This window comes from Leucopleurus acutus (genome assembly GCF_964270905.1).
Source record: "Leucopleurus acutus genome assembly, chromosome: 5".
Classification (NCBI taxonomy): Eukaryota; Metazoa; Chordata; class Mammalia; order Artiodactyla; family Delphinidae; genus Leucopleurus; species Leucopleurus acutus.
The window spans coordinates 34,192-104,646 of record NC_139147.1 but is presented as its reverse complement, the minus strand read 5'-3'; the positions used below and the strand labels follow the sequence as shown (position 1 = coordinate 104,646).

Below are 70,455 nucleotides of genomic sequence, written 5' to 3'. Positions count from 1 at the left end.
GGCCCAGCGTCTGCAGGGACTGAAATGTGGGGCGAATGTGTTTAATATGATCGCGGGCACATGCCAGGCCCACCCGAAGGCCTCCCCATCCCACCGGGGTGAGTGGCCGCAGACTGTCAGAGCTGGACAGTGCCCAGGCACGTCCTGTCCAAATGTTCCGGTTTAGGGGAGGTGCAGGCAGGGGTCCCTCGCCGAGGCCTCACAACCAGCCAAGGTAAGTCAAGTCCAGACTCCCCACTGCTGTCTTGAGAGGCTCCCTACAGGCCTTCCTTTAGACAAATTATACAAAGCGCACTGGCCCCAGACTCATCAAAGGACGTCTGAACCCGAATCAGGCCCTCTGCTGACTTGGGTTCACAGTGGCCGCGGAAGGATCAGCACACAATGTCTGTGGACACAGCTGTCTTGTTCTTGGGACTTTCACTAGCTTTTCCTATCACAATGGCTACCTGTAGGGGAGCCAGCGAGGGGATTCTGCAGTGGCCAAGCATGTCTGTCTTGACTGTACATTCAGGAGCTAAGAAGCAACTACAGGGGTGCTCTGTGCACCAGCTGGGCCCCCCGTGAGTGTGTTGAGACTCCCCCTGACCACCAGAGAGTTCTCCTTTGACTGGTGAGTCCAGGGCCAGTTTGCGGCCCCAGGACTTAGCATCAACTCAGAGCCCGTATCTGAGGATGCCATCCTGGGGGCCTCACAGCACCTGAAAGCCCGTCTCATCCCGATGGGTGGCCCCTCTCCTCCCTGTGGGCCCTGGAGCCGGGCGGGACACAGCCTGCCCTTGGCTGTCCCAGGAGGCCGATGTTTGCGCCCAGAGGGCAGGCCCTGCGCTCAGCAGTCCAGCAGTTGGATGAGAGAATTCCAAACTATTTTTTTTACTCCTGAGGGAGCAGGCTGAAGTTTTTCTTGTGCACACTGAAGGGCAGACCCAGAGATCAGGACGTGGCTAAGGCCCACAGGGGTGGTGCCTGGCACCCATGTGAAGCCCCCAGAGCACAGCTGCTCCTTCCTCGGAGGCGGGCAAGTTCTGTGCTTCCCCGAACAAGCCTGCTCTGCCTGTGGGGCAGCTGAGGAAGTAGGGCCAAAGCACGTGGCTCAGGTCCCAGCTACGGGGTGTGGGGACAGGCTGGGGACCAGGCCGGTCAACTCAAACCCAAGGCTCACAGCCCAAGCTATTTCCAGGCCATACTTCTGGGACAACTTTCCCTTATCATGAGCGTGAACCAGAAGCTGTGCGTCACCCCTGGGAAACTATGCCCCGATCAAAGGGTTGGCACAGCAGGGGGCGATGCTGATCACAAACCCATTTAACCTGCCACTTTGGTCTGTGCAGAAGCCGCTGGGTCTGGGAGGCTGGCTGTGGACTCTTAAGAAAAGCAACCACCCTCAGCTTCGACTGCAGCTGCTGTGTGCCAGGTGAGGTGTCTCCCACAGAGAAAGTCGATGCGGCCCCGGCGCTTGGTGTGCAGCTGTGGACTCACTAATGCCTTTTTCTTCAAACCAGCTTCCAAGGACCACCAGCAGCAGTTTGCTCTCACCTGTCAGGGCCAGAGGTGCACCCTCAGTGTCACCCCAGGGACATGTCAGTTCTGCTGTAGGCCAGACACTGTCTGCAGAGACCTGGACCACCCGTGGGCCGCTCTGCTGATGACAGTGTGCTGACTGGGTCTGAAGGAAGCGGCAAATACTGTAGATGCCTCAGCAAGACGTATAGAAACTAGAGAGTGGAGATAAGCCCCGCAGAAATGTCGGGCCCACCACCTCAGAGGAGCCCCTGGGGCTCCAGTGGTGCAGGACACATTGAAATATCCCCTTCAAGTGAAAGACAAATTGCTGCATCTTGCACCACCTGCCAGGAAAGGAAGCACAGCATTTAGTTGGGGTTTGGGGAAATGACATATGCCATGTACTACATTTGCACGCGCTATTTCACCCATGAGGCTGGCAGTGCCAAGTGGGGACCAGAGCAGATTTAGGCTGTGGTACAAGCTGCTTCACCATTAGTTCTCAGGACCCAGCAGGTCCGATGGTATTCAAAGCGTCTACGGTGCACTGGGATCGGCACGGACCCTCTGATGAGCACCAGCGGGAGATCCTAGCACAGGACTCTGGAAGGTCAGTGCCCTCTTTGGCAGCTAATGAGTCTCATTTCAAGAACAGCTTCTGCCTTGCTGTTGGGCCTTAGTGGAGGCTCCCAAGCACCTAACCCAGGGACCTGGCCCTAGGGCTGGGTGTGTCACAGCAGCGCCCCATCAAATGCAAAGCGCAGGAAATGTGCGTAGGCGCTCAGACTCCTGTGGCGTCGCCTCCCCTCTCAATCCACGCCCGGGGTCTCCAGGCTGTTTCTTATAACCAACTGGCTGTGGAAGAAAGAGCTTGAGGCTGCTTTACGGGGGGTCTGCGTGACATGCTGGGACCACCCCGAAGTGGACAGAAGCAGCCCTGCAGCCCCACCCAAGGCTTACCCGGAAGGACACAGTGAAGGGAAGTCCTCTCAGGGCAGAACTTGGAGTGGGTTGTTTGGCTGTCCATTGTCAGGAGTGAGACGTGGCTGGAGCAGGGATCTGTATTAATTCATGGGTGGTTGCTGATGATTTGGTTGGTCAGCAACTTGGAAGGAACAGGATTGGAAAATTGGTCCAAGGAAGGCTCTGGAAGAGGTGTGGGGATGGACCTCTCTGAAGGAGCAGAGTCTGTGGACACATTCGTGTTCCAGGCGGATGCCCACCGATGGGTGTGCCCTGCAGAAGAGCCTCTTAATAATCAGGTGGAGAATGACCGCCCATGGGTGTCAGCTAGCGCCTACTGCAGCCACTCCAGGGCTCACTCGATGTGTCCACAAACAAAGTGGCCACGTGGCAGGGGTGGAGGCGTGCAGGGCTCAGCAACATGCACTGCCCTCACCGAAGCTGGCCCGGCCACTGCTGCCGCTGAGTGCCCGGTCTGCCGGCAGCCAAGACGAACGCTGAGTCCCATGGTGACCGCCAGATGCCTGGGGGCAGGTGGATTACATTGGACCTCTTCCATCATAGAAGGGGCGGAGATCTGACCTCACTGGAATAAACATACACTCTGGGTATGGAAGACGTTCCTGCCTGCACTGCTGCTGCCGGCACCAGCATCCGTGACCTCCCAGGGCCTCAACTGCGTCTGAGCCGGGGACTCAGTTCCCAGCAAAGGAAGAGCAGTCTTACCACACATCCCATCACCCAGAAGTGGCTGACCCGGTTGAAAGCTGGAATAGCTTCTTGAAGAGTTGGTTATAACGCCGGAAGGGAGGGAGGCAACACCCTGAAAGGGTGTAGGATATGACCCATACTTTGAGTTAGGGACCATTATATGGTGCTGTGTCCCCCAGAGCCAGAATGCATGGGTGTGGGAGTTGAGAATTAGAAGTATGAGTGGTCCTCTCACTGGTACACTTCATAACCTCCTTGCAGAACTTTTGTTTCTTGTCCTGGCAGCTTTGAGATGGTTTGGAAATTTTACTCTCCAGAGGGGAAGGCTTCCACCAGGGCTCAGAGCAATGGTCCCACTGACCTGGAAGCTGAGATTTTGCCACTGGCCACTTTGGGTTCCTTATGCCTCTGAACCAACAAGCAAAAACAGGGTTAATCCATTGGCTTGAGTGATTGAGCCCAATTACCAAGGGGGGGAGTTGTGTTACTGCTACATGACGGTGGCAGGGAGGACTTTGGAACCTGGGGGTTCTCGGGGGCTCCTTTTAATCCTTCCACCACCAGTAGTAACGGTTAATGAAAAAACAGAGCGACCAAAACATGAATTATCAGTAACTAACTAAAGCAGGAGTATTGAGGACCCAGCCTGCTCCGGAATGAAGGTTTGGTCACTCTGTCCAATAAGGAACCCAGAGCAGGTTCTTGCTGAGGGCCGGGAGAGATGGGATGGGTAGTTGGAGAAGGAAGCCACGCATGTCGACCAGGACCTCAGGACCGGTTACACGGATGGAGGCTGCAGCAGATGAGCATGTGTTTTGCTTGTTATATGTTGTGTTTATCTACTAACCATTTTCTTTTCTCTGCATCTCCATTTTTATTTTACAAACAAGTTGTTGGAGGTTAGCATTTCAGTTTAATCTTTAGGTAACAATTTTCTGTGGAACGGTGGGTTTGAGTACTGATCGACACAGCCAGCGATGGATACAATAACTGTACGACTGTGCATCTTCTCATTGGGGGAGGAACTAGCTCACTTGTAACAAAGAGACCTGTGTCTTATGGGGCTGCTTTAGTTGCTGAAAGGGAGTCCAGACGTGTGTAGAATGTTGCTGGTGGACGTTGAGTACCAAACGGGGGCGCCTGTTGTGAATTCATTGCCTCTTGGGTCCGGCTGCCTTCAGCGTCCTCTAATCAGGCCTCCTGGCGGGGAGCCTGGTGTTGTGCTTTGGAGGGAGGGCCTTCGAGGCCCTGCGTGGGGAAGGAGCTTCTCTCCTCCTCCTGGTGGAGCACGTTTGCCTGTCCTGTGCTGCTTCACCATCCTTCACAGCATCTCCTGGCGCTGGGCTCCAGGACATGGCCAGCGAGGGCTGCCCTTGCAGCCTGGCCTGGCGTGGAGGCCGCTTCGCCCTGGTTCTTTGACACATGGACTCCAGACACTGCATTCACATCAGCCCCTCCTCTGCGGCCCTTTAGATTCCTCTGTGCAGTACTGTCCGATTGTAGGTTCATAATTCTTTATGTTAAACTTGCCCTGTTTGAATTCCTGTGTGGTTTCTGTCTCTTGATTAGAACCAGGCTGATACACTATGTAACAAGGAAAATCAAAGGCTTTATTAATTTTTTACTACGCTTTTATTAGTCTAAAGTGGTTTCAACACAACATTGTTATACAACCGTGCTCCAATATCAAATAAAAATTAAAAAAACAATGGCCACCTGAAAGAATAAAATAAAATGATTTCAAAATAAAAGATTTAAAAGATGCTCTAAGGAAAGAGTAAACTTGGCAGAAGGGACAAAGTGGAGGGAAAAAAGGCACTGATGCCAGAAATCAAGTGTTAAGTTTTGAGTGTATAAAATCCCCCAAACGATGTGCTGCGAGCTGTTTTTTACCAATAGAAAATACTTCTGACACCCAGTGTGTGGGCTTTTCCCCACAGCAACCCACTCTCCTATACCAGCTGGGTGTCTTACAATCTAAGTCCATTCTGACAGCATCCACCACAGGTTAGGGGCTCAGTCCCACAGGACTGCCCCCTTCAGTGGCCACTGCAAGACCCTGGCCATGGACGGCCTGTAAATCGGGGTCCCACGCCCCCTCCTCGGGGTTGGTTAACCCGCCAGAGCAGCTCACAGAACCCAGAGAAGCATTTTACTTGCGTGGTTTCCAGTATATTGTAGAAGGGTAGAACTCGGGAACGGCCGGCTGGAGGAGAAGCCGAGGGCAGGGGTGGCGAGGAGCCCAGGTTCCCGCTGTCTGGGTGCCTCTCCCTGCCAGCCCCTCCACGTGCTCACCAACCCCAAAGCTCCCTGACCTTATGCTAGTGGGATTGTGTGGAGGCCTCCTCACGTGGGCCTGACTCACCAGTAACTCCATCTCCAGCCCCTCTCACCCTGGAGAATGGGGGGTGGGCCTGCAGCCTCCTAACCATGGCTCGGTCCTGCCAGCCCCTCTGCGTGCTCACCGACCCGGAAGCTCTCCAAACCCCTTTGTTTGGGGTTTCTATGGAGGCGCTATTACGTAGGCATTGGTTGATTAAATCACTGGCCACTGGTGATTAACTCCATCTCCAGCCCCTCTCCCCTCCGTGGTTAGAGGTTGGGGGTGGGGCCTAAGTTCCAACCCCTAATCGCGGTGGGTTCCTCTGGGACCAGCCCCATCCTGAAGCTCTCCAGGGGCCTCAGGGTCACCTCGTTAGCATAGTGTCAAGTGTGGTTGAAAGGGGCTTATTGTGAATAACAAAAGATCTTCCTCTCACCACTGTCACTCCAGGAATTACAAGGGGTTTAGGAGCTCTGTGACAGGAACCAGGAACAAAGACCAAACATATCTTCATTATATCACAATATCACACAATGTAATGAGACTTTGTAAATATAAACAGCCCATCTATAAAAGGAATATGTACTATTGCCCAAATAATAAAAAAACTTTTGAGGAGACAGAGCCCCGACAGGGCTGGTTGTTGGAACGCCATCACTGCGGGTGTTTTTCCAGGAGGTTGAGACCAAGGGGCTGCTGGGCGTTGGCCCTGGAAGGAAGGTGTCTACTGTGAATTACGCTGAAGCGGCTCCCCCGGCTTTGCCGTCTCTACAGCCCAGAGCCATCGCTTGGCTGGTGGTCGTGGCATTGCTGAGAAGTGCCCCGTCTTTCCGCCTGCAGAACTTCACGGGTAATGGAAGCGGTGAAGGAGGCTCAGACCCTGTAGCATCTCTGGTGCCAAAGGCCCCCGAGTGCCCTACGGTGAGGGTCTGCTGGCCAGGGAAGGTGGGCTCCTAAGCGGGGTTTCCAGCATCAGCCATGGTGGGGAAGGGGTCCTCTTCCCAGGCAGCAGTGCCTTCGCCCAGTGGACGGAGACACTGGTGGGTCGACAGTGCCCTCTCGGATGCACAAAGCTCCTTCCAGGGTCTTCCTCCTTCTGCCCAGGCTTCACCCACCTGGCAAACATTTAGCACCAGTTAATTCAGTAACCCGAGCCAAGCCTAGCAGAGTCAGCTCAGGGGGAAGCAGTCATTCTGGCTTGAGTTTCCGGGAGGAAAGGCCTTGGGCAGTGACATTGTTCTCTTGCACAAAGGACAGTGCCATCCACCACCAAGCTGCTCACGAGGTGGGTCACAGTGACCCATGTCCACAGGGAGAAAAGGACGCCTGTGTTCCAGAGGGATGTGGGAGAAGGGACACAAGGCTGCTGTTGTAGCAAACGCAAGTGTCAGGAGATGAGAATTAATTGCCTTTCCTGCTCTAGGGACCGCTGCTCGGCTATCAGCTCTGGGGCTGGAATCTGGAGCTGGGTTCAAATCCTGTCTCTGTGGACAGAACTTTGGCGGATGACTTAAGCCTTCTCTGAGGGGAATTTGTGCACGCACACGTGAGTGCACACACACACACACACACACACACACACGTGTATATATAGTGTGCTGTGCCTAATGCACCCAATTAATGGTCATTATCGTCATAAAAGTTACTATTCTCGCCTATCAAAGGAACCTGCAAGTGTCGGGTGAACTCCTGGTACAGGAGGCAGACAAAGCAAAGCAAAGAGCAGCAAGGAAGCAGCGGGCAGGGGTTTCTTTCTGGGCCACAGATTCCAGGGCCCAGCAGTGCAGAATGAGCTCACTGGCTGATTTAGAAAACTTTGAGTCCAGGAGGCCCCAGTTTGGCCAATTGTGATAGAGCATCTGTATTTCATGGGTGTCACGTTTTATTATTTTTATACCACATCAAATTCCATGAATCCATTTAGTTTCTAAGCAGTCATTCCAAAGCCAGAGCTCCCTTCGAGAAGGGCAAGCACAGCGTGAGCAGAGCTGTCAGCCTCCACGATGCTGGGTTTGCTTTGGATCCATGGCGACGTCAGGGTCCAGCTCAAGACAAGAGAGCTTTTGTTTTTGTTTTGTTTTTGTGCTTTTTTTTTAAATTTTGAGAAGGCGCTGGAGGTTGGAGCAGTGCAGCACGCCCCACACGAAGCTGCTTCCTCAGCCTTGCTTTGTGAGTGTAGTTTGTTGCCCTGGAACTGTGTCCGGGGATGTGAGAGAAAGTGATTGATGCTGGGAAAGGCACCCAGAGGAGACTGGCCAGTGCCTTCCCTGGTAGAACTCAGTGCAAATATTTATCTGGTTATACTTTTAAGGACTCAGAAATTTGCCATTGTGAAATAAAATCCATATCTATGGCAAGACAAGAAAAATTTAAACATCAAAATTCTTCTCTGCCCTTTGCACCCTGCCCCCCTGCCACTGTGCGTCGTGTGTCCGCGTTAGGCATCCACCAAACCTCCCCGTCGGCAGGAACACCTGCTCAACCTTAAACAGCAGCATTCTCCCAGCATCAAGACAACTCCTCCAAGATAACTTTTCTTCTTGAGCTTATAAAGGGTCACGTGACACACCACGATGGCGCTTAAATCTGGATTATGTAAACTGTCAATAATATGTTATTTAATGTACAGCCTCTGTCTCAAAAAACTTATATATTAACTGTGTTTTCTCACAGCCGGGACAGTTCTTAGGGCTTTCTGAGATGCTCTTCCTGGGTTATAATCCTCAAATTTGGCTCAAATAAAATTTTCCAATTCTTTCTTAGATCGACTGATTAATTTTTCGTTGACACCATAAAAACATGCCAGGTTTAAGGTTAAAAAAAATCACTAGATTAGCCTACTTGGTGTTTTTACTCAATGGGAATATTTTTTGTTTAACTGCTTGATAAGCACTGCACGTTTTATTGCCTTGTCCCACGTGGACACAGCACAGCGCGCGGTATTCAACCACATGAAGCCAAGTGAACCACAACAAAAATCTGCTCAATTGTTCAAATTAGTCAGTAATGAGGATTCCTACACCTTGCTTTAAAAATAACTCTGTGGAGGGCTTCCCTGGTGGCGCAGTGGTTGAGAGTCCGCCTGCCGATGCAGGGGACATGGGTTCGTGCCCCTGTCCGGGAAGATCCCACATGCCGCGGAGCGGCTGGGCCAGTGAGCCATGGCCACTGAGCCTGCGCGTCCGGAGCCTGTGCTCCGCCACGGGAGGGGCCACAGCAGTGAGAGGCCCACGTACTGCCAAAAAAAGTAAAAGAAATAAAAACCCAACTCTGTGGAATTGAACCATCTCTAAGAAGAATGATCTGGGAGGTGGGAATGAGTTAACTTATTTAGAGATTTAAATAAACAATTTATCAAACAAAATAGAGAATATTAAACATAAGAACGTGTAAATCTGGCAGCCTAATCCCTAGCAGTTTTCCTACTGCAGGACAATAATATTTTTTGCCTGTTAAAAACTAAGTTAAAGACACTGTAAAGAGTTGGCCTGATATTTAAAATTTCCGTTTAACTGAAATATGTCCACAGGTATATTTATTATCTAATGGTACAATTAAGTGCCAATATAAATAAAAATGTAAAGAATACTTAGATAAAATCATAGGAAGGATAAACTATTTTTGGAAATTAAAACAACGTAGCTTCCATAATAGAACTGAATAAGTCGATACAGTTCTCTTGATGTGTGTATCACTCACCAGCAAGGTGGTCCCGGGGTGGTCAACCTCCCACATGGGGCCGCCTTTCCCAGAGCAGCTCCCGTCAGAACCGGCGGAGGTGGCATCCACCGTTGAGATCTCAGAAGTCGTGGGGGCCCCTTTGTCATTTCCCGTTGGTTACAGACAGGTGGAAGGCCTGCCTGGAATCCCAGGGAGGGGATGGAGAGGTGGCCCAGCCACAATGGAGAAGAGCATGTGGGAAGGGACACAAAAGGCTCTGCCAAACCCCACGTACATACACGGCAACGCTGCCCCCCAGATCTGCCAACCAGGCCTGCCAGGCCGCGTCCACCATGGAGGCCAGAGCCCCAGGAGCTGGTCCACGTGCGCAGAGCCTCCTTGGGCATGACTCCTTGGGAACAGCTGCTTGAGGATGTTTCCTTCAAAACTGTGACCTAAAAAGGCAGGTTACCTGACTCCATCCTCTGGCCACACGTCCAGTGTGAGGACAAGGGCAAGAGAGCCTGACTGAGACAGTCCATTCTTTTCTTTTTTTAAAATAGATCTTTACTGCAGTATAATTGCTTCACAATACTGTGTTAGTCTCTGTTGTACAACAAAGTGAATCAGCCACATGCACACATACATCCCCACATCCCTTCCCCCCAAGCCTCCTTCCCACCCTCCCTATCCCACCCCTCTAGGTCATCGCAAAGCACCGAACTGATCTCCCTGTGTTATGTGGCTGCTTCCCACTAGCTATCTACTTTACGTTCGGTAGTGTATATATGTCAATGCTACTCTCTCACTTCGTCCCAGCTTCCCCCTCCCCCTCCGGGTCCTCAAGTGCACTCTCTACATCTATGTCTTTATTCCTGTCCTGCCACTAGGTTCATCAGTACCATTTTTTTTTTTTTTTTAGATTCCATATATATGTGTTAGCATACGGTATTTGTTTCTCTCTTTCTGACTTATTTCACTCTGTATGACAGACTCTAGGTCCATTCACCTCACTACAAATAACTCAATTTTGTTTCTTTTTATGGCTGAGTAATATTCCATTGTATATCTGTGCCACATCTTCTTTATCCATTCGTCTGTTGATGGACACTTAGGTTGCTTCCATGTCCTGGCTATTGTAAATAGTGCTGCAGTGAGCATTGTAGTACATGTCTCTCTGAATTATGGTTTTCTCAGGGTATATGCCCAGTAGTGGGATTGCTGGGTCATATGGTAGTTCTATTTTTAGTTTTTTAAGGAACCTCCATACTATTCTCCATAGTGGTTGTATCAATGTACATTCCCACCAACCATGCAGAAGGGTTCCTTTTTCACCACACCCTTTCCAGCATTTACTGTTTCTAGATTTTTTGATAATGGCCATTCTGACCGGTGTGAGGTGATACTTCATTGTAGTTTTGATTTGCGTCTCTCTAATAATTAGTGATGTTGAGCATCTTTTCATGTGCCTCTTGGCCATCTGTATGTCTTCTTTGGTGAAATATCTATTTAGGTCTTCTGCCCATTTTTTAATTGAATTGTTTGTTTTTTTTGATAATGAGCTCCATGAGCTGTTTGTATATTTTGGAGATTAATCCTTTGTCCGTTCTTTCATTTGCAAATATTTTCTCCCATTCTGAGGGTTGTCCTTTCATCTTGTTTATGGTTTCCTTTGCTGTGCAAAAGATTTTAAGTTTAATTAGTCCCATTTGTTTATTTTTGTTTTTATTTTCATTACTCTAGGAGGTGGGTCAAAAAAGATCTTGCTGTGGTTATGTCAAAGAGTGTTTTTCTTAGGTTTTCCTCTAAGAGTTTTATAGTGTCTGGTCTTACATTTAGGTCTTTAATCCATTTGGAGTTTATTTTTGTGTATGATGTTACATAGTGTTCTAATTTCACTCTTTTACATGTAGCTGTCCAGTTTTCCCAGCACCACTTGTTGAAGAGGCTGTCTTTTCTCCATTGTATGTTCTTGCCTTCTTTGTTGTAAATTAGGTGACGATATGTGCATGGATTTATCTCTGGGCTTTCTATCCTGTATCACTGATATATTTCTGTTTTTGTGCCAGTACCATACTGTCTTGATTACTGTAGCTTTGTAGTATAGTTTGAAGTCAGGGAGCCTGATTCCTCCAGCTCTGTTTTTCCTTCTCAAGATTGCTTTGGCTTTCGGGGTCTTTTGTGTTACCATATGAATTGTAATTTTTTTTTTTCTAATTCTGTGAAGAATGCCATTGGTAGTTTGATGGGGATTGCATTGAATCTGTAGATTGCTTTGGGTAGTATAGTCATTTTAACAATATTCATTCTTCCAATCCAAGAACATGGTATATCTCTCCATCTGTTGGTATCATCTTTAATTTCTTTCACCAGTATTTTATAGTTTTCTGAGTACAAGTCTTTCACCTCCTTAGGCAGGTTTATTCCTAGGTGTTTTATTCTTTTTGTTGCAATGGTAAATAGGATTCTTTCCTTAATTTCTCTTTTTGATTTTTCATTGTTAGTGTATAAGAATGCAAGAGATTTCTGTGCATTAATTTTGTATCCTGCAACATTACCAAATTCATTGATTAGTTCTAGTAGTTTTCTGATGGCATCTTTAGGATTTTCTGTGTATAGTATCATGTCATCTGCAAACAGTGACAGTTTTACCTCATCTTTTCCAATTTTTATTCCTTTTATTTCTTTTTCTTCTCTGATTGCCATGGCTAGGACTTCCAAAACTATGTTGAATAATAGTGGTGAGAGTAGACATCCTTGTCTTGTTCCTGATCTTAGTGGAAATGCTTTCAGTTTTTCACCATTGAGTATGATGTTTGCTGTGGGTTTGTCATATATGGTCTTTATTATGTTGAAGTAGGTTCCCTCTATGCTCACTTTCTGGAGAGTTTTTATCATAAACGGGTGTTGACTTTCGTCAAAAGCTCTTTCTGCATCTACTGAGATGATCAGTAGATAAAAATCAGGATGGTTTTTATCCTTCAATTTGTTAATAGGGTGTATCACATTGATTGACCTGTGTATATTGAGGAATCCTTGCATCCCTGGGATAAATCCCACTTGATCATGGTGTATGATCCTTTTAAAATGTTGCCGGATTCTGTTTGCTAGTATTTTGTTCAGGATTTTTGCATCTATGTTCATCAGGGATATTGGTCTATAATTTTCTTTTTTTGCAATATCTTTTTCTAGTTTTGGTATCAGGGTGATGGTGGCTTCATAGAATGAATTTGGGATTGTTCCTCCCTCTGCAGTTTTTTGGAAGAGTTTGAGAAGGATGGGTATTAGCTCTTCTCTAAATGTTTGATAGCATTTGCCTGTGAAGCCATCTGGTCCTGGGCTTTTGTTTGTTGGAAGATTTTTAATCACAGTTTCAATTTCAGTGCTTGTGTTTCGTCTGTTTATATTTTCTATTTCTTCCTGGTTCAGTCTAGGAAGGTTGTGCTTTTCTAAGAATTTGTCCATTTCTTCCAGGTTGTCCATTTTATTGGCATGTAGTTGCTTGTAATAATCTCTCATGATCCTTTGTATTTCTGCAGTGTCAGTTGTTACTTCTCCTTTTTCATTTCTATTTCTGTTGATTTGAGTCTTCTCCCTTTTTTTCTTGGTGAGCCTGGCTAATGGTTTATCAATTTTGTTTATCTTCTCAAAGAATCAGCTTTTAGTTTTATTGATCTTTGCTATTGTTTTCTTCGTTTCTATTTCATTTATTTCTGCTCTGATCTTTATGATTTCCTTCCTTTTACTGACTTTGGGTTTTCTTTGTTCTTCTTTCTCTAGTTGCTTTAGGTGTAGGGTTAGATTGCTTGTTTGAGATTTTTCTTGTTTCTTGAGGTGAGATTGAATTTCTATAATCTTCCATATTAGAACAGCTTTTGCTGGACAGTCCATTCTGAAGGGGAAATGGGAGGCACAGGGTAGCACCGTCCAGCCCAGCACGCAGCACCAGGCTTCATCAGCCCACAGTGCCCAGGAATGATTCCCCTGACTTGGCTTTGACCCCTTTCCATGCTCTGAGTCATTCTTCCTTTTCCATGAACAGTAGCCCCTGTTTGTAGCCTCCACCTACCTGGAGAAGTTCAGGGTCCAAACGCCTCTTTCCATCTTGTGCTGTCTCTGCTTCTTTTAGTGCAAGTTGCTGTGGATTCTGCTGGTACCATTCTCTTAATAACTGTGGGTTTTCTGCAAAGTTCATCGGTGTTCATGCCATTTGACAAAACCTACACCCGAATCTCTTTGAAACAGGCCCTTTTCTAATTGGTCCCCATGAGACTTCTGCGTCCAGTGACCTCAGGTTTGGTGCTGATTAACACAAGAGCATCCGAGGGGCCCGAGTGCCAGGTCCACAGAAGGCTTTTGCCCACCTGAACGGGTCTATGAGGCAGCAATTAAATTGTTTCCGAGTCTTAGAGGGTTTTCCAATCCCACCTCGTCTTGCTTTTATTCTGAGACCACACTTCCCCAACAGTGTTTCAGATTCAGCCTTTGCCCTGAGCTCACTCTTTGTTTGAGAATCTTCTGCTGGGAGAGACTGGAGGTGGGGGCCTGGGGAGAGGGTGGGGGTGAAAAATAGTTTCATTTTTGAGCCAATCGTGGCTCCTTTATAGCTCTTTTAAGTTCTGTTTGCAAATTGGATAATCCTTCTTTAGTTCCTCTCTCCCTGACCGTAGCTTAGATGTGTAGCTGCAAGATCCCCGCTGACACTCTGACGCTGTCTGGAAGCCGCTTCACCAGTCCTGGCATCACCTCGACTTGCACGCAGGCCACCCTGGTGCCCGGCTTCCTGGGCTGAATAACAGGGGTCTTTCCTCCTGCCTCCAGGAGCATCGTCTTGCTGCCCCTGCCGTGGTCGACCATGCCTCCACCCCCGGTGCGCAGGCCCCCCAGCTCCTGCCTGATTGCAAGCTAGTGCTGTAGGCTTTAGGCTCCTGCTTTGGCAGCAGCCACGTCGAAGCACCAAACTCCACCCCAGTTCCCACCGCCACACAAGAAACACCAGCAAACAGCGTAAAAGCCTCAACCTCTTCCTCATTCTCAGTGTGCACGTCGGTCAGAGTGCAGGGGGACAGCTTGCTCCAGCTCCACAATGTCCGGGACCACAGCTGGGAAGCCTGGAACAGTGGAACGGCTCAAATGATGGCAGTGGGTCCCCTGGCCCCCTCCACAGTTGCACATCTGGCATCTGTGTGGGTCCCTGAGCGGCTTGGGTCCCAAGAGCAAGCATCCCAGCAGAACTAGAGGATGCTACATGGCCGCTTGTGAGCTGGCCTCAGAGGTCACAGCTGTTCTCCTGTTCTATTGATTAAAGCCCACCCAGATTCAGGGAGAGGAATGTGATGGGAAGAGTGTCAAAGACTTTACAGCCCTTAAAACCCCCACAGTTCACCCTCCATCCACAAATTACTTACACACAGTGGAGGGCACACATCTTTTTAAAGACACTGAGAGATTAATTTCAATTGAGGTGTACTTTACATTGTGTGGCTTACATAGTATACAACACCCATTTGCACCCTTTTAAAGATACGGACCCACTCCAGGACCCCAGAAGATTCCTTCACACCATCCCTCCACTGTGCACCCTTCTTGCACTTATCTGTCGAGGCGCGTATGCAATTTTGGCGGGAGGGGGCACATACCTATGAGTGGAATTGTTGAATCACAGGACAGGCATATGTCTAACTTTACCAGAAACTCCCAAATAGTTTCTAACATAATTATACCGGCTTATATCCTCCCTCCCCCAGCAACGTGTAACTCTAATCGGTCAAGGTACCCACCAACACTTCAGTATTTTTAGTCTTTCAACCATTCTGATGGGCGTGTGGTGACAACTCATTATGGTTTTAATTAGCATTCCTTGATGTATCAATTAGCTTTTGCTGCATACCAAACTGTCCCAAAGTTTAGTGTTTTCAAACAACAATCATTTATTTAGCTCACGATTCTGTGCATTGGTTATTTGGGATTTGTTCAGCTCGGCAGGTCTTATGCTGGTGTCATCTGGACTCACTCCTGTCTGTAGTTACTGCTGGTCAGCCAGGTGGCTTTGGTTCTGGAGGTGACTGATTGTCAGGTGTGTATGTGTGTGTGGTGTGCATGTGCCTGTGTGTTTTTGTGTTTGTGTGCATGTGCATGCATATGCGTGTGTGTGTGTGTGTGTGTGTGTGTGTTTATGTGCCTGTGTGATTTAGCCCTCTATCTCTGCTCATCCAGCAGGCTCACCTATGCCTTTTCACCTGGTGGTATGGGTTTCAAGAGTGAGATGGAAACTGAGTGGCCTCTTGAATCCTAAACTCGGAAATTGCACATGGTCACTTCTGCGACTTCTGTGGATGCATTGCAAGGCCAGCCAGGATTCAACGGGTCCACTTCTTGCTGGGAAAAACTGCAGAGTACTGTGGCCATTTGGGGGCCAAAATGAAAGAGAAACCTCATCTAAAATGGAGTCAGGATGCCCTGAATGGGGAGATCGCCCCGCCCCGTACCTTCCCTCCCAGCTCGGTTCACATTCCTGGGCCGGAGGAAGCCAACTTTACACCCAGCAGGAGAAGGAGGGTTTTCTTCCTGCCCAGCAGTAGCCCAGCCAATTAGAAGCCGTCACCCTGAAGCCTCCCTTCCCTCCAGTGGACTTGCCTGCAAAGAAGCCCCTCCCAATTCCCCCTTTTCTCTGCGAAATGGCCTTCCTCTCCTGTGTTCTCTAGACTTGCCTACAGTTTGCCATAGCCTGCATGTCCTGAATTGCGATTCCTCTGCTATTCCCGAATAAATCCATTTTGCTGGTAAAATAACTGGCTGTTTTATTTTTCAGGACAGCATTTGCATCTCCCACACTTAACATTCTAGCCACAAAGTATTTACATTCCTTAAACATAAAGCGTTTGCTCACCCTGTACCCAGACCCCCCCTCCCCGCCCCCGCCGCCCACCAAATCTTATCCCACTGTGGCATCAGGCTTGAAGCTCAGCATCTCATGATTTCAGTCAGGTCTAGTAGCCACTGGGCCTCCTGAGCAGCACCTCTTCTTGTTGCAGAGACTTGTGAGCTAGGAAGACAAGTCGTCTGAATTTCCTGCACACACCCCCAGCACATGCTGGTGAGACAGGAGGGTAGACATGAGAGACACTCCCACTCACGCAGTGTGGAGCACAAGGCACGTGTCCTTGCCCGCTCGCTGCGGCCCCGAAATCAGCAGCGCCAAGTTCCTAGGGTCCCCGGCCCGGGAGTAAGTGTGTTTGGATTAGAGCCTGTTCTGCTCCTTACAGGAGGCTCCCCAGTCCAAGTCCCCCGCTGCTCCCTGGGAGGGCACACAGCCTCCCATCCTTCCTTTTCTGACTCCTCAGCCTAGAAGGTCGGGGTCCCCGGCAGCCTGGTTTCATTTTGAATCATCTCAGTCCCTTTTAGTTCAAGCTGGTCGTGATTTCACCGACGTGAAAGTAAATCTCGTGAGCGGTGTTCATTGTGGGAATACACCACAGTTTGTGTATCCATTCTCCTGTTCAATAACATTTAGAATTGTACCAACTTTTTTGTTATAAACATTCTTGGGCAAGGCACTTGCATTTCTTTTGGAGAATGCCTTGGAGTTCTTTTTCTGGGCTGTAGGGTAGATCAGTGTGACCCCCCAGTATTCATATGTTGAAGTTCCAACCCCAGTGTGATTGCACTTGGAGGTGGCCTTTAGGGGGCCGTTTAGGTTAAATGAAGATAGAAGGGCGTGGCCCTAATTCAATAGGGCTGGTGTCCTTATGAGAAGAGGGGGAAACACAGAGCCTGTCTCTCTGAGCTCTGTGGGGACAGAACGCGAAGGCGGCCGTCCACAAGCCAGGGGAGCGCACTCATGGGAACCGGATTTGCTGGTACCTTGATCATGGACGTCCAGACTGAGACAAAGTAAATGTCTGATGTTTAAGTCGCCCAGTCTGTGGTATTTTATTGTGGCAGCCAGAGCCAACTTATATAATATGTATAACTTTACAAGAAAAGGCCAAACATTTTCCCGTAGTGCCTCTTGTATTTTATACTCCCACAGCAATGTATGATAATTATGTTTGCTCCACAGCCGTCCCAACATTTGGGTGTCAGTCTTTTGAATTTTAGCCAGTCTGTGTAAAAGTATCTCATTGGAGTTTTGATTTTCATTTTCCCAACAACTAACAGTATTGAGGAACTTTTTTCATGTACTTATTGACTGTTTGTATATCTTCTTTCATGAAGTGTTTGTTAAGTCATTTGCCCATTTCTATTTATTTGTTTATTAATTTAGTTTTTCGGTTTTAGGAGTCATATATTTCATATAGGAACCTTTTGATAGGTAGATGTTTTGCAAATACTTTCTCCCAGTCTATGGTTTGCCTATTCTTTAAAAAAATGTTTTTCGGTTTTTTTTTTTTTTTTTTTTTTGCGGTACGCGGGCCTCACACTGTTGTGGCCTCTCCCGCTGTGGAGCACAGGCTTCGGACGCGCAGGCTCAGCTGCCATGGCTCACGGGCCCAGCCGTTCCCCGGCACGTGGGATCTTCCCGGACCGGGGCACGAACCCGTGTCCCCTGCATCGGCAGGCGGACTCTTAACCACTGCGCCACCAGGGAAGCCCCTGGAGTATTCTTTGTAAGAAGATTTTTAATTATGAAATTCATTCCTTTCGAAAATCTAGAACTATGTAGATTTCCTAAATATTCTCGTTTAGTTTTGGTAAGTTGTTCTTCAAGGAATTTGTCTAATTTATCTAATTTGTTAAAATTTTTGGACAAAGTTTCATAAAATTACGAAATTTACAAAATCTACAGCATCTGTACTGAATTCCTTTTTCATTTCGTATATTGGTAATTTGTGTTCCTGCTCTTTTTTTTATTATGGTAAGATACACATAAAACTTATCTTAACCATTTATAAGTGTACAGTTCAGTGATATTAAATAGCTCACATTGCTGTGCAACGATCGCCAGCATTCATCCCCGTTAATTCTCATCATCCTGTGAAACTGAAACCCTACACCCATTCACATCGTCTCCCTATTTTCCGCTCTCCCAGGCCCTGGCACCCGCCACCCTACTTCCTCTAGGATTTTGACCACCTTCTCCTACCTTTCCGGCTCCAGCCACCACCTGCCCCACCCCCATTAGACCACCACATAGCAGTGGCCAATAACGTTATTGTTTTTCTTTAAATCCCAAACTTCCTCTCGGAAGTTTATAAATAAAAAATCACTCTGCTTCCATTTGTCAACTGGAAAGAACGACACAAGGTTCACACTTCACAGTGTGATTGGGAAGGTTAACTGAATTATTACAAGAAAAGCACAAGAAGGCGGGTCCTGCTCGGGAAATCAGCCGCTTCTGTCATTCATAGCGGGTTTCTGACCCCCAGACCAGGATGGCTCCCGCTCCCCGTGGCCTGCGCCGCCACCCCGCCCCCTCCCCGGGCTGCCCCCAGCGCCCGGGGACGCGAGCCCGAGCCCGCACGCTTGGAGCGCAGCGCCCGGGCTCGAGCAACGGCCGAAGGCGGGATCCGCGAGGCGCGCCTGCGCTGGGTGGTCGGTCCAGGACCGAGTCTTCGCCGGGATGCCCCCGAGCGCACTGCGCCTGCGCAGTCCAGGGCGTTGGCTCCCCTCTCCGGACAGCGGGGCGTGTACGGCGGCGCATGCGCGCGAAGCCGGTTCCAGGGCGGGGCTTTCTACTCGGGCAGCCTGCGTACATTGCGCCTGCGCGGGCTGAGGGCGGCGGCTCGGGTTCTTGGTGGGTGCTGGCTGCCCCTCCGTGTCGGAGGTGTGGACGCCAACCTCAGCGGAGAAGCGCGGCTGAGGTAGGTTTCCCGTGGGCAGCTCGGGCGGCTGGACCGCGCGTAGGGCAGGACGTGCCAGGTGAGGGGTCCTCGCCCGAAGTGTGCGTCAGCGGGCGGTCCGAGGCCGCCGCCCCCTATCGAGATTTCTCCGCGCCTTCCCGCCTCTGTGCTGACCTCGAGCTTGGGGCCCCGCCCCCGCCAGGGCCACGCCCTCCTTCCGAGCACGCCTACGGCGCCACACCCATCGCCCCGCAGCCCCGCGATCTCCCCAACCACGCCCACAGTGCCCCGCCCTTCCCCTAGCCCGCCCCAGTGCCACGCCCACATCCCGTCGGCCTTTGGCTTCCGGGCCAATCTCCCACCCTCTCAGAGAGCAGGTTACATTCCCTTCCCTCACTACCCATTCTGCTCACGCGTCACGCCCTGCCCCTCCCTTCATCCTCTCTTCCCGTTTTTCTCTCCCCACCCCGTTGGCCACCTGCCCTTCAGGATCCTTGGCCCTCTCCCCCAACCCTGCCCCGCCCCTCAACCGAGCTCCGCCCCATCCAGGCCCCGCCCCATTATCCCGCCCCGCCCACCCTGGCCCCATCCGTCAACCCGGCCCCGCCCTCCCACCGGCCCAGCCCCATTCTGGCCCCTATGCAGTGTTTCCAGCGAAAATGCAATGCATGTGTATTAGTATTTATAATTACAAACGTCACCCAAAGAAGTATTGGGTCTTGATTGATAAAGTGAAGCCCTCATTTTAAACAAAGAATTGCTGTATAATTGAAAAAAACACACATCCATCTCAGAGCGTAGTATGGGTTACACTGTCACTGGAAAAATAAGATTGAGAATGAGAAGAAAAGACTCTGGGAGATGCAGACCTTGGTTCCTGTTAGTGGAAACACTTTAAAGCCCCAGATAGGAAATCCTAATTGGAGTTAAAGTAGTCAGGGCCCCAAGGAAGGAATTGACATCAATTTATTGTTTTAATTCAACCCAGTGATCTAACAGAAACTAACAGTCTTTGGCCAATGAACAGTTAACACCTTGCAGGCTAGTGATGAAAATATACACTGTTTGGAGTTCATAAATTTTAAATGCTTTCAATTGATTTTGTAAGAATTGTGTTTATAAATTTCATTTCTGTTCATTTACATTTATTTCCATTTGGTAGAGGACCTTTTTCGTGGACTTTAGAAGTTATGTGGACTTAATTATTATGCAACATAACAAGCATTTTCTCATTCTCTTTTTAAAATAGAAATGGAGGGGAAAATGAAACATTAAAGCAGCAGCTATGTGCAGATCCCAAAGGAATTATGGCAACACCAGGTGACTGCCCCAGAAGTGAGTTGCAGGTAATTTCGGTTCTGCTGTGTGAGAACTTGTATTTAAAGACCAGGACCATCACAGAGAGTGGAGCTCAGCCCAGCGTGATGGCATTTTCCTTGGACCTTAGAGGGTGGCCACTAACCAGGGGATGCTTAAATAAAGGAAATGCACAGTGTGTAAAGGTCACACATGACATTCTGAAATGGGCACTGTAAACACTTCCCAGGAATCTAGGGTTCCATTTTTGGCACTTGAGCTGGTGAAGAAAGCACATTTTTTTTTTAGTTGTTTAAAAACATCCCAGACATAATATGTTAGAGACAGGTTGGACATTAGAAAAGATTTATATATTCATACTGTTTATCTGCCTGGGACACACATATAATTTCATTCAAGTTAACAGTAAAAAAAAAAAGTCACCTTAAATTTAAAGGAATGTCAATTATGTAAAATTAAGAACCAGAATACTCTAATAAATAATGTTTTTTAAAAAACATTTTCATGTCTGTGATGTCAATTTTAACATTTTTTTTCTCTTTACATTCTAATTATTGTTCTAAATTCATTTGGGTTTTTTTTTTTTTTTTTTGCGGTACGCGGGCCTCTCACTGCTGTGGCCTCTTCCGTTGCGGAGCACAGGCTCCGGACGCGCAGGCTCAGTGGCCATGGCTCACGGGCCCAGCCGCTCCGCGGCATGTGGGATCTTCCCGGACCGGGGCACGAACCCGTGTCCCCTGCATCGGCAGGCGGACTCTCAGCCACTGCGCCACCAGGGAAGCCCATTTGGGTTTTTATATATAGAAATTTTATTTATAGTTGGATCATTTCATTAATCTGTTTCTTAAAATTATGAAAATATGATTCTTAAAATATGATTAAAATTAATCATAAAAGTTTTAATTTCATGGATCTCTTAATTTTCTTTTGAGAAATTTAAAAACTACTGGAACATTTACAGAATAACATTGCAGACATCAAGTATCAATACATATTACACAGAAGTGGAAACTTGCTAACATTTTGTTATATTTACTTCAGAATATAAGTATATATATGAATAAAAAAACATAAATAAAGTTTGTTCCCCAACCCCAGTCCCATTCTTCTTCCTCTGTCTCAAGTGCAAACACTACTGTGAATTATGAATTGATATTTGTGCTTCTGCACCATATTTTATACTTTTATACCTTAAGTAGGCATCTTTGAGCAGCATATGATATTGTTTTTGTGTGCTTTTTAGAATTTACCTAAGTGGTGTCATAGTCTGTGTGTGCTCTGCAGCCTGCCTTTTCCACCTACGTTACTTTTGAGGGATTTGTCTTTAATGTATGGGTACAGCTGGTTTAGTCCTGAAGGATGGTCCCTGTAGTGTGTTCCTTATATGAAATGTATCACATTCACAGGCAGGTATGTAGGTCTATTCAGTCTTACTGTTGTACGTTAGGTATATACCACATTTTATCTCTTTCCCTTTTGTTGGACACTTACATTGCTTCCAGTTTTTCTCTATTTCAAACAGTGCTGCAGTGAACATCCTTCAGTGTGTCTCTTTGTGCACATGTGCTCCAGGGTATTTACCCAATAATGGCATTGTAGGATGGAAGGGATTGCATATTTTCAGTTTTACTAGATAATGAGCAATTGTTCTCCCAGGTGGTTTACCAGTTCACAGGTCTGCCAGGAGCCCAAAGTGCTTGCTAACACTTGAGAACATCAGGCTTTTTAATTTTGGTCAGTCTGTGGGTTAGAAATGGTATCTTGTGATTTTAGTTTTCCTGGTTATTTATGAGTCATGGTAGTATTTCAATAATATTTGTGTTCATCCTGGTAATAACATTCTTCATCACAGAAGAGATGCCTGATAGTCACAGTTTGCGTTTTATCTTTTTAGGATTTTATCAATTTTATGTTTCAAAGAAACCTTTGTTAATTTTCTCTTTGTCCATCTGTGTTCTATTTCATTGATTTCTGCTTTTATATCCTTTATTCTATTCTATTCGGGTTTAATTTTCTCTTTTCATAGCATCCTGAGATGGAAGCTTGGATCACTGATTTTAAACCTTTCTTTTCATATATATATTTGTGTGTGTGTGTGTGTGTGTGTGTATATATATATATATATATATATATATATATCTTTAAAGCTGTAACTTTTCCTCTATTCACTGCTTTAGCTGCACCTCACACATTTAAATGCATTGTATTTTCATTATTGTTCACTTAAAATACTTTCTAATATATCACAATGGAAATTAGAAATTTTCTGGGCTATTCAGAAGTGTGTTGCTTAATTTCCAAACGTGGGAAATTTTATATTTTTGTTATTTAATTTTGGTTTGATTATGTTTGGTCAGAAAATATAACATTTCAATCTTTGGAAATTTATTCAGGCCTGCTTTATGGTTTCATCGTAAGGGTTATTTGGTGGATGTTCCATGTGCACTTGCAGAGACTAAGTTGTTCTGCAGTTGTTGGGTGTAGTGTTCAATGTCTTCACTGTCAAATGGGTTATTAGTACTGCTCAAATCTATATCCTGTTTGATGTTTTGTCCATTTGTTCTATCAATTACTGAGAGATGAGTTTCAAAAATCTCCACAGTGACTGTGGATTTGTCTGTTTTTTTTGTTATTTCCTTTTGGATCTATCTCTTTTTGCTTCATATATTTTGAATCTCTGTTATTTGGTGCATATGTTTAGGTTAGTTTTTGTTTTCTAGATTAGTTGACCCTTTTATTTTTATGAAGTCTCTTTTTACCTATTAATACTTCTTGCCTTGCATCTACTTTGTCTTAGTGTTTGCGTGGCACACAGACACATATATACCTGTATTTTCAGCCAAACTAACCCCATATATTTAAAGTGTTCCTTTTGTAAAGAGCTTATAGTTATGTCTTTTATTTTCCTGTCGGATAATATTTGCCGTTTCATTGGAGTATTCAGTCCATTAACATGTAACATAAGTCTAACATGAGCCTAACATCTTGCTGTTTGTTTTCTGTTTGTCACAATTCTTCCTTTTTACCTGTCTCCATTCTTGCCTTCGTTTAGATTAATAAAACATTCTCTGTAATTCCATGTTATCTCCTCTGTTGACTTTTTAGCTGTACCTTTTTGGGCTGGCCAGAAAGTTTGCTTGCGTTTTTCTGAAGATGTTATGGAAAAACCTGAACAAGCTTCTTGGCCACCCCAATATTATTCTGATGGTTACCCGAGAAATTACGATATGCATCCTTAACCTATTCTAGTCTTTTTTTTTTTTGACCACTTCACAAGAATCCTCTAAATTAGTTCCATTTACCAGCCGCTATTTTTGTGCTGTTGTTGTAACATATTTTACTTCTATATGTGCTATAAACCCACAATAAATTATTATTGTTTCTCTATACTATCAAAAGTCTTTTTTATAAAGTATAAGTAATAGTGTTTCCCCACATGTTTACCTTTTCTGGAGTCTTTACACCTATTCCTCTGGCAAAAATTAAAGACGGTTACTCCATGCACTGCGGCTGAAGTGTGAAGTGCCACATCCTGTATGGAAAGAATCTGACAAATGTTTGAGTGAAAACTATGTTTATGTTTCAGCCCTGTCACTCTATCTCATAGAGATAAAATGTCATCATGTCAGGATAAATGTGCACAGACGTTGTGGCGGTAGAAGACGACATCCAGAGCAAGTCCATCAGTCGAAGATGACTGAAGGCTCAGGCAGAATCCCCGCTGCGGAATGTTATGTAGCCATATGTTATGTATGTACGTGTGTACGTATGTAACATATATACGTATGTTATGTAGAGTTCTGCAGGTGGGGAGTTTGCCACAAGTTATTGTGTGAGTGAAAAAGAAAAAATTTTTTAAACTGTCTGGTATCTTTTACAAAAAGCCATGTCAGGGCTTCCCTGGTGGCACAGTGGTTGAGAGTCCGCCTGCCGATGCAGGGGACATGGGTTTGTGCCCCGGTCCGGGAAGATCCCACGTGCCGCGGAGCGGCTGGGCCCGTGAGCCATGGCCGCTGGACCTGGGTGTCCGGAGCCTGTGCTCCGCAACGGGAGAGGCCACAACAGTGAGAGGCCCGTGTACCGCAAAAAAAAAAAAGCGATGTCAAAAGAAAAAATAAGTTGTGTGCGCGCACGTGTGACACGAGCACAGGAGGTGTGGGGACCCTCCTCCCTCTCCATGTACACCAGGCAACCATGAGGGTCGGGGGTGTGGGGGGCCGGTGACAGACAGCGCGGGTGGAGCCGCACAGGACGAGGGTGAGCAGAAACGAATCGCGTTACTGTGATAGGAAAATGTGCAAAGGATACAAACAGGTGATTATTAAAATAAAAAAGACGACCAGTGTATAGGTAAAATCATGTTTGATCACTAATAATCAAAGGAAGGTAAATGGAGGTAACCAAGAGGTAATTTCTTGCCTTCAGACTGGCAGAGGCTGCAGTGATGAACATCCTCTATTGATCAGGCGCGGGGAACTCACGAGGCTATGTCCTCGCGTGCAGGAGCTCGAGCGGCCGCCCCATGGAAGGCATCGGGTGGTGGTGTCAAAGCCGTAAAAGACCTTGACCCTCAGTGTCATATTCAGGAATTTGTCCTAAGAAAACTATCAGGGACAGACCGATTCATATTAAAGTTCACCTTAACATACTTTATACTAGTCAAAACTGAAAACAGTTTAAATGTTTATAGGAGATTTGATAAATAAATTACAATAATTCATGGAATGGAATACTATGAGATACTGAAAATGTGCTTAGAAGTGTATTTAATGATGGTGAAAAATGTTCAGAATTTAATAAGTGCAAAATATGTCATGAGGCAGAATTTTATGATCCCGGTAAACACCATATAAGGAGGTATTGCGTGTGCACGTGAAGAAAGCCTGAAGCGCTGTAATGGTTGCATGTTACCGTCATTGATCTCTGACCAATGAGCAAAGCTCACACTTAGTTTTAATTTTCCTCTTTGTGCTCTTGTTCTTCCACACATTTTCTAAAATGAACATGAATGATGGTTACGTTTAGGAAAATCTGTTTAAACGTATGTCCGGGCAGGGTTGCTGCAGTGAACTGGATCGCGAGCTGGGGCCCTGCCGCCTCTGGGGTGGCCTCCAGGGAGACCCGTTTGGACACAAAGGGAGGCGGGCCGCGTGCAGCGGAGACCCGAGACCCAGGGCGCGCTCTCCAGTCCTGAGCAGCAGTGCGCCCCGAGGGCTGCGCCCTGCCCCCTGTCGGCCCTCAGCACGGCCGCCCAGCTCTGCCCTCGGGTCTGACACCCAGACAGGGCTGCTTTCTCCTGGGCCGGTCACCACCTTCAGAGCGTTGCTGCTGATGGGGTCAGTCACTAAGTGGTCACTCACGGTGCCTCCTGTTCTTTCTCTGACGTTCACTTAAGGATGCGAGTCATTTTGTACTAGAGACTAAAGTCAAGGTGGAGGAAGGGTGAGATCCTTTCATTCTGCTGGTGGAGACGACCCCAAGTGTTTGTAGGATGAAAACGTGGTCACGTGAATCTTGATTTGAAACCATCCTAATAACTTGGAGCCAAGAGAGACAGAGACAGAGACAGAGAGGCAGAGGTGGAGAGAGACAGAAACAGAGATGGAAACAGAGATGGAGAGGGACAGAGATGGAGATGGAGACGGAGACAGAGAGAGAGGCAGAGACAGACAGAGACAGAGACGGAGAGGGACAGAGGCGGAGAAAGAGGCAGAAACAGAGGCAGAGACAGAGATACAGAGAGGCCGAGACAGACAGAGACAGAGACGGAGACAGAGATGGAGAGGGACAGAGACAGAGACGGAGATGGAGATGGAGACAGAGAGTCAGAGACAGCAGAGACAGACAGACAGAGAGGGACAGAGACAAACAGACGGAGACAGAGACAGATGGAGAGGACAGAGGTGGAGAGAGAGACAGAAACAGAGATGGAGACAGATGGGGAGGCAGAGACAGGTGGAGAGACAGGCAGAGAGAAGGGAGGAGAGGAAGGGCAGCCCCACAGTCACCTCCCTTTCTCCCTTGCTTTGAACAGGAGGGAGAGGACCCCGCCGTGCAGGGCGAGGAGGGGAACCTCCAGGGTACTGTGCACCCCGAGGAGTTCGTGGCCATCGCAGACTATTCTGCCACCGATGAGACGCAGGTAGCCATGTGGGTTATGCTTTGTGGATTCAGCATGTTCAGGGACAGGATTAGATGTAAAATTTGCAGAAGTCATAGCAGATTTAAATAAAGAAGTATTCAGATACTTCACTGCCACAGGAGACCTGTGGGTGACCCTCCCAGCCTAACAAATTCGGGTCCCAAGCCTGATGTGAAGGATTCCCGGGTGAGGAACGGGGGGTGGAGGTACCTGCTTCAGTTTCTGCTTTGAAACCCTTACTTAGAACCTATTCCAATTAATGAAAAATTGGGTGTAAATAAAAATATCTACTTGAATGTAGCATTGTTTACTTTGTAATAGGAATTTCTTAGCATAAGCCTCCAGTAAGCGGATCAGCTACCACCTAGCTGAGTTACGGTGAAGAGGCTGTTAGAAATTTTGTTCTAAGAAATTTACACTGTTTGAAAATGTTTAATCTTTTTTTTTTTAAAAAATATCAATTAAGGTGTGCTTTTGTTTCGTGTGGATATTCCACAAAAATCTTAAAATCCTGGTATCATTTTCGTATCTTGTCAGTTGATGCATTTACCCATTGACTCCTTTTCGAAATTGCTGTGATTTGGGCCCCAGTGATGGGGGATTTATCACGGAAATATGAACTGCAGGTTTTTCTTTAATTTTCATTTCTCTGTATGTTTTTATAGCTCAGCTTTTCGAGAGGAGAAAAAATTCTCATCCTGAGACAAACCACCGCCGACTGGTGGTGGGGTGAGCGTGCCGGCTGCTGCGGGTACATCCCTGCGAACCACCTGGGGAAGCACCTGGAGGACTGGGGCCCCGAGGACTCGTGGCAGGACGAGGAGTACTTCGGCAGCTACGGGACCCTGGTACTGCCTCCCTTGCCCGCCCAGCCAGCTGGCGCTAGCTTCTCGCTAGTTTTAGGTTCTAAGTTTAAAAATAATTTCTGGGCTTCTACGCATCATTCAGAGCAGGGCCCACAGATGTTTTCTTCACCTTAGCTGCACAGCCCTGCCATCCACATGCTGAGGCAGCTGTACAAAATTTCAAGTGAGCAGGGCTGCGTTCCAATAAAACTTTATCCATAGACACTGAAATTTGACTTCCATATGATTTTCATGTGTCATATTCTTCTTTTGATTTTTAAAAACCGTTTACAAATGTAAAAGCCATTCTTAGCTTGTAGGCCATATAAAAGCAGGTGGAGGAGGGCTGGACTGGCCCACGGACTGTAATGTGCAGACCACTGGTTTAGAGATATTGTTTGAGCAGTGGAGTTATGAACCTTTCTCAGTATTTAAAAAAAAAAGTAATAACTTTTACATTAAAAATGAAATACAAAAAAATTATATAAATCAACAGTAATACCTATAAATAACTAGCTTATTAGTTTGTTTTTTTCCAATGTGAATAAAGACCCAAAGTCCTGTGGTCCAGACAACCCTGTTTATATTTTAAACTAAATAAAACTAAATGCATGATGAACGTTGCAAATACAATGTTGAGTGAAAGAAGGAAGACATCAAAGAATACCTTATGTTTGATTCAGTTATATAAGTTATAAGGCAGTGTTAAAAGGTGTTGCCTATGAATGTATATATAAGTTGTGGAGCTCTAGCGATCAGGGACCTGATTCCCCTGAGAATCTGGATGGTGGTTACTGGTAAGGGGGTGTTCTATGTTTGGCAAGGCCGGGTGAGATGCTCAGGGGTACTGGCAGGGTTCTGGTGTGGGTACAAGAGTGTTTGGAATGTGACTGTGTTAAGTAAACTCTAAAGTACTTTTTAGTGTACTTTTTTGTAGGTATGTCATATTTGACAATTAAAAATGTTAAAGGAAATGAAAAACCACTGATGTGTGTACATATTTAGAGGTTTCCATCTACTAAGAAAGACATAGTGATAATCTGAAGTCTGTCTCCTCACTCTGCTCCTTGAGATTTCTTTCAGCAACAGTGCTTATGCTTCTTCCAAATCTAAGCTGCATCTGTTTTATTCTTTTAAATTTATAGAAGAGGAATAGTTTCACACACAGTTTTTCTCCTTGCTCTTCTCACGCAGCTGTACTGTTTTGAAGGTCTGTTCTTTACAACAGCTGCGGAGTATTGTGTTGATTTGAAAAGGATCATATTTAGTTTTCATCACAGCAAGCAATGCTGTTATGGATGTCCTCCTACATAAATCCTGCTAAACCTTTGCTGGAATTTCCACTGGGTAAATTTGAAGGGTGTGTGTATGTGTTTTTTACTTGGGTGGATCTTGCCAAGTTGACCGCCAGAAAGATATCAACAGCATAGAAGGTGTATTTCACCACCACAAGTCTTCAGAGTGAAAAAAGATTTCCAGTCTTAAAGGTGAAATATGTATCTCAGTTTTGATTTCCATTTTTTAAAGTGAGATTGATCTTCTTTCATATCTTATTGGCCTTTTGTATTTCTTATTTTTTGATAAACTTTCATATAATTTGCCCATTTTTTGTTTGATTTCTGTCAATTTATATGTTAAATAGGCAGTTTAGCTTGTATTTATATCTATCACACTGACCATTTGCTGCTGTTTTTCCCCCATGGAACTTTTTATCTTTATATGGTCTAATTTGTCCTTCTTTTCTTTGTAGCTTCTGCGTTTGTGTCCTATTTTCAAGGCCTTCACTCCGAGATTATAAATATCCATGCTTTCTTTTAGAACTTTTGTGATTGCATTTTTTTAACAATGAAATATTTAAATCAATCCGGAATTTACTTGTAAAGAATAAGGTAAAATTCCGACTTAATTTCCCCACAAATATACAGCTGTTCCAGCTTTTGGTTAATCTTCCTTTTCTGCATAATGTGAAACGCTCATTTATCATATGTCAAATTGTTAGGGTCTGTTTTGGGAATCTCTGTTCTGTGTCATTTATCTGGTTATTTCTTCTGCAGGTCCAGATGCTTTTCAATGATTGGAAGAGCTAGGCCTCTAGCAGTTCTCCTAATTTTTAGCATTTTCATGGCCTCGTCTGTTTATTTTTTTGAAACTGTTGCCAGCAAATTTTTGCTCCCTGTGCACCGATGCCGAATAGAAATACAGAGACAGAGATTTGGAGAATAAGAAATAGAGAGGCTTTGTATTTTCTTTGCCAGGGAAAGGGAAGACCCAGCAGGCTAGCACCTCAAGAACTGTGCCCCCCTGTTCTGGGGAATTACAGGGGGTCTGGTAGGTGGAACTCACAGTCCAGGATAAGTGATAGGATCAAAGTGGTGAAGGTCTTGCATTCTTCTTCTTCTTTCAGTATTTTAAAACAGTCACTGCTGGCGTCAGGCAGCCTGGTAATTGGGTCCATTCATCTCTGGGTTATCGGCCTGCGACCTTCTTTCTGAAATGTAAACAGCTACAAGGGGTGATTTGCTACAAGTGAATGCATCGAGTAAATGCCAGGTGCAGGGTACGATTCATGTGGAATCAGAGTAATTAACTTTGTTTAGCTTTGTGAAGGACAAGTCTAGCTACCAGTGTTTGTTAGTAGTAAGGGCTAAAGAATAAGCAAGATGCCTTAACTCTTTCAGGCCTGTTTCTGCTGTTTCCCCAGCCTGTTCATTGTTGCTCATTGTTCTTGTTTATCAGAAAAGTCTCATTTCTATTTTTGCTGCAACGAAACTAGTTTTATTATCGTTTTGTTGTGCTCCTAACTCCACGCCATCCAGTTGTCTGGCATTCTAATGTGTTACATGGAAAACGTGCATTAATTTACGGAGAAGTGACATCTCTGTGATGACTTTTCTCATTTCTTAAGCCTTGTGTGATGTGTCGGAGTTTTAAGGTTTTGATCATACAGGGTTGTGTACCTTTCTAGGTAAATCTGTTCCTAGATATTTTTGTGTATTATTGTAAATGGCTGGGTGAAGTGTTCTATCAGTTGGACTAAGTTGGCTGAAAGTGTTGTTCACGTCTCTGTCTTTTCTGATTTTCTGCTTCTGTCAGTTGCTGAGAGAAGGGTGTTGAAGGCTCTGACTATAACTGGGAATTTGTCTGTTTCTTGTTGCAGTTTTACTGGCTTTCGCTTTGTGTACTTCGAAGCTCTGTTATTAGGTACAAGAATATTTAGAATTATTATGTCCTCTTGCTGAAGTGATCCCTGTCTTGTGACGACCTGAAATGATGCTCTTCGCTCTGAAGTGTATCGTGTCTGAGGCGAATGCAGCCATGCCGACCTCCTCCCCTGGGGCCTCCGCATCCTGCTTCTGACTCCGCGTCAGGTGGCCCCGCAAGGCAGGACAGCTGGGTGTCAACTCCGTCCACCCCGGTGGCCTCCCTTTGTCCATCTCCGAGGAGCCATGGGGCCCGCAAGGCCCGTGCAGGCCTCCTGTTGGTGCTGACCTGGTTTGGGGGGCCGGGCTGCCTGTCCCCCTGTGCGTGGTGCCGCTTGAGCTGGGTCTCCATGGCGTGGGGCGTGGGGACGGGTGCTGGGGGTGACGCCTCGCTGGCAGCCGGGGCTCCAGCAGCCTCTGTGGCCCCAGACTGTCTGGAGGAGCCTTGCTCTGCCTCCCTGGGGACCGGCCGATTCCCGTGGAGTGTGTCCTCAGGTTGGAAGTCCCGCCCGCAGTGCAGCTGGGGACCTGCGCTCAGGCCCGAGCGCCGGCAGGGTCGCTCCTCCCTCCAGTGCTGAGGCTCCTGCTGTCCCCAGGCAGCGAGGGGGGTCACGTGAAGGGCCTTGCAGGGCCCCGCTCGGAGAGGACGCGGCGGGGGCGTGCGCCTCCCGCAGCCTCCCCCAGTCTTGCCCGTTCGCTCTGGGCGGATCGTGGCCACGTTGCGTCTGGACGGCAACGTGGCCGTTCCCCCGCCGCCGTCTCCGTGGTCCACACCTGCCCCTCCGCTCGCCTGGCTGTTGGGGCGGTGTGGCGCGCTGAGCGGGGAGGGTTCCGGAAGCTTCCCTGTCATTCCTTCACTGTCTACTCTGACTTGTGTCTGCTGCATATTTTGGACTTTTATTTTTTAAACGCTGTCACTCGTAGTTTAGGTGTGGGGTGGTGGGGCCGAGCGGGTAGGTCAGGCTCTAACCCTCAGCTTTAAGCCAGAGCTCCAGCTGCAGGCAGTGACCCTCCCTTCATGTGTATTTCCCCTAGAAACTTCACTTGGAGATGTTGGCAGACCAGCCACGAACGACTAAGTACCACAACGTTATCCTGCAGAATAAAGAATCCCTGAAAGATAAAGTGATTCTGGATGTCGGCTGTGGAACTGGGATCATCAGCCTCTTCTGTGCACATTATGCTCAGCCTAGAGCAGTGAGTAGGAGGCAGCAGCTCTTTCACAACTTCGAAGCCGGGTCTTGGTGAAGCGCCCGCCTCGTAGGTGAAACCGGCGGCGCGTTCTTGTAGGCTGAGCCCGCCAGAGGCTGCGACGTGGGTTTCATGAGTCGCAGACAGCACAGAGTGAATAGGACAGAATAGAAAATATCCCAGTGAGTTGCAGCTGGTGGGCTGTGTTTGTGAAACTTATTTCAGTCATGCAAGGAGACACGTGCGTCCATGTGTCTGGGCTGGGCTGCTTGTGTAGACCACCGTCCCGTGTCCTCCCCCGCCGAAAGTGACCCTTGGCAGGGACAGGGTGGACCACTCTCTGGGACTCCTGCTGGGCTCCTGTCCTCCTGTTAAAGTCCGTCCGGGCCAAGGAGAGGTGCCACCTCTCGACGGCCCCAGCACAGGTGGATGAGGTTCCTAGCTCACAGGTGCAACCGCAGGGCAGTGACCGTCTGAGTCCAGACCCTGCCAGGACCAGGAGGTAGCGTTCAGGACCTCCTGAGAATCTGGATTTGTAATTAGCCGCTGCTACCCTAAAAGTCTGACTGTTCACTTGAGTGCCAAGAATCTCCTGTGTCGGTTACCGAGTGTGTCGCTGCGTGTGTTGGAACCTGGGGCTCTGGGGTGGGCGGCCCACGTGGGTGCAGAGGCTTCTGTCCACCTGCAGCCCTGTGTCTGAGTTTAGGCAGAAAGTGGAGTTACGAGTAGAGGCAGGTCCTCCCAGGGCTCCGTCAGGTGGAGGCGGCACAGCGTGGCCGTCTGCCGTCCAGCACGCTGCCTGCCTTCTGTTGCTGGCTCTGACTCAGCCGAGGAGACTCAGGCTTGGGGGAGTGGACAGCGGGCCGCGGGCCGGGGCTGGGGCGCGCACAGATGGTGCTTCTGTCACGTGCAGGTGTACGCGGTGGAGGCCAGTGAGATGGCCCAGCACACAGGGCAGCTGGTCATGCAGAACGGCTTCGCTGACATCATCACCGTGTTCCAGCAGAAGGTGGAGGACGTGCTGCTGCCGGAGAAGGTGGACGTGCTGGTGTCCGAGTGGATGGGGACCTGCCTGCTGGTAAGGGGCAGCGGGCACTGCTGGGGCGGCTGCTCTGGGCTCTGGAATCTTCATAAATCATGATTCATTTTGACCTTTTTCCTAAGGTGATGTGTAGTTGATTTCTTGAGTGAACATTGGCTCAATGTCTTGAATATTTAACTGATTAAAAAAATGCCTTTATGAGAAATCTAAATCAAAGTTAATGTGACTTTCTCGTGAGTGATTTACATAAACTCTGTTCTCTTTGGGAACCTGCGAGTAGCCAGTGCTTGATGTGTGGCTTTTTAATGCCAGCAGAATCTTTGTCTGCAGCGCCTGATTTGCATCCGTGACCAGCTCGAGGCCCAGGCTCTCCCACATTCTCTCCCCAGTCTCACGTGGGTCGGGGTGGAGAGTTTTCTGGTTCTGCCCACCCACCCTGCTTACGAACTCTCTGTGCTCCGAGGGTAAGTGAGAGGTGGGTGGAAGCCGGACCTGCGGGTCTCCTCAGACCCTCAGCCCACCCCCCTTTCTGGCTCAGCAGTCTGAAGTTCAGTCTCTGTCAAAACCCAGAAAAATGACATCTGGGGGAAGGGGAGGAGAGCACCACCAGGGTTTCCAGCAAGAAATCCATTCAAATAGTAAGTGAGTAACTTGTATGAATAACAAGAATGCCGGCCCTAACTTCTTACAGATCGCAAAGATGAGGAAAATGATAGTAAATGACATTGGGCCTTTAGCCTCGTTGAAATTGTGTTGTCTGGAGATAGAGTGTAAGTAGACTCAACATCCATGATAGAATTTTGTTGTTAATAACAGCTGTGGATTCCCAAGATGATGCACGGGAAAAAGGGACTTGCTACACCTTTAATCCATGAAGTGGGCATTAGCCTTTGCCCCCAGAACGCTAGCGTTCTTTCGGTAAATGTTATTGAGCACCTTGGGGTGGTGGGGACACAGAGAGCCCGGCTGCGGTGATGTGTCCTTTGGCGCAGTGCGGGTCGGGGAAGCCTGGCTGCCTAGGGTCCCGCTCTGCCCCTGGGAGGGGTTATGTGGAGACAGAGAGGAGGGGTGAGGGGCGGGGAGGGGGAAGAGGGAGGAGGGGAGGGGTGCGGGGGGTGGAGAGGGGGCGGGGCGCAGAAACCTGGAATTCGGTGTCCTTGCCCCTATGTGCCTGAAGCCCAGTGGTGTAGGCCGGGGTAGGGACTGCATGTGTCCAGCGGGGGAGGCTGGACTCGGGCTCTCTGCCTCCCCGGACGTGCGTGTGTCAGGTAGCCAGCCAGCGGCATCCAGGACTTGGAAGTAGTGGGGTAGGGGTCATGATGCGGAGGCCCCAGGACTGCAGGGCACAGTGAGGCCTGCGGAGCAGAGGGGGGACGGTGCAGGGACCCGTGGGGCGTGCGGGGGAGGGGCCTTGGAGGCACAGCAGAGGCCACTGGGGATGCACCGGCCGAGGGGGCGGCCGAGGAAAGGGCTGGAGCGGGGCGGAGGGGTGGGCCAGCGGGGTTGGGGAGGCCTGTTCACCGGCATCTGCCGGGTCCGCGGAGGGGGCGTGGCCGGGCCGGTAGGGGGCGTGGTCACGGGGGGCAGCCCGAGCGGAGCACGTGCAACGAAGGGGTGGAGAAAGCCCGCGGCAGTCTGGTCCCCGCCTGTCCATTGCAGAACGTATGGTCAGAGGGGCAGTGAGGACTGTGGCGACAGGACAGTGAGGACAGCCTGGGGTACCGAGTGGCTCAGGGCGAAGTGCCTGACCACGTGGAACTGGAGGGCCTGGTGGTTTTGTGCAGACCGGGAGGGGCCGTGTGGCGGTGGTGGCCGTTGTGGGCCAAGTGGCAGACGTGGAGACGGGGCTGTGAGTCCGGCAGTATCACAAATCCATCAGCTGGACCATACCGTGTCCCACACAGAACCCTCCGTCCCCTGTGGCTGCCCCTCTTCTGTGCTTTTTTGCCTCCCTGGTATCTCCCCTCCTGTCCACTGCCTGTTCTCAGACCTCAGGTCCCCAGTCTCCCTCCCATCTTCCTACTCTGCTGCTGACATGTAGAAAGTTGGGGAAAAAAACCCAAATATACGTGTATTTAGTTTATAGTAATAAGAGGTTTCTAATCAGCGAGGTACAGCTATATAATCATTCAAAGATGGGGCCGAAGCAATTGATTATTTTGGAGAAAATGATTAGATTCCTCCTCATACCATATGCTGAAATAAATTCCAGATGGGTTATAGAGTTAAGCTTTTTTTTAAGGAAAGAAACATGAAACAATCACTAAAAATACATCTGATGTTGGAATGGGAAGATCTTTCTAAGAACAAAGCACATAGAGAAACTATAAAATATTTGATTAATTTTATGAGACCAGCATTACACTAATACCAAAACCAAAGTTAGTACAAAAAATGAAAACTACAGACCAGTAGCACTCAGGAACATTGATGTAAAAATCCTTGAAAATCATAGCAAATTGAATTGAGCAATACATTAAATGAATACCACACTGCAACAGAGGAGAGATTATCTTCAGAATTCAAGGCTGGTTCAGTATATTAAAGTCATTCAATGTAACTGACTATTAATAATCTAAAGAAGAAAAATCACATGACTACCAATTAATGCACAAAAATTTGACAAAATTCAAAATACTTGAACAATTTCTGTTATGATTTCTTTTTTGACCCCTTGTTATTTAGAAGTGTGTTTAATCTCCAAGTATTTTGAATTTTACAGTTATCTTTCTGTTACTGATTTCTAGGTTACTTCCACTGTGGTCTGAGAGAAGACACTGTATGATTTCTATTCTTTTAAATTTGTTAAGGTTTGTTCTTGTCCCGGAATGTGGTCTCCCTTGGCGAATGTTCCGTGTGAGCTTGAAAAGAATGTGTATCCTGCTGTTGTTGGATGAAGTAGTCTATAAATGTCAATTATATCCTGATGATTGATGGTGGTGGTCAGTTCAACTATGTCCTTACTGGTTCTCTGCCTGCTGGCTCTGTCCGTTTCTGGGAAAGGGTTGTCAAAGTCTCCAACTATGACAGTGGATTGATCTGTTGGTCTTTGCAGTTCTATCACTTTTCTGCTCATGCAGTTTGATGCTCTGTTGTTAGGTGTGTACACATTAAAGATTGCTATGTCTTCTTGGAGAGCTGTCCCTTTATCATTGTGTAATGCCCCTCACTATCCCTGATCACTTTCCTTACTTTGAAGTCTGCTCTGTCTGAAATTAACATAGCTACTTCTGCTTTCTTTTGATTAGTGTTTACATGGTAAATCTTTCTCCATCCATTTACTTTTTTGTTTGTTTCTTTTGAGCTGCGCCGCACAGTATGTGGGATTTTAGTTCCCTAACCAGGGATGGAACCTGTGCCCCCTGCAGTGGAAGTGCAGAGTCCTAACCACTGGACCACGTCCCCCATCCATTTACTTTTAATCTATAACTGTATATTTAAAGTGGGTTCTTATAGACCACGTATAATTGTTTCTTGTTGTTTGATCCACTGTGACAGTCTCTCTTTTAATTGGTGTATTTAGACCATTGGCATTCAAAGTGATTATTGATATAGTTGGATTGATATCTACAGTATTTATTACCATTTTCTATTTGTTGCCCTTGTTTTTTTCTTCTCTTTTTCTGCTTTTTTGTTTCTGTGTGTGTGTGTGTGTGTGTGTGTGTGTTTTAAGCAGCTAAAGGTAGGGAGTTTAATCAGCATGAATTAAGGGTGAATTAATTCAGTGCTCACACATATGTTGGTTTAGAGCCTGACATGAACATGCTTTGATAAAAGTAAACTTAAGATACATATTTTCACAGGGTATATGTCCAGTAGTGGGATGGCTGGGTCATATGGTAGTTCTATGTTTAGTTTTTTAAGGAACCTCCATACTGTTCTCCATAGTGGCTGTATCAATTTACATTCCCACTAACAGTGCAAGAGGGTTCCCTGTTCACTGCAGCACTATTTACAATAGCCAGGACATGGAAGTGACCTACATGTCCATCGACAGATGAATGGATAAAGAAGATGTGATACATATATAGAATAGAATATTATTCAGCCATAGAAAGGAACCAAATTGGGTCATTTATAGATATGTGGATGGACCTAGAGACTGTCATACAGAGTGAAGTAAGTCAGAAAGAGAAAAATAAACATCATATATTAATGCGTATATGTGGAATCTAAAAAAATGGTACAGATGAACTTATTTGCAAAGCAGAAATAGAGACATAGACATAGAGAACAAACATATGGAGACCAAGGGGGGAAGTGGGGGGTGGGATGAATTGGGAGATTGGGACTGACATATATATACTACTATGTATAAAATAGATAACTAATGAGAACCTGCTGTATAGCACAGGGAACTCTGCTCGGTGCTCTGTGGTGAGCTAAATGGGAAAGAAATCCCAAAAGGAGAGGATATGTGTGTACATATGGCTGGTTCACTTTGCAGAAACCATCACAACGTGGTGAAGCAACTATACCCCAATTAAAAAATATATATGTTTTCATAAATTGATGGGACATTCACTTACTGGCCCATTTCCAAGTTTTAAAAATTCTCAGTTTTTAAATTACTCTCTCCTGAAGCTCACTTCTTTTATCTATTTTCACTTTTATTAAGGTATAACTGACAAAATTGTAAGGTATTTAAGTGTACAGAATGATGATTTGATAACTGTATACATTGTCAATGAATTGCCCCCATTGAGCTAATTAATACATCTGTCACCTCACATATTTACCTTTATTTTTAAAGTGAGAATACTTAAGTTCTACTCTCTTAGCAAATTTCAGTTACATAGCACAGTGTTATCAACTGTGGTCACTATGGTATACAGCAGATCCTCAGACCTTGTTCACCTCGTTACTGAAAGCTTGTGCCCGATTACCAGACTCTCCCTATTTCCTTCACCCCCACAGCCCCTGGCAACCACTTTCCTACTGTTTCTCTGAGTTCAGATTTTTTTAGATTCCACATATGAGTGATACCATGAAGTATTTGTCCAGCTTCTTTCACTTAGCAGAATGCCTTCTAGGTTCATCCATGTTGTTGCAAATGGCAAGATTTCTTTCTTTTTCATGGCTGAATAATACTCCATTGTGTGTGTGAATATATAAAATCACATTTTCCTCATCTATTCCTCTGTCAATGGATAGGTTCTTTCCATATCTTGGTTATTGTGATAATGCTGCAGTGAACATGGGAGTATAGGTATCTCTTTGAGACAATGGTTTCATTTCCTTTAGATATAAACCCAGATGTGGAATTGCTGGATCATATGGTAGTTCTATCTTTAATTTTTTGAGGAGCTCCACTGTGTCTGTCCCACTAACTGTGTACAGAGTTTCCCTTTTCTCCACATCCTCGCCAGCTTTTGTTACTGCTTATCTTTTTGATAATACATATCCTAACAGGTGTGAGGTGATATCTCATTGTGGTTTTGATTTGCATTTCCCTGATGATTAGTGATATTGAGCACTTTTTCATGTACTTATTGGCCATTTATATGTCTTCTTTGGAAAAATATCTATTCAGGGTCTTTGCCTAGTTTAAATTGGGTTGTTTTTGTTATTATTTTTGCTATTGAGTTGTATGAGTTCTTTATATATTTTGCATATTAATCCCTTATTAGATAGGTGGTTTACAGACATTTTATCCAGTTCTATAGTATATCTTTTCATTTTGTTGATGGTTTCCTTTGCTGTGTGGAAGCTTTTTAGTTCAATGTAGTCCTTCTTACTTATTTTTGCTTTTGTTGCTTTTGCTTTTGGTGTCTAATCCGTAAAATTATTGGCAAGACCGGTGTCTCAAGGAGCTTTCATTCTTATGCAAGTGGCTATCAAGTTTTCCCAGCACTGTTTTGAAGAGATTATCTTTTCCCCATTGTCTGTTCTTGGCTTATTTGTTGAAAATTAGTTGACCTCATATGTATGGGTTAATTTCTAGGCTCTCCATTCTGTTCCATTGATCTATGTGTCTGTTTTTATGCCAATTCCATACAGTTTTGATTACTCTAGTTTGAAATCAGGAAGTGTGATGCCTCTAGCTTTGTTCTTCTTTATCAAGATTGCTGTGGTTATTTGGGGTCTTTTGTGGTTCCATACAAATTTTAGGATTGTTTTTTCTATTTCTGTGAAAAATGCCATTGAAATTTTGATAGTGATTGCATTGTATCTGTAGCTTTCTTCGGGTAGTATGAACATTTAAACAATACTGATTCTTCCTATCCGTGAACACGGCATATCTTTCCATTTGTTTGTGTCTCCTTCAATTTCTTTCATTAGTATCTTTTAGTTTTCAATGTACAGATCTTTCACCTCCTTGGTTAAATTTATTCCTAGGGTTTTTTTTTGATATAATTATAAATGGGATTGTTTTCTTAATTTCTCTTTCTGATAGTTCATTGTTGGTGTATAGAAATGCAACTGATTTTTGTTAATTTTGTATCCTGCAACTTTACTAATTTTGTTTATTAGTTCTAACAGTTTTTTGGTGGAGTCTTTAGGGTTTTCTATATATAGTGTCATGTCATCTTCAAATGGAGACATTTTTACTTCTTCCTGTCCAATTTGGATGCCTTTTCTTTCTTTTTCTTTCCAAATAGCTGTGCTGGGACTTTTAGGACTGTGTTGAATAAAAGTGGTAAGAGGGGCATCCTTGTCTTGTTCCTGATCTTAGAGGAAAAACTTTTAGCTTTTCACCATTGAGTATGATGTTAGATGTGGGCTTGTCATATATGGCTTTTATTATGTTGTGGTATGTCCCACCTATACTCAGTTTTTTGAGAGGTTTTATAATGGTAGGTAGTTGAATTTTATCAAATGCTTTTTCTGCATATATTGAGATGATCATATGATTTTTATCCTTCATTTTGTTAATGTGGCATATTACATTTATGGATTTGCTAAGTTGAACCATCCCTGCATCCCAGGAATAAATCCCACTTGATTATGGTGTGTGATCCTTTTAATGTATTTTTTTTAATTTTTAATTTTATATTAGAGTATAGTTGATTCACAATGTTGTGTTAGTTTCAGGTGTACAGCAAAGTGGCTTAATTATACATATTCATATATCTATTCTTTTTCAAATTCTTTCCCATGTAGGTTATTACAGAGTATTGAGTAGAGTTCCCTGTGCTGTACAGTAGGTTCTTGTTGATTGTCTGTTTTACATTTAGTAGCGAGCATATGCCAATCCCAACCTTCCAATTCATACCCTCCCCCGACCTTTCCCCCTAATGTATTGTTGAATTGATTTGCTAATATTGTATTGAGGATTTTCCAACTATGTTCATTAGGGATATTGGCCTGTGATTTTCTTTTCTTGTAGTATTCTTTTCTGGCTTAGGTATCAGGGTAATGCTGGCCTCTTGTAGAATGAGAAATGAATTTGGAAGAGTTCCCTCCTCTTCTGTTTTTGGAAGAATTTGAGAAGGTTTGGTATGAATTCTTTAAATTTTTGGTGGAATTTGTCAGTGAAGCAGTTTGGTCCTGGACTTTTGTTTGTTGGGAGGTTTTTGATTACTGATTCAATCTCCTAATAGTAATTGGTCTGTTCAGATTTCTTGTATCTTCATGATTTATTCTTGGTAGGCTCTGTGTTTCTAGGAATTTATCAATTTCTTCTAGGTTATCCAGTTTGTTGGCATATAATTATTCATACTGTCTCTTATGACCCTTTGTGTGATATCAGTTATAATAGCTCCTCTTTCATTTAAAATTTTATATATTTCAGTCCTCTTCTTGGTAAGTCTAGCTAAAGATTTGTCTATTTTGTTTATCTTTTAAAAAAGGAAACTCGTTGATCTTTTCTGTTGTCTTGTTAGTAGCTATCTCATTTATTTCCTTCCTTCTACTAACTTTGGGCTAATTTGTTCTTCTTTTTCTAGTTCCTTGAGGTGCAAAGTTAGATTTGCTTATTTGAGATATTCGTTTTTTCTTAATGTAGGCAGTATTACCGTAAACTTCCCTCTTAGAACTGCTTTTGCTGCATCCCATAAGTTTTGGTGTGTTGTATTTCCATTTTTGTGTGTCTCAAGATATTTTTTGATTTCCCTTTTGAATTCTTCTTTGACCCATTGGTTGTTTGGGAGCATGTTGTTTAATCTCCACATATTTGTGAATTTTCCAGTTTTCTTCTTGTAATTGATTTCTAGTTTCATACCATTGCTATGAGAAAAGATGTTTGATATGATTTCAGTCTTCTTAAATTTATTAAGACTTGTTTTGTGGTTTAACATATGACCTGTCCTGGAGAATGTTCCTTGAGTTCTTGAGAAAATGTATATACTCTGCTGCTGTTGCCTGAAATGTTGTACAGGTCTGTTAATCCATCTGGTCTAATGTGTAGTTTAAGTCAAGTGTCGCCTTATGATTTTCTGCCTGGATGACTTATCCATTGTTGAAAATTGGCTATTGAAGTCCCCTACAGTTATTGGATTGCTGTCTATTTCTCTCTTCAGCTCTCTTAATATTTTCGATAGTATTTAGGTGCTCTGTCTTTTGAGGTGTTAATTGAGCATGTTATATGACTCCATTTTCTCAGCATAGCAGTTATACTTGCTCTTTTTTGCTTTTTTAATTGGTTTCCGTACAGTTTTCAATGTGTATTTACAGCTGTTCCGAGTCTGTTTTCATCTAACACTCTTAGGTTTCATGGTTAGTGTGAGCACTTTAGGATAACAGGGTAATCCTGATTTCTCCCTCCTGTCCCTTGTATCATCATTTTCATTCATTTTATTATATATAAGTATAGATATACATATGTACATAAGCATACGTGGTTAAATACTGTGTTGCTATTATTTTGGACAAGATGTTAAATTGATTAAGAATAGGAAAAATAAAAGTTTTAGTTTTATCTTCATTTATTTCTGTTTCAGTGATTTTCTTTATGCAGATCCGTGTTTCTGGTCTACAGGCAGACCTCAGAGATATTGCAGGTTCAGTTCCAGACCACCGCAATAAAGCAAGTTGCACGAATTTTTTGGTTTCCCAGTGCATATAAAAGTTTTGTTTACACTATGCTGTAGTCTGTTAGGTGTGCAGTAGCATTATGTCTAAAACAGCAATGTACATACCTTAATTAAAATATACTTTATTGCTAAAAAATGCTAACCATCATCTGAGCCTTCAGTGAGTTCTAATCTTTTTGCAATAGTAACATCAAAGATGTTAATCACAGATTACCATAACAAATACAATAATAATGAAAAAGTTTGAAATGTTGCGAGAATTACCAAAATGTGACACACAGACACAAAGTGAGCAAAGGCTTTTGGAAAATGGTGCCGATAGGGTTGCTCGATGCAAGGTTGCCACAGCCTTCAATTTGTAAAAAGTACGGTATCTGTGAAGCACAATAAAATGAGATCTGCCTGTATATCATTTTCCTTCTTTCTTTTTTTTCTTTTTTTAAATTTATTTATTTTATTTATTTATTATTTTTGGCTGTGTTGGGTCTTCGTTGCAGCACGTGAGCTTTCTCTAGTTGCAGTGAGCAGGAGCTACTCTTTGTTGTAGTGCGCGGGCTTCTCGTTGCGGTGGCCTCTCTCATTGCAGAGCACAGGCTCTAGGCACGCGAGCTTTAGTAGTTGTGGTGCACGGGCTTCAGTAGTTGTGGTGCGCAGGCTCTAGAGCGCAGGCTCAGTAGTTGTGGCACACAGGCTTAGTTGCTCCGCGGCATGTGGGATCTTCCCGGACCAGGGCTTGAACCCGTGTCCTCTGCATTAGCAGACGGATTCCCAACCACTGCGCCACCAGGGAAGCCCCATTTTCCTTCTTTCTAAAGAACTTCTTTTAACATTTCTTGCAAAGCAGGTCTACTGGCAACAAGTTCCCTCTATTTTGTTTGTCTGAGAAAGTCTTTATTTCTCCTTCACTTCTGAAGGATAATTTCACAGGGTGCAGAATTCTAGGTTGGTGGGGTTTTTTCTCTCAACACTTTAAATATTTCACTCCACTCTCTTCTTGCTTGCATGGTTTCTGAGAATTCAGATGAAATTTTATCTTTGTTCCCCAGTAGGTAGGTGTCTTTTCTCCCCAGCTTCTTTCAGGATTTTTTCTTTATCTTTTGAGTGTCTGTAGTTTGAAAATGACATGCCTAGTTTTACTTTTTTTTTTTTCCCCCACATTTATCTTGCTTGGTGTGCTCTGCACTCCTGGATCTGTGGGTTGGTGTTTGACATTAATTTGGGGAAATTCTGTCATTAGTTTTTCAACTACTTCTTCTGATCCCACCTCTCATTCTTCTCCTGGTACTTCCGTTTTGTGTCCACTATACCTTTTGTTGTCCTACAGCCCTTGAATATGTTGTTGTATTTTTTAGCCTGTTTTCTCTGCTTTTCAGCTTTGGAGGTTTCTGTTGTCATTTCCTCAAGCTTGGAGGCTTGTTGCTCAGCTATGTCCTAACTAATGAGCCCATTGAAGACATCCTTCGTTTCTGTTACATTGTTTTTCATCTTGAGCATTTTTACTTTGGTTCTTTTCAAGAATTTTCCTTTCTCTGCTTACATTGCCCATCTGTTCCTGCATGCTGTCTGCTTTATCCATTAGAGCCCTGAGCATATGAATCATAGCTGTTAACTTCCCAGCCTGATAATTACAGCATCCCTGCTGTGTCTGAGTCTGGTTCTAAGCCTTGCTGTGTGTCTTATACTGTTAGTATGTCTTGTGGTTTTCTCCTGATAGCCAGGCTTGATGACTGGATAAAGGTTCAGTGCAAACAGGCCTGTAGTGATGTGGTGGTGAGATGTGGGTCGGGGAGTGTTCTGTGGTCCTTCTCGGGTCTCAGTGTTCAGTGAGCCTGGGCCTCTGCACTGTGAACTTCACAGGTGCTTCTCAGTTTCTTTTCCTCTTTTAGGTGGGACAGGATGGCTGGAGGGGGCTCAAGTTGGATATTTCTCGTTCTCCAGCTGGTTAAGTTCTGTTAACTAGTTTCTCCTGAGTGCAGACCCTGTTAAGAAGAACAGAATACTCTGGTGTATTTCAAATGCTTCCTTTCGAACTTGTCAGAAGCACGAGGGGGCTTTTCTCTGACGTTTACTGTGGGGACCCCTGTGACTGAGCCCATCTGGAGCTTTGACTCTCAGGCTTGTCCACAGTGGGCCCCAGCAACTTGTCAACCACAGTTCATGTTTCCTCCCCTGGCAAGTTGTGATTCTCTGTACGATCCTCCTCGACTTATGATGGGGCTGCATCCCGACACACCCATCATAAGTTGAAAATATCAAAGTCCAAAATGCAGGGACTTCCCTGGTGGTGCAGTGGTTAAGAATCCGCCTGCCAATGCAGGGGACACGGGTTTGAGCCCTGGTCCGGGAAGATCCCACATGCCGCAGAGCAGCTAAGCCTGTGAGCCACAACTACTGAGCCTGTGCTCTAGAGCCCACATGCCACAACTACCGAAGCCCGCACGCCTAGAGCCTGTGCTCCGCAACAAGAGAAGCCACCACAACGAGAAGCCTGTGCACTGCAACGAAGAGTAGCCCCCGCTCGCTGCAACTAGAGAAAGCCCGCGTGCAGCAACGAAGACCCAACACAGTCAAAAATAAATAAATAAATTTATAAACAAAAAACTTCAAAATGCACATAACACACCTAAGTTCCTGAACATCACAGCTGAGCCTTGCCTGCCTTAAATGTGCTCAGAGCACTCACATGAGCCTACAGTTGGGCAAAATCATAACCAAAGCCCATTTGATAATAAAGCGTTGACTGTCTCATGTAATTGACTCAGTACTGTACTGGAAGTGTCGTTCACCCTAGCATCATGACTGACAGGGCTGTGGCTTGTGTGGCTCATGCATTGCACTGTGTATCGCTAGCTGGGAAAAGATCAAAATTCAAAATCTGAGGCATAGTTTTTACTGAATTCCTATTGCACCGTTGTAAAGTTGAACCATCATAAGTAGGGGACCGTCTGTATTAGTCTCTCAATTTCTCCTATTTGGGGGCAGCAGTTTGCTCCGTGACCTCATTTCTCTTACGGATCTAGGAAGAGTTCTTGATGTTTCAGTTTGTTCAGCTTTTTACTTGTTAGGACAGAATGGCAACTTCCCCCTAAGAGCAGGAGTGATGCAGGGAGGGCCGCTTCACCACTTCTACTCCATATTGTACTGGGAAACCTAACCAGTGCAAAAGGGAGAGAAGAAGTGAAAGGCACACAGAACGAAGACAAAGAAATAAACCATCCCTTTCTCAAACAGCATGATTGTCTTTGTAGAAAATCCCAAGGAATCTCCAAAAACTTTCCTAGACTAGTAGGCAAGTTTAAGAAGATCACAAAGTCAACATACAAAAACCAGTCATATTTTTATATAAATACTAGCACTGTACAATACTATTTACAGTAGCTCCAAAATGATGAAATCTGACAAAACGTACAAGATCTGTATGCTGAAAACTACGTGATGCCGGTAGATACACATTGTTCATGGGCTGGAAGACAACCTTCTAAGGATGTCTCTTCTCCCCAGATTAATCTGTAGATTTAATACAATTCCAGTAAAAATCTAAGCAGGAGTTTTTGTAGATAAGTTCATTGTAAAATTTATGTGGAATGTAAACAAACTAGAATAGCTGATACAATTTTTAAAAGAACAAAATTGGAAGACTTATAGTACCTGACTTTAAAACTTAGTATAAAGCTCTGGTAGTCAAGACTGTGAAACTAGTGAAATGATAGACACGTAAGTCGATGGAACAGAATAGACAGTATATTCCTACAAATACGGTCAACTGATTCTTAACAGAGGGGCAAAGTTAATCTAATGGAGAAAAGATAGTCTTTTCACCTAATTATATTGGAACAGTTGGCCATCCATGTGCAAAAAAAAAAAAGAACTTCATCTTTAAGCCTTATACCTCATACTAAACAATGAACTCAAAATTGATTACAGATCTAATTGCTTAGAACATAAAACTATAAAACTCTCAGAAGAAATCACAGGAGAAAGTGTTCTTGGGTTAGTCAAAGGGTTTTTAGGTGTGACTCTAAAAGCATAATCTATTAAAGAAAAAGTTGATAAATTGGACTTCGTCAAAAGTAAAAATGTCTGTCCTGTAAAAGAGTGTTAAGAGAATGAAAAGACAGGCTAAGGTTAGGAGAAAATATTTGCAAATCACATATCCAGTGTGTATCCTGAATATACAAAGAATTCTCAAAATTCAACACTCCCGAGGGGCACCTAGGGGCACTGGGCCGCTCTTGACTTGGGTGCAACGTGACCTCTGTGGCACTCCTGCTTTGATGTTCCACTTTTTTTTTCTTTGTTAAATAAACATCAACATTTTATTCAAAATTAGGCCAGGAAATTGACATAGTCAAATATAATCTAGGAACAGTTACTTTTTTTTTTTAACATCTTTATTGGACTATAATTGCTTTAGAATGGTGTGTTGGATGCTGCTGTGTAACAAAGTGAATCAGCTATATGTGTACGTATATCCCCACATCCCCTCCCTCTTGCGTCTCCCTCCCACCCTCCCTATCCCACCCCTCTAGGTGGTCACAAAGCACCGAGCTGATCTCCCTGTGTCATGCAGCTGCTTCCCACTAGCTATCTATTTTACGTTTGGTAGTGTATATATGTCCATGCCACTCTCTCACTTCGTCCCAGCTTACCCTTCCCCGTCCCCGTGTCCTCAAGTCCATACCTTATCTCTGTGTCTTTATTCCTGTCCTGCTCCTAGGTTCATCAGAACCTTTTTTTTCTTTTTTTAGATTCCATACATATGTGTTAGGATACGGTATTTGTTTTTCTCTTTCTGACTGACTTCATTCTGTATGACAGACTCTAGGTGCATCCACCTCACTACAAATAACTCAGTTTCGTTTCTTTTTATGGCTGAGTAATATTCCATTGTATACATGTGTCACATCTTCTTTCTCCATTCATCTGTTGATGGACACTTAGGTTGCTTCCATGTCCTGGCTATTGTAAATAGTGCTGCAGTGAACATTGTGGTACATGACTCTTTGAATTATGGTTTTCTCAGGGTATATGCCCAGTAGTGGGATTGTTGGGTCAGTAGTTCTATTTTTAGTTTTATAAGGAACCTCCGTACTGTTCTCCATAGTGGCTGTATCAATTTACATTCCCACCAACAGTTCAAGAGGGTTCCCTTTTCTCCACACCCTCTCAAGCATTTATTTTTTGTAGATTTTTTGATGACTGGTGTGAGGTGATACCTCATTGTAGTTTTGATTTGCATTTCTCTAATGATTAGTGATGTTGAGTATCTTTTCGTGTGTTTGTTGGCAGTCTGTATATCTTCTTTGGATAAATGTCTATTTAGTTCTTCTGCCCATTTTTGGATTGGGTTGTTTGTTTTTTTGATATTGAGCTGCATGAGCTGCTTGTATATTTTAGAGATTAATCCTTTGTCAGTTGCTTCATTTGCAAATATTTTCTCCCATTCTGAGGGTTGTCTTTTGGTCTTATTTATGGTTTCCTTTGCTGTGCAAAAGCTTTGAAGTTTCATTAGGTCCCATTTGTTTATTTTTGTTTTCATTTCCATTTCTCTAGGAGGTGGGTCAAAAAGGATCTTGCTCTGATTTATGTCACAGAGTGTTCTGCCTATGTTTTCCTCTAAGAGTTTTATACTGTCTAGCTTTGCATTTAGGTCTTTAATCCATTTTCAGTTTATTTCTGGGTATGGTGTTAGGAAGTGTTCTAATTTCATCCTTTTACATGTAGCTGTCCAGTTTTCCCAGCACCACTTTTGAAGAGGCTGTCTTTTCTCCATTGTATAATCTTGCCTCCTTTATCAAAGATAAGGTGACATGTGTGCGGCTTTATCTTTGGGCTTTCTATATCCTGTTCCATTGATCTATATTTCTGTTTTTATGCCAGTACCATACTGTCTTGATTACTGTAGCTTTGTAGTTTAGTCTGAAGTCTGGGAGCCTCATTCCTCCAGCTCTGTTTTTCTTTCTGAAGATTGTTTTGGCTATTTGGGGTCTTTTGTGTTTCCATACAAATTGTGCAATTTTGGTTCTAGTTCTGTGAAAAATGCCATTGGTAGTTTGATAGGGATTGCATTGAATCTGTAGATTGCTTTGGGTGGTACAGTCATTTTCACAATGTTGATTCTTCCAATCCAAGAACATGGTATATCTCTCCATCTGTTTGTATCATCTTTAATTTTTTTCATCAGTGTCTTATAGTTTTCTGCATACAGGTCGTTTGTCTCCTTAGGTAGGTTTATTCCTAGGTATTTTAATTTTTATGTTGCAATAGTAAATCGAAGTGTTTCTTTAATTTCTCTTTCAGATTTTTCATCATTAGTGTATAGGAATGCAGGAGATTTCTGTGCATTAATTTTGTATCCTGCTACTCTATGAAATTCATTAATTAGCTCTAGTAGTTTTCTGGTAGCATCTTTAGGATTCTCTATGTATAGTATCATGTCATCTGCAAACAGTGACAGTTCTTCTTTTCTGCTTTGGATTCCTTTTATTTATTTTTCTTCTCTGATTGCTGTGGTTAAAACTTCCAAAACTATGTTGAATAATAGTGGTGAGAGTGGGCAACCTTGTCTTGTTCCTGATCTTAGAGGAAATGGTTTGAGTTTTTCACCATTGAGAATGATGTTGACTATGGGTTTGTCATATATGGCCTTTATTATGTTAAGATAGGTTCCTTGTATGCCTACTTTCTGGAGAGTTTTTATCATAAATGGGTGTTGAATTTTGTCAGAAGCTTTTTCTGCATCTATTGAGATTATCATATGGTTTTTATCCTTCAATTTGCTAATATTGTTTATCACATTGATTGATTTGCATATATTGAAGAATCCTTGCATTCCTGGGATAAACCCCACTTGATCATGGTGTATGACCCTTTTAATTGTGCTGTTGGATTCTGTTTGCTAGTATTTTGTTGAGGATTTTTGCATCTGTGTTCATCAGAGATATTGGCTGTAGTTTTCTTTTTTGTGATATCATTGTTTGGTTTTGGTATCAGGGTGATGGTGGCCTCGTAGAATGAGTTTGGGAGTGTTCCTTCCTCTGCTATATTTTGGAAGAGTTTGAGAAGGATGGGTGTTAGCTCTTCTCTAAATGTTTGATAGAATTCGCCTGTGAAGCCATCTGGTCCTGGGCTTTTGTTTGTTGGAAGACTTTTAATCACAGTTTCAATTTCAGTGCTTGTGTTTCGTCTGTTTATATTTTCTGTTTCTTCCTGGTTCAGTCGTGGAAGGTTGTGCTTTTCTAAGAATTTGTCCATTTCTTCCAGGTTGTCCATTTTATTGGCATAGAGTTGCTTGTAGTAATCTCTCATGATCCTTTGTATTTCTGCAGTGTCAGTTGTTACTTCTCCTTTTTCATTTCTATTTCTGTTGATTTGAGTCCTCTCCCTTTTTTTCTTGGTGAGTCTGGCTAACGGTTTATCAATTCTGTTTATCTTTTCAAAGAACCAACTTTTAGTTTTATTGATCTTTGCTATCGTTTCCTTCATTTCTTTTTCATTTATTTTTGATCTGATCTTTATGATTTCTTTCCTTCTGCTAACTTTGGGGGTTTTGTGTTCTTTCTCTAATTGCTTTAGGTGTAAGGTTAGGTTGTTTGAGATTTTTCTTGTTTCTTGAGGTAGGATTGTATTGCTATAAACTTCCCTCTTAGAACTGCTTTTGCTGCATCCCATAGGTTTTGGGTCATTGTGTTTTCATTGTCCTTTGTTTCTAGGTATTTTTTTATTTCCTCTTTGATCTTTTCAGTGATCTCTTGGTTATTTAGTAGTGTATTGTTTAGCCTCCATGTGTTCGTATTTTTTACAGATTTTTTTTTCCTGTAATTGATATCTAGTCTCATAGGTTGTGGTCAGAAAAGATACCTGATACAATTTCAATTTTATTAAATTTACCAGGGCTTGATTTGTGACCCAGGATATGATGTATCCTGGAGAATGTTCTATGAGCACTTGAGAAGAAAGTATTCTGTTTGTTTTTGGATGGAATATCATATAAATATCAATTAAGTCCATCTTGTTTAATGTGTCATTTAAAGCTTGTGTTTCCTTATTTATTTTCATTTTGGATGATCTGTCTATTGGTGAAAGTGGGGTTTTAAAGTCCCGTACTATTATTGTGTTACTGTCGATTTCCCCTTTTATGGGTGTTAGCATTTGCCTTATGTATTGAGGTGCTCCTGTGTTGGGTGCATATATATTTACAATTGTTATATCTTCTTCTTGGATTGATCCCTTGATCATTATGTAGTGTCCTTCTTTGTCTCTTGTAATAGTCTTTATTTTAAAGTCTGTTTTGTCTGATATGAGAATTGCTTCTCCAGCTTTCTTTTGATTTCCATTTGCATGGAATATCTTTTTCCATCACCTGACTTTCAGTCTGTATGTGTCCCTAGGTCTGAAGTGGGTCTCTGTAGACAGCATACGTATGGGTCTTGTTTTGTATCCATTCAGCCAGTCTATGTCTTTTGATTGGAGCATTTAATCCATTCACGTGTAAGGTAATTATCGATATGTATGTTCCTATTACCATTTTCTTAATTGTTTTGGGTTTGTTTTTGTAGGTTTTTTCCTCCTCTTGTGTCTCCTGACTGGAGTAGTTCCTTTAGCATTTGTTGTAAAGCTGGTTTGGTGGTGCTGAATTCTCTTAACTTTTGCTTATCTGTAAAGGTTTTAATTTCTCCATTGAATCTGAATGAGATCCTTGCTGGGTAGAGTAACCTTGGTTGTAGGTTTTTCCCTTTCATCACTTTAAGTATGTCCTGCCACTCCCTTCTGGCTTGCAGAGTTTCTGCTGAAAAATCATCTGTTAACCTTATGGGGATTCCCTTGTATGTTCTTTGTTGCTGTTCCCTTGATGCTTTTAATATTTTTTTCTTTGTATTTAATTTTTGATAGTTTGATTAGTTTGTGTCTCGGCATGTTTCTCTTTGGGTTTATCCTGTATGGTACTCTCTGCGCTTCCTGGACTTGATTGACTATTTCCTTTCCCATGTTAGCGAAGTTTTTGACTATAATCTCTTCAAATATTTTCTCAGACCCTTTCTTTTTCTCTTCTTCTTCTGGGACCCCTATAATTCAAATGTTGGTGCGTTTAATGTTGTCCCAGAGGTCTCTGAGATTGTCCTCAATTCTTTTCATTCTTTTTTCTTTATTCTGCTCCCTGGAGGTTATTTCCACCCTTTTATCTTCCAGGTCACTTATCCGTTCTTCTGCCTCAGTTATTCTGTTATTAATTCCTTCTAGGGTATTTTTAATTTGAGTAGTTGTGTTATTCATCACTGTTTGTTTGCTCTTTAATTCTTCTAGATCCTTGTTAAATGTTTCTTGTATTTTCTCTATTCTGTTTCTGAGATTTTGGATCATCTTTACTATCATTACTCTGAATTCTTTGTCCGGTAGGTTGCGTATTTCGTCTTCATTTATTTGGTCTTGTAGGTTTTTACCTTGCTCCTTTGTCTGTAACATATTTTTTTGTCGTTATATATATATTTTTTGATGGGTGGTGCTGTATTCCTGTCTTACTGGTTGTTTGGCCTGAGATGTCCAGCAGTGGAGTTGGCAGGCAGTTGGATAGAGCTGGGTCTTGGTGCTGAGACGAAGACCTCCTGGAGGCCTGGCTCCAATTGATATTCCCTGGGGTCTGAGGTTCTCTGTTAGTCCAGTGGTTTGGACTCCAAGCTCCCACCACGGGAGCTCGGGCCTGACCTCCAGCCTGGGAACCAGGATCCTGCAAGCTTCATGGCACATTAAAAAAAAAAAAAAAGGAAGAAATAAAGAAAAAAAGGAGCAGTACAATATCAAAGAATGAAAAACAAAATAAAATTAGAAAGATAAAAAATATATTAGGAAAAATAAAACTATAATTGAAACAACTGCAACAAGGTAAAATAAAACCACAGCAGAAAAAAGAAAAAAAAAGTGGGGGGGGGGCAACAAGCCAGGAGGAGAGATCACTAACGAAGTATAAAGAATAAAATAAAATTAGAAAAATAAAAGGTTTATTAGGGAAAACAAAAATCTAAAAGAATCAATGACAGTGAATCAACAAGGTAAAATGGAACCCCAATCTAAAAGAGGACAAAAGAAAAAGAAAAAAAAAAAAAAGCCTTGGCTATGAGGGTGGAGTTCTGGTGAAGGTGGAATAGGCAGGGGCGGGGTTTAGGGTGGGGCGGGACCTAGGTGGGTGGGGGTGACGTTTGAGCGTGGGGTGGGGCCTCTGCTTAGGGTGGAAGGGGAGAGGCAGCACGTGGAATGGAGGGCGTCTGGAGTGTGGCGCTAAGGAGTTTGGAGGTAGGGCCCTGAGTGGGGGTGTGTGGGTGGGGTTTAGACCCAGCGCATTGGGGCAGGTCTCAGAGGGGGTCTTCGAATGTAGGGGTGTGGCTTGGGCTCTGCACAGCAGGAGGGAGGCTGGGAGGGCAGAGGATCAGGCTGGGTTTCTGGGGGCCCGAGTGGGCAGAGGAGACCTGGCCACGCTCCCTTTTGATCCTTTGCCCTCCCAACGGTCCTCCAATTTCCCCTTTCGGGTGTGGGATCCCTTCCCCTCCCCCAGGCGCCCCTTAGGGGAGCCAATCCTGTCCCACCTCTGCTTCTCCTTCCCCCTCACTCCCCCCACTTCCTGCCGGTCGTTGAGGGTTCCTCCCGTCCCCTTAGGTGTCCATGGGTCCCCACCGGTGCCTGGTAGGTGCCCTAGTTGTGTGGAGACGCAAATTCCGCGTCCTCCTAGTACGCCATCTTGACTCCACCCCCGGTGTTCCACGTTTTTAAGAAGTGACTTCAGCCAACTTAAAGGGTGGTGAGAATCCTGAGGATACCCCAGACCAGGTTGATATTGTTGGAGAGTTAACACCCTGAAACACTTGAGGGCTTTAGGAACGTGGGGACAGCTGACTGCTGAGTGAGTGGGGTGGGCGAGAGGCTGATTTCCCGCCCATTAGCCACGCCCAGTTCCGAGCTCCACGCGGCTCGATGGGGCTTAAACCCAGGCTGTGACTGGACTCGGTGAGCACTGCCGTGTGGGCGCAAGAGAAGCCCTCCCCTGGGCTGGGCAGCTCAGCCCGTTCTGTGCCTCTGGAGGTGACAGACGTGAAGACCCCAGAATCTGAGCAGCGAGGGGGCTGCACAGACACGGTGTCTCCTGTGCGTCTCCCTCCCTGCAGTTTGAGTTCATGATCGAGTCCATCCTCTATGCCCGGGACGCGTGGCTGAAGGAGGACGGGGTCATCTGGCCGACCACGGCCGCGCTGCACCTGGTGCCCTGCAGCGCCGACAGGGACTACCGCAGCAAGGTGCTCTTCTGGGACAACGCCTACGAGTTCGATCTCAGTGCCCTCAAGTGAGTGTCACCGGGCGCTCCCGGGCTGCGGGAGCATGCGGGGCGGGCTGCAGGTCTCAGAGCTGCCACCGTGCTGAGCTCAGTTTGCTCACGTGACTAAGAAGTTTGCACGTTGCCTTACAGGTCTTTAAACCAACAGATGTGATGGGAAATTGAAGTGTCCCATTTATAAGACCCCAAATATAATGGGAAAAATAAAGTCATGTTTATAAATGCGTGGGCTGTTAAAACAAATGGATGTTCCCACTAAGAGCCATAACTTTTTAACAGGAGTCAGAAAATGTGTTAGTGAAGGCATCGCTGGCATTTGGCAAAGAAAGCGGTGCTCCACAAAAGTTCAGTTCCTCGTGTGTAACATACGTCAGGCTTGTGGTAGAGCTTCAGGTTTTAACATAAAACAGTCTTCTCTCAAGGCCTTCATGGTTGTCACATCACCTCCTCTGAGAAGGATAGTGACACGTGTCGGCTGCGTCCCCTCTGAGGTGCCGTGGGACGTGGGCAGGAGAGACCCAGCAGCAGCCCTGGAATTAGGGAAGGGCCCCTTTGTCAGAGGCAGAAAGAAGCTTCTGTTCAATGAGCCTGGACACCTGCTAAGTGTCCAGCTGGGGAGTTGGCAGCAAGATGGGGGCCTCTGGGCCTTTTTGTTTTTTGTTAAAAAACTCAAAAAAAGAAAATGTATCAACATAAAGGTATGGAATCTTCCCTAGTCAATGTACTCTCAACCCAAATCCCAGAGGGGATGGAGAGGAAGGATCTCCAACAGAGTCGTTCCGTGGTTCATGTAGGACTAATGTGTGGGAAGGGCTGGGAAAGTTTGAAAAGAGCAGGGGGTGGGGGTGGGGTGTGGTTTCTCATGCTGCGCGAATTAACGCTCCGTAATGAAAGCGACAAGGAAAGACGGAGGAAGCTCTGAACACGGTCTGTGGTGTCCGGAAAAGGCACACCGTGAACTGGAGGGTGGGGGGATAACGTGCTGAGGCCGCACGTTATCCGGGACACTGGTTGGCCCCTTGGAGGAGATGTCTGTTCTCCTCTCACACCATTCGTTAACATTTAATTTCCCGTGGATTCCGTGTTCTCTGGGTGTGTGCTGAGACCCCGTGAGTAGGACACTGAGGGTCCCCGGAGGGCTGGCCGTCTCAGCCCCGCCTCTCGCCCGGTGAGTTAGAATTCCTGCTGACGCAGAGGAGGCGTGATAGCCTGAGATGTGGGTAAATGATATTGAGCAAAATTACTTTGACTTTTCCCCAGATCTTTAGCAATTAAGGAGTTTTTTTCGAAGCCCAAGTATAACCACATTTTGAAACCAGAAGACTGTCTCTCTGAGCCATGCACCATATTACAGCTGGACATGAGAACCGTGCAGATCGCCGACCTCGAGGTGAGAAGAGGTGACCCTTCCTTCCTGTTCAAATAAACAAGTTAAACTTGTTGCTATTGATTTTCCCACAGTCTTTTTTTTTTTCCTATTCTGATTTTGTTTTTTGTATTTTTAGGTTATTTTCTTTATAGTTAACCTCTTTAACGTCTTCAGTTACTTTTAGATTTATGTGTAATATTCTCAGCATCTTCAGATTCAAATAAATCATATGTTTCATCATGGAATTTGAATTAAATTTTTTTTCTAAGTTTTTTTAACTCCCATTGATAAGAAAATTCTTAAAATTCTTTTACTTACCCTCTGTGGCCACGAGGTGGCGTGTGTGGGCTCCGGACGACCCCATTATAAGGGCTGCTCTGAGGTGGAGGAAGCCCCTTCTGGAGCTTAGATGGGCAAAACCACGTGCAAACTGAACTGTTGAGGCTTTAGTTAGTTTGGGGATTGTAGAGACTCAGTCTGGAGCTTTATATTTGTACAAAGAATTGAGAAAAGGAAGTATTCCACCTGAATTTGGGGACAGAAAATTAGGCAGATGAGACCCAAATTGCTCAAAACCTTTTCTGATTATCTGCAGCCTTTGCGTTCAGGATGCAGGTTTTAACATTTACTTTCCCTAGGAGGAGATATTTTTGATGTGTTCAGCTAAACTAGCAAGTTACAGATTTGTGGCATAACTACTGCGATAGATGGCGTGGCTGCCTGGGGCAGTGCTGTGGGATCCGGGACGGAGCCCCATGGAGGCGGGAGCTGCTTCCCGGTCCCCAGCGCCCTCTTCTGACTCATTTGCTTGAACACAGATGATGAAAGGTGAGCTGCACTTTGACATCAAGAAGGCAGGCACCCTCCACGGATTCACAGCCTGGTTCAGTGTCCGGTTCCAGAACCTGGAGGAGGATGAGCCACAGCTGGTGCTGAGCACGGGCCCGCTGCACCCGTGAGTGTGCCCCTCCTTCTCCTGGGGCAGCACACAAAGCCTGGCAGAGCCACGAGTTTCAAGATCTAGTAATATCGGGAGTGGGCCCAAATCTCTCCAGACGCGGTTGAGCCCTGGCCCAGGGGCGGGAGGGCTGGCGGTGAGTCCGGGTTGCCTCCCCTGGCATCGGGCTTCCTCGGGGCCGGGGTCAGGGGTCCCCGACACCCTGGATGGTCAGGCTCCACCTTCTCTCCGTGGCCCCAAATGCTGCTGCAGCTCTTCACCATCTGACACAGAAACAGCCCACAGGGTTCCAGGGTCTTTTACTCCGACTTCTGGGGAAGGCAGATGTTTCCCGAGATGCACCTTCTGAGCAGTAAGGTTTCGAGGCTGCACGCTTGCTCCTGTGCGTGGGGAAGCGCACCTTGTCTGTCGTGCTGCCGGACACAGTGGCCCCTCGGGGGGGTGCCACCTTCATTCGGGGACTTCCGCTGCCCCTTTCAGGGATGGCCCCAATGCTCCCCTGCACGTGTAATCGGCAGAAGTGAGCAAGGCCCAGGGAGGGGCGCAGACGCCTGAGTCAGACACCCCGCGGTCTTGGGGCCCAGGGGTCCTCAGCGTCCTTTGTGGAAGTCGAGCAGGAGAGCGAGCTGCCTGGCCAGAGCCTCCTTCCAGGGCCCGCAGGAGAGGGGCCGCAGGGGCCCCCACGAACTGCGTGTGCCCGGCGTTTCCCACCTGAGCGTCTGCGTGGGGTCATCCATACACAGGTGGCATGGGGACGGGATGGGGGGCAGGGCGTGGGCCAGGGAGGGAGACCCCCATCACGGTGGCTGAGGGGGTGGCCCAGCGTCAGGGAGGATGTGACACAAAGGGGAGACACAGCAGAACCTCACTGCGGGGTGTGACCTGGGTCCTTTCAGGCGCTTGGGTGTGAGAGTCACAGGACTTACAGAATCCGGGGTGTCACTGCTCCCCCAAATGCTGCACTTGTTTGCTCACACTCAGCTGAACCTTCACAGGAATTATGACTTTTTTTGGACACGATTTCAGCAGCGTGTATCTCACTTTAACTGCAGAAACTAGAACCGTGGGCGTCAGCAGTTCAGAGAAGGTGGCTTTGGGTGGGCACTGCCGTGCCAGCTCGTGGAGGCTGGGTTGACCCCACGAGGGGCTGGGGACAGGCGGCCCCTGGGGACCTGGGTCTGGCCACGTGCCCCTGAGGCCCGGCCTCCTTGGCACCAGGGAGTCTGTGCAGCGTCCAGGAGGCCCCCCGGGTTGTGGGTCCACGTGGGTCCCATGAAGCCGTCTGATCAGAGGGTGGGGGCATGGCAGTCCCGATGGGCTCCCTGAGGGGTGACACCACGCCCCTGTCTTGCAGCACCACCCACTGGAAGCAGGTGCTGTTCATGATGGACGAGCCCGTGTCCGTCCTCGCGGGAGACGTGGTCACAGGCTCAGTGGTGTTGCAGAGAAACCCTGTGTGGAGACGGCACATGTCTGTCACTCTGAGCTGGTCCGTCACTTCTAGACAAGACCCCGGGTCACAGAAAGTAAGATATTTAGCTGTGGAGTCACGGGCTATGGTGCCAGTCCAGGCAGCTGGTGGGTTTGTGGCGGTTGCAGTGGCAGATGCCTATTCCCACCCGGCGGACCCCGTGGCCAGAGCTGGGGCCGAGGGCCGGGCCATGGTGCAGCCTCGCTCCCCCCGCATGCCTTGCCGTGGGCAATGTGGACGTGCGGTGGAGTCGTGTTCTGGCCGCGGCAGCAGTTAGAGGGCTGAAGTCAGCATGTGGCCAGGCGGGGCCTTAGGGCTCACGGCTCACAGAGCCCATGGGAAATCCTCCTCTTCAGACTTAGGGTTAATGCAGGAGAGGGAAGAAAATAATCAAATGGTTTCCCTTTATTTTGTAGTACCTGTTTTGCGCTTTGCTTTATGCTGATTTACGTTAAAAAAGTTTAAATGTTTGTTGTTGAAAGTCTGCACCTGAATACCAGACTCTTGTCCACTATTAAATTAGTATTAGGAAATACTGTGTGTTAATCAAACTGAAATGATTTATCATCTGATAGGTTTGTTTTCTTTGTCTTTCTCAGGTTGGAGAGAAAGTCTTTCCCATCTGGAGATGACAGGTGCAGCTCTGTGCGGGATGCAGCGTTGTGGAGGGACAGACGCGACTCAGTGGCGTCGGCCCTGGACGGGAATGCGTGTCCTGTGGAAGTTGCGGACTTGCACCAGGATGGGGTGGTAACACCCTTACCCGAGGGCGCGGGGCCGCGGGCCCTCCCCAGATGCGCCCATGCTCCTCGGGGTCCACGCTCGCCATTGTCACTGTCCTGCCTATCCTTAGAACTGGGCTGTGTTTCCAGGTGTCCACCTGTGGGTAGTTGATGGCCCAGTGTCCCTCAGCCAGGTCTAGTTCTAAGCTCATAGGACACTCTCGTCAACCCTGTGCTCCTGTGAAGGTGGCTGTTCGTGCGTCGTGTGTGCGTGTCCTTCCCGCCCTCGGCTCACCCACTCAGCTCGCGGGATGTGGGGTCACACAGAGCCTCGTGGGAGCCTGAGGTGCGATGCATGCGATGGGGCTCTGCATGGGGTAGTCCACTTGTAGAGACATCTTCCAGATAAATTATGTGTCGGCACATAGTACATGCTCAATAAATATTTTTTAATAAATGAATGTTGGTGTATATCCTGGTTCTGTGCACATACATTATTTTGCAAAAGCACGGATCATACTGTGTGCATTGCTCTGTAACCTTTCTCATCTAATATTATGAAGAAACTTTCATGCCAGTAGGTACATGTCTGCATTTTTTGGTGTGTGTGGTTTTGATTTTTAGTTAACTTTTTATTGAAATATAAATTATATACACCAAACCGCGTAAGTCATGAGTATACAGATGGATGGAGTTTCACAAAGTGGGCACATGTGTAAGCAGTGTTCAGGCCCAGACCCTCCAACACGCTGGAGGCCCCAAGTGCCCCTCCCACTCAGAACCACCCCCAAGGCTGATACCTGGCTTCTATGACCAGAGAAGACTTGAGCCTGGTTTCAAACATTGTGTGAATGGGCTTGTACACTGTGAATTTGCTGTAGACTGAAGGTTTGTGACCTCTCAAAATTTATGTGTTGAAAACTAATCCCTAATATGGTGGTGTTAGGAGATGGGGCCTTTGGGAGGTAATGAGGTCATGAGGGTGGAGCCCCAAGGATGGGATTAGTGTCCTTATAAAAGAGGCCCCAGAGAGCACCCTGGTCCCCTTCCTCCATGTGAGGACACAGCAGGAAGACTGAACCAGGAAGGGGGCCTCACCAGACACTGAATCTGCTGGTGTTTGACCTTGGACTTCTCAGCCTCCAGAGCTCTGAGACAGATGTTTCTGTTGTTTATAAGACACCCAGCCTATGATACTCTGTTACAGCAGCTCAAACACAGGCCTCAGCATGTGAATTTTGGAGGGACACAGACCATAGTATTCTGCCCCCGGGTCCCCCAAATTCATGTCCTCACCTGCAAATACATTCATTTCCATCCCAACAGCCCTAAAGTCTTGACTCAATCCAGCACCAGCTCCGAAGTCCAAAGTCTCCTCTAAATCTCATCGAAACCAGATATATGTGAGACTTGAGGTAGGATTCATCCAGAGGTGACTCATGGAACCACATGAGTTTGTCCTTCTACAACATAGTGACAGGACAGGCACAGGACAGACACTCCCACTCTGAAAGGGGAACTTGGAAGGAATAAAAAGGTGGTGAGTCCCAGGCATGTCCAAAACCTAGCAAGGCAAGTTCCATCAGTATTTAGGTCTGGACAATAATCCTCTTTGGTTTGATGCTCTTCCCTCCAAGCCCACTGGGTGGCAGTGACCCTTCCGCTTGGGCCACCCAAGGAGCTCTCTGTGAGGGCCCCACTCTTGAGGCCCTGGGCTGGGTCATCCTGGTGCCCTGAGACCGAAGAGTCACCGCCCCCAGCCCTGCCCTGTGAGGAGGAAGCAGCCTCACCTCCTGGGCCTGTGGGGGCAGTGGCAGCCGCTGGGGTCAGTCTTCCCTTTCCTTGAAGGATAATCGTGTTCGCAGTTGAACAGCTCTGTGCTGTCGAATCCAATGCTCGGTGCCTTTTTTTGCTCCTCCTGCTTTAATATTTGTTCTTTGTCTTTGATTTCAGCAGTTTTATTACATTGTCATGGAGCTTCTTGAATCTGTGGGTTGATATTGTTTGTCAGTCTTAGAAAATTCTGGGTCATTCTTGCTGTACATGTTGTTTCTGCCCTACTTTCTCTCTTCTGTGTATTAGGTTCCTTTACACATTTGTTGGAAACTACTCACTGTGCCCCACGTGACTCACAGGCATCCTGGCGACTTTCTACCTGCTGTCCAGCTCACTCACCCATCCTGTCTTTCACTGTGTTGGATCTTGAGCTCCTGGGCCCTTCCCTGGTGTCGGCCATGGGGGGAGTGTGGGTCCTCTTCCAGCATCCGGGAGAGCCAAGCAGATGGTCCAGACGGGCCGTCACCCTAGGGGGATATCCAGACCTGAGCGAGCAGGCAGGACTCCTCTTGGGGCCGCTGAGTAGGAGGCACCCTTGGATATTCTCTCATATTTTATCAGAGAATAAAAAATGAGAGAATATTCTCCACTTGTTTCATTGAACCAATATAAATGTACCAAAAGTATACAACGACATTGTGGAAAAAATAATTATAGGTGAATACCAGCAAGTTAAAATCAGTGATATGTAAAAATAAAATATCATCAACAGGTATATTTGAATTCCAGGACTAGAAGACTGAATCAACATTTAAATATAAACTACTCAAATGCAGTGGGGAAGTAAATTGCCCACATGATAGGAAAGGAGTACAAATCATGTAATTTTTAAAAATGTAAAAATGATAAAATTCGAAACACATTCATAATAAAAAATTATTAGCAAAGTAGGAATAGAAGAGAGATTTCTTAATCTGATAAAATTCAGAGGAATCCTGCAGCAGACATAGTTTTCACAGGGGTTAATTAAACTTTAACTATATTTTTCTATTACCTTTTGAATAGAGCCCAGAGGCAGAATAAAAAAAACCGCACTTTTCAATACTGTGTCTTTTCTTTCAAAACACTTTTATGGCAATGTATCCTTCTATTGAGAGGAAGGCTGGGTGGTGACCATGCCATCACTATTAATTCCCTTTTATTAGAGAGCATTCTCATCTTGGCACGGGAGGAGTTGAGGCAGGAAATTCTACTGGCATTTTTCAGCATCACCAAAGGACACATGGCTGGGTAGCAAGAGGACAGAAATCCAATGATGCTCTCTAGCAACATGTTACTTTCAGATTTTAAGGACAAGTAAGTGGTAAGGCAGCCAAGAAAAGAAGACAAAGCAGCTTACGAGCAGAATGGTGTTGGTGGCTTTGGTTTCAGGAGATGGCCTGGGAGAAAGGTTGTTGCCATGAAGATTCTGAATTGTCTTGTGGTGATTGTAGAGGAGCATCACCATGCAGCCACTGGTCCAGACCGTGAGGTTGATGCAGAGGAAAACCCGGATGAGCATGGCACTCTGAAATACTGCTGACTCCCTGTAATCCCCTCGCTTTGTTTTACAGTAAACCCGAGAATAGCCGGGTTGAGCAGCTGAGGCATTGGTGATGGTCTCATTGTTTGTGATGATCCAGATGCAGATGAGCATGTTGATGACCCAGAAAAAGAGGAATGAAGGCAAAACGCATGTGGAGGTTTGGGGTTTGAGCCACGCCCACTTAGAGTTTCCGGGGCTAATTTTGATGGCCTGAAAAGTGTTCAAGATAGAAATTGTGCAGAGAGAAATGCCTTGAGTCACGCTAGGAATGTACAATGATTTACAGCCAATATCACCCATTATAGGCCAAATTCCAAAAGATGACATTGCATCTTGAATGCCCCTGAACATAATGGTCATGATATTAGCTAGGGTTAGGTGCATGAGAATCGTATCTGTGGGCTTCTTCTGGTGTGGATGAATTTTTTAAATGCACATGTATAATATTAATACGAACAGGTTTCCCAGATTCCCAATGCCAACTTGAGAGATGAAGAAAATTTCCAAAATGGTAACAGTTGAATATCTAATTCTTAGAAATTTTGTACAACAGTCTAAAGAGGACCACACCTCTGTTATACGAATAAAAATTGGCAATAGTTGAGCCCCAGGAAGAAAATATCAATGTAATGATTCTGTCTCATAGGAAGAGATTTCTCAGCTACTCAGAATTCCAACCATGAGTCGTGTTTCAGGAGTCTGAAAGCAAGGAATTGGTAAGGTCTCTACAGTAAAGAATCCAGGGCTCAGAGGAGGTGAGCTTCCTGTTTTATCCCTATTAATTTAGGCTTTCTCTTGGGAAATTCTAGGCCTTTCCCAAAGGTCAAATTTGCAACTGGCAATTGACAATTTTTCTCCTAAACATTAGAGTTAAGTTCAACTATACTCTTGTATTTTTAAGTAGTCTGGCTAAAATCTCCCTGAGAGCCATTACCTATTGATTTTTTAGGACAATTTCTGTGTTTTTTTAAAATTTATTTCAGTATCTGATTTATTAGATTCATGGAATATTAAGGATAGAATTGATGGTTGCTACTGTGATAAAGTTACTTGATGAGCTTATTTATGTAGATTGTTTTGAATTTGTGTATCTAAAATCTTTCTCATCAACAATATTCTTCTCATTCAATAAAATAGTGAGTTCTCTCTTATTGGCACTTACCTTTCATTTGGCTGTGCAGCATCACCCAAGTGTTTCTATTCCAATCGAATGTTTTTCAGAGCAAAGCTACTTAAAGAGCTTTTCTAACATACAAGGACCAAGCCTACTTCTTTAGCTATAATACTTCCTTTAACACCCTTTCCCATTTTCTTCACTATAATTTTTACCATCTAGGAATATAATCTTATATTAATGCAGGATCTAGTATGTAAGACATTCGATATCACAGATCTCATTTTCCTCACTTGGTCATATAAACTTTGCATTGTTATCTTTATTTTGCAGGTAATGCAACTGAATTTCAAGAAACAAACGCCTGTGTCTACATTAACTGTGCGTGTGGTTGCTGGTATTGTTACTTGAACCCAGATTCATCTAATTTCAAATCTTCACTGATGAGCTGGGAGATAAATACATTGTCCTAATCAATATTCAATGTTCAATGTTCAATGCTTGTTTCACAATATCTTTGTGATGTTTGATTGCTGTTTTTAATGAAAAACTCTGTTATCACTGCTTCGATTGCATGACATTTTCCTATAGCTATTTTAAAAAATTTCCAAAGACTTTTGCTAGCATTGTATGCATACAGTTCCATTTCTGCCCTAACATTTAATTATGTAGGGCTCCAACCTCACTTTTACTTTACTGTCATGCATTCTTCCCTCCACCCGCCTATTAGTCTATGACCCAAACACTACTTGTAGTTGATCTATAACCCAGACCACTCTCTTGAGTTCCAGAATAACAGACAGTGGCCACAAAGGTCTTCCCAATCTCTCCTGCCTATGTTCTTCCTCTCCTAATATTCTTTTCTTGACCAGTAAAATTGATTGAGTTGCAGAAAATTCTATTATTGGACAGTAACCAGGTCAACACATGGACGGTAGAGGTATCATGTGCACCTAAAACTCTGAGGGATCCATTCCACTCAGATTAAAGGAGCTGTGTTCCCAAGAGGATGAGTAACATATTATTGTTTTTTTTCTGTATCTTCTTACCACTTGTCCCAGATGCACATGCAGTCACAGGAAAGGTGCAGAAGGGCAGGTAAATCAAGTCCTAGCATTCTGGCTGGAGTGCCAAAGAAGAGAGCTCTAGGGACCCAGAAAATACTGAGGACATCCAGAAAGGGAGGATCTCAGAAAAAGAACGTTACAAGCTTGTTGCTGAACTCCCGGCTTGCCCTCAAGCTGTGCATGCGTGAATGTGACCTTAGGAATGTACCACAGACTCTGAGAATAACTACAGGATAGACCTCTACCTAGGTGTCAGAGTGGCCACTGGGTGACACACATGTGACAAATCCAAAGAGTCAAGACTTTGAAAACATAACTGACATTGAAAGCAGAATCCACTGAAGTCTGGCCAGAACTGTGGCCTGGACATAACTTGGTCAGTTGCCGGCGAAAACAAACATTTTCTCATATTCCATTGTACTTCAGCAAGATCCAGAGGTCATAACGTAATATTGAAAATGTCCTGGTTACGTTACATATTCACTTAGCAGGTAATTACTCAGAAGAATCAGGAAAACTTCAATTCACATGGGAAAAAAATACATAAGTCAACATTTAGTTAGCCCAGATTTTGGAATTATCTAATAAAAAACTTGAAAGAAACCACCATAAATATTTTATAACGCAAAATGACAAAGACTCTTGAAATGGATAGAACGACGGAAGGTCTCAGCAAAAGAAATAGAAAATATAAAGAAGAACCAAACTGAAAATTTGGAACTGAAAAAACACAATGGCCAAATTTTAGAAATAACTTCACAATATAAGCTCAATAATAGGAAGGAGAGGAAAATTTACAGAGTACACTATAAATGAAAAAGGGTCTCAAACATTTAATCTAAACTTCTTCCATAAGAAACCAGAAAAAGAAAAGAAAAATAAATCTAAAGCAAGCAGAAGGAAAGAAATAATAACTGTAAGAGCAGAAGTAAATGACAATAGGAAAACAATAGAGAAAATCAATGAAACTAAAATCTGATTCCTTGAATAAATCAATAAGATTGATAAACCTCCAGCAAGGATGACAAAAATAAAGAACATGCAAATCATCTATGTCAGGACAAGATGGGGGATATTGAGAAAGAAACTCCAGCTGTGAAAAAGATAATAGGGAAATACTATAAACATTTTTACACTCATACATTTAAAACTTAGAAGAAACAGTCATGCTGAATTCCTCAAAAAACACAAATACCAAAACTCAACAAATGAGCTAGATGATCTGAATAGTCCATTAAAGACATTGAATTTATAATTAAGTAGCTCCCAACAAAGAAATCTCTGGGCTCAGCTGGTTTCACAGAAAAAGTCTTCCAAACATATAAAAAGAATGAACATGAATTTTACAATCTCTTCTATTACAGAGAAGAAGGAATGCTTAAAACCATATTTTATGAGGCTAATATAACTCTGTTACCCAAACCAAACAAAGACGTTGCAAGAAAAGAAAACTCAGACCAATATCTTTTACCAATTTAGATGCAAAACTCCTGAACTAAATATTAGCAAACTAAGTCCAACAATATAAAAAAGAATTATATACAGATTAAGTGGAATTTATGCAATGTAGCAAGGCTAGTAAGTATTTGAAAATAAATTGGTATAATTTATCTTCACTGTAAACCATCAGTTCAAAGAGACAAAGAATAAAAGTCGTAACAAAGAAGTGAGGCAGAAAAACAATTTTATAAAGTGTAATACCTGCTCATGGTAAAACCTCTCAGGAAGTTAGGAAAAGAGAATTGCTTCACTTTAACAGCATCTACAAAAGACCTACAGGTAACGTCATACTTAATGGCAAAAGAGGAATACTTTCTCCCTTAGGTCAGTAACAAGGAGAAACAACAGAGAAAGTTAATGCAACAAAAATTTTGTTCAATGAAAAGATTAGCAAGGATGTTCATTTCTGGTACTCTATTCAACATTATACTAGATGAATTAAACCAGTCACAAAAAGACAAATTCTGTATGTTTCCATTTCTACGAGCTACTTAAAGTATTCAAAATCATGGAGACAGAAAGTAGAATGGCTGTTTCCAGGGGCTGAGAGGAAGGAAGAGTGGGGAGTCCTAGTTTACAGGTATACCTGGTGTTATTGTGCTTTGCTTTATTTCGCTTCACACAGATATTGTGCTTTTTGTTTTGTTTTACAAATGGAAAGTTTGTGACAACTCTGTCAAGCAAGTCTATCAGTGCCATTTTCCCAACAGCATTTACTCATCTTGTGTCACATTTTGTAATGCTCACAACACTTCAAACTTTTTTTTACTGTTATGATATTTGTTATGGTAATCTGCGGTCAGTGGGTTTTTTTTTTTTTTTTTTTGGTGGTACGCGGGTCTCTCACTGTTGTGGCCTGTCCCGTTGCGGAGCACAGGCTCCAGACGCGCAGGCTCAGCGGCCATGGCTCATGGGCCCAGCCGCTCCGCGGCATGTGGGATCTTCCCGGACCGGGGCACGAACCCATGTCCCCTGCATCGGCAGGCGGACTCTCAACCACTGCGCCACCAGGGAAGCCCGGTCAGTGGTTTTTGATGTTACTACTATGACTCACTGAAGGTTCAGATGGTGGTTAGCATTTTGTTAGCAATAAAGCATTTTGTAATTAAGGTATGTACTTTTTTAAAGACATATTTCTACAATTCACTAGACTACAGTATAAACATTACTTTTATATGCTCTAGAAAACCAAACGCTTTGTGTGACTCTTTACTGAGGTGGTCTGGAGTCAGTCCTGTAATATCTCCAAGGTATGCCTGTAATGGGTATAGAGTTTGTGTCACAAGATAAAAGAGTTCCATCCATCAGGAGATGGATGGTAGTGATAGTAGCACAGCATGATTGAACGTATTCAGTGCCACTGAACTGTACACTAAAAATGAGTAAGGTGGTAAATTTTGTATTATGTATATTTTAGCAATGTAGAAAAATAAAAAAATACTTAGAGAAGAATGAAAATGAGAACAATACACCAAAACTTGTGCAAAACAGTGAAGCAGTGCTCAGAGAGAAATTTATAAGGGTAAATGTGAATATTAAAAAAAGAAAGCTCTCAGTCCAGTGAATAACTTTACACCCTAAGGGTCTAGAAAAAGAAGAGCCAACTTAACCCTAGGAAGCAGAAGGATTGAGCTCTTGAGACATGCAACAACTTGAATGGATCCAGAGAATAATGTTGTGATAAGAGCAAATCCCAAAAGATTGTATGCTGTAAAATTATATGATCATATTTAGATAGTGTTCTTGAAAAAACAAAATTATAGTGAATAAAGAGGTAGTAGCATGAGGGAAATCTTTGTGTGGATGGAACAGTTTTATATCTTCGTTTTCTTCTTCTTTTTTTTTTTTTGGCCACACCACGACTTGTGGGATCTTAGTTTCCCAACCAGGGATCAAACCCGGGTCCATGTCAGTGAAAGCCCAAGTCTTAACTACTGGACCTCCAGGGAATCCCCAACAGTTTTGCATTTTGATGGAGATGATGGTTACATGAATCTACACATGTGATAAAATGATGTGACTATACATAAACATTACATCAATGTCAAAAATTTTTATATTGTACTATAATTATGAAAGATGCAGCCATTGGGGAAACTGGGTGAAGGGTTAATGGGACTTCTCTGTACTACTTTTACAACTTCCTGTGAATCTACAATTATTTCAAAATAAAAGGTTTAAATTTTAAAATGTAAATTTTTCATGTGTTTAAAACTGCATAAGTTATATCATTGAGTAAGTACTGGGAATTCAAATAAAAACTAGGATTTGGTCATTGACCAAGAAAGAGCAATACGATGGTTTTGTATGGAAATGATAGAAACTTGAAATTCAGCTCTGAATAGTCACCACCCCAGCCTCAGGGATGCTACATGGTGGCCAGTGTAACACTGAATATTGGCATACTGTTTGTCAGCTGAGAGAATTAAACTTATGATTACCTTCCAGGCATTGTTCTGGAACCCTGAGAAATAATTACCAAGCTTAGTTGAACTCAGGAACAATCTATCACTTCAGAAGGTAATTGCACACTTGAAACTGTTGAGCCTAGGGAGGGCAGTTTAGGCTTCCCTGGGCATGCCAGATTGAGTCCCTGTACACAAGGCCATTTCCATTTTGGATGACAAACTAGTTAGTGCCCAGTGGGAGATAAATCACACAGCTCCTTCCCCATAACTCTTGCATCCGGTCATTGCTTTTCAGCACAGCGTATGAGATTACCCTCCTGCACCAGGGCAGCGGAGACTGGCTTTGGTCAGGATGCTGGTGTGACTGGGGTCTCAGGGCTGTGAAGGAGATGCTAAGCCTTTTCTAGAATCTCTCCTACTCACTCTATTCTCTTCTTTCTAAATCTGAACTCATGCTCATATCTCTTGCATTCTCCCCTCTATTTCAATTTCTTCTTTGTATTAATTTTTTATGGTACGATTACATTGTGGTTTTACTATAGCAACTTTAAAAATTTCTTCTGTTTATCTTTTTTTCTATTCTACTAGTAATTCCCCTTTAATTAAATTCTTCTTCCCTGTTTAAATTTATTTCTTGGTTTCCCTGGTCATTTCCATTTCTCTTCTTTAATATCTGTTCATTTTCAAAAAAAACAAAAATCTCTTCCATGTAATTAAGATAATCAAATATACTTGATTATAGATCAAAATATATCATGTACTGATTGCATAACCTTTTTGTCCTTTTTCTTTTATTATTTCTTCTTGGCCCTTTACACCTTAAGAATGTGTCTTAACCCCTGTTGTATTTCTACTCCTTGCTTCTTTTCTTGGTTGTGTTTTCTCTTCAACTTTCATGCACTCATTTTTTTAGAGTCTTTTGTTTCTTTTAAGTATATATCCAATCATTTTTCCTATGATTAATATTTCAAGTAATTTTCTTCATTCTTCCGTTTATCTACTTCTGCAACGTACATCACCCTTTTCTCTTTCTGCTACTAATTACAGTATTTCTGCTGTTCCATGATTTTCCACCATCTTCTATTTTCAGAGGAGTATTTGTTGTCCTTTTGTTTTTCTTTCCCTTGTTTTCCTTTGGTTTATACTTAACTCTAATATCTTTTAGTCTAAACACATCTGCATACCCTAATACATCTGCACACCCTAATGCATCTGCACACCAGAATTTGCAGTTATGTTTGTGGCGAATATCTTCCTCCTCCATAGGGCTGGTTATTACACTCGCTTTATAGTCTTAACTTTAATGTGGTCAAGTCTTTTAATATTTTTATCTTTACTTGTATTTTTGAACATTTGAGGGAAATGTATCTGGTCTAAACTCTTTAAGATATTCTCTATATTAATTCCAAAGTATTTAATAGATTTGTTTTTATAATTCGATGTTCAATGCATATGAAAATGATGGCATTATATCAGAAATATCTGAGATCATTTGTAGAAAAGAACATCATGTTTGTGAAAGACTCTTCCCACTTCTCTTCTTTACTTCCTCCATCACATATCAGGACTAGAAAAGTGTGTAGGGTGATTTCCAGGAATTCTAATGTGTTTTGTAGGGGCCTCCTGGACCAAAATGATTGTATTTAATGATTTAACTTTATAATGATTTCTCTTGATACCTCCTGGAAAAATTGTTTACACATTTTTCTTCTGTTAAAAATTGCTTTGACTATTCTTGACATTATGCATATCATAGACATTCTACCGTTGGGAAAATCATTTTTCAGAATTAGATTTGGATTCTGTAATATCCATATTATCATTTCTGAAAAATTGTCATCATTAACATATTAAAGCTTTGAGTCTTTGAATGTAGTGTATCTTTACATTTATTTAGGGTTTTAATATTAAGAAATTGATATACTTTTACTGCTCTCATGTCTTTTGTATTTAAAGTTATTTGATACTTTTATGCTATTTAGAGAGTATCTCAACCTTAAAATTTATCTTGTAATAGAGTTTGTTTCTGATATAAACAAATACAAGTGATTATTGTATAGTGATATTTTTATCCACTTATCTTGTAAAGCTCTCTTATTTCTACTTTTTAAATCCTAGGTTATTTGGAGTTTATGTACACAAAATAATAACATCTAATGGGAAAATTGTGTTTCTTCCTTTCCCAAACTTATGCTAGTCATTTCCTTGCCCTGTTTTGTGGATCATCTCCTCTGGTACAAAGATGATGAAAAGAGTTATCCTGTTTTCTTCCCATTCACAAAGAGTGAGTTCACAGGGTTTAACCATTATACAGGATGATTATGGACCAAGGGTTTTAATTACTTTTACTAGGTTAAGCATGTACCATTTTATCCTTACTTTTCTACAAGTTATTTTAATTTTGAATCCATTTTGGATTTTATCATGGAATTTTGAGGCAAATACTGGGATGGTCATACTTTATTTTGACCTGTGAATATAGTTATTTCATTGACTAATTTCTTTTTAATATTAAGGTTAGGGTTAGGGTTTAGGGTTAGGGTTAGGGTTAAGGTTAAGGTTTAGGGTTAGGGTTAGTGTTCGGCTTTGGGTTTAGGGATTAGGATTAGGTTTAAGCATAACTGGCCCTCTTCACCTTCGTCTCTCCCCATCTCTCTGAGACCTGCATGAAGGACAGGACTAGTCCACAGTCACAAATGGCTCAGGGAGTTGACCTGGACCATTGTTTTTCTGACCCCTAGTCCTGGGCATAGTTTTGTGTACTGTCTGTGTATCTTCTTTGGCCAGGTGTCCATTCAGATGTTTCCCTATTTTAATTGGGTTGTTTGTGTTAGAGTTATTTGTATGTTTTGACACAAAACCTTTATTAGATATGTGTTTGCAAATATTTTTCTCCTAGTTTGTGACTTGTCTTTTGATTTTCTGAGTAAGGTCATTCATAGAGTACAAATCTTTAATTTTATTACGTCCATGTTATTGCTTGTTTTCATTTTTAGATTGCCTTTTTGTGTTGTGTGTTAAAACTCCAAAGCTCATGATTTACATGGGCAAACCCAAGCTCATGTCAATTTTCTTCTATAATTTTGAATAGTTTTGTATTTAAAATTTGTCTGTGGGGACTCCCCTGGTGGTGCAGTGGTTAAGAGTCTGCCTGCCAACGCAGGGGACACGGGCTCGAGCCCTGGTCCGGGAAGATCCTACATCCCGCAGAGCAACTAAGCCTGTGCTGCGCAACTACTGAAGCCTGCGCGCCTAGAGCCGGTGCTCCCCAGCAAGAGAAGCCACTGCAATGAGAAGCCCGTGCACTGCAACGAAGAGTAGCTCCGCTCTATGCAACTAGAGAAAGCCCCCATGAAGCAACAAAGACCCAACGTAGCCAAAAATAAATTATAAAATAAAATAAAAATTGACTCTGAATAACTTTGAGTGAATTTGGTATAAGTTGTAAAGTTTGCATCTACATTCATTCATTCCAAATGTTTTCCAATTAATTGTTCCTTAACTAATTTTA

General features: G+C 44.2%; 2 protein-coding genes across 2 annotated transcripts; one reads left to right on the top strand and one right to left on the bottom strand.

Moving 5' to 3' along the window:
- The first annotated feature begins 18,872 nt into the window (after window positions 1-18,872).
- PRMT2 (protein arginine methyltransferase 2) lies at window positions 18,873-57,894 on the top strand. Its single transcript, XM_082839155.1, has 11 exons — window positions 18,873-18,963; window positions 20,192-20,288; window positions 26,294-26,401; window positions 27,067-27,249; window positions 31,482-31,643; window positions 32,551-32,715; window positions 52,808-52,983; window positions 54,235-54,364; window positions 55,162-55,298; window positions 56,656-56,827; window positions 57,372-57,894. The coding sequence occupies exons 2-11, from the start codon at window positions 20,250-20,252 to the stop codon at window positions 57,402-57,404; spliced, it is 1,305 nt and encodes a 434-aa protein (XP_082695281.1). The 5' UTR covers window positions 18,873-18,963; window positions 20,192-20,249; the 3' UTR covers window positions 57,405-57,894.
- A 2,715-nt stretch (window positions 57,895-60,609) lies between these two features.
- LOC309962546 (vomeronasal type-1 receptor 1-like) lies at window positions 60,610-61,155 on the bottom strand (the record flags this gene model as incomplete). Its single annotated transcript, XM_082840407.1, has 1 exon — window positions 60,610-61,155. The coding sequence occupies one exon, from the start codon at window positions 61,153-61,155 to the stop codon at window positions 60,610-60,612; it is 546 nt and encodes a 181-aa protein (XP_082696533.1).
- Window positions 61,156-70,455: the final 9,300 nt, after the last annotated feature.

Bases quoted from the DNA above. Each gene is read 5' to 3' on its own strand.
- PRMT2 (XM_082839155.1), top strand. From the start codon at position 20,250: ATGGCAACACCAGGTGACTGCCCCAGAAGTGAGTTGCAG. The intron at 26,402-27,066 runs GTAGCCATGTGG...ATGTTTTTATAG, and splicing joins CTGCCACCGATGAGACGCAG to CTCAGCTTTTCGAGAGGAGA. The intron at 27,250-31,481 runs GTACTGCCTCCC...TATTTCCCCTAG, and splicing joins TCGGCAGCTACGGGACCCTG to AAACTTCACTTGGAGATGTT.